This window comes from Manihot esculenta, chromosome 13, assembly GCF_001659605.2.
Source record: "Manihot esculenta cultivar AM560-2 chromosome 13, M.esculenta_v8, whole genome shotgun sequence".
NCBI lineage: Eukaryota > Viridiplantae > Streptophyta > Magnoliopsida > Malpighiales > Euphorbiaceae > Manihot > Manihot esculenta.
This window is the reverse complement of record NC_035173.2, coordinates 10,015,070-10,087,158: the sequence shown is the minus strand read 5'-3', so window position 1 is coordinate 10,087,158 and position 72,089 is coordinate 10,015,070. Positions and strand designations below refer to the sequence as shown.

Below are 72,089 nucleotides of genomic sequence, written 5' to 3'. Positions count from 1 at the left end.
CCTCCTGTCCGCATTTGAAACATGCTGTTGTCCCAAACCGACAGACTCCTTTGTGCGGTTTACCGCACCTCAAACATTCTGAGCCATTCGAACCAGAGCTCAAACCACCACCTAAACCCAGACCAAACTTTAACCTGTTCCAGAACTTATTCTTCTTGGGCTTGGCTTTACCCCACATTTTGCCTCCTGAGGCTGCCGTACTCAAAGATGAGAGATCAAACTTTCCTCTGCTTGAGGTCTTGGAACCCGAGGGCTGTGCCACCTGCTGCTTAACTGACCCCTCAATGATGGCACTAGCCTCCATCTTCCGTGTTGCATCCACAATAGTGTGGAAGCTCTCCCTCTCTGCTGCTAGGATCAGGGAGGAATACCTAGGGTGGAGTCTCATGGTATACCTCCTGGCCTTCTTCTGATCTGTGTCGTATGCCTGGCCCACATATTACAGCAACTCCAGAAACTTATCGGTGTACTCATCGACACTCATGTCCTTTGTCTGTCTCAGCTGCTCAAGCTCAACAACCTTCAGCTCCCTGGAACTGTCTGGAAAAGCCCATTGTAACGACCCGAAAATCGGACCGCTACCGGCGCTAGGATCCGGGTCAGCTTAAGGCCGCCAAGACCCGTAGCAAGCCTGACTTGCAACCTGAAAACCTGTTTAATCCCATACATGATCAACAACATACATAAAAATTTAAAACTTTTCTTTCATATATCCAACTCAACCTGAACATGCACTGCCATAATCATAATCATGACCCCTCTTTGGGATCTCATCAATGCCCCAATGGGCGATACATCATAAGATGAGTTGGCTTTCATGAACATTATAAAACATTTTTGATCATGTAATAAAAGGGATACCTCATACACAATGTCAAGCACAATATCTAATCCTCAATATCATTACATGACTGAAACTGTACTTTTACATAACATTAATACATTTATCATGTCCACACTATCTATTACATACACAAGACTTCATTACTCTTGTAACCCTCCTGGTCTACCTTGTACTTGCAATCCTGGGGAAATTGGGAGAGGGGTGAGCTACTAGAGCCCAGTGAGCAGAATGATAAAACATTTGAAACATATGATAACATGGAATGCATCACATCACAGCTAATCACATCAAGGATGAATTTGTCACCAATAGCCCTCTACATGGTCCAACTGTGCCAGAACGTAGAATGGGTCCTGGTCTTTCCCTTACATAACATATCATAACATAACAGTGTCCAACTGTGCCAGAACGTAGAATGGGTCCTAGTCTTTCCCTTACATAGTGCCAGCGAACGTAGAATGGGTCCCACTGGTCTTACTTTCCGTACCGTACATATCACATCGTCATATCATAGATCGAGGGCTATGGATCATCCAACATTCATCCACATCAACATTTAACATATGCAATGCAACATATTCGTGAATTCTAATGCAAGCAACCTAGTTCATCACATGGCATTCATGATGCATGAAGCATGCTAAAAAGTACATTATTTGCTTTAAAACATAATAGGTTATTCCACTCACCTCTGGATAGCTCTGACCAGACACTGGGGCAACAGACTCACTGCTGGGGTCCTCGGTTCCTCGGGTCCGAACCTACACAGGTAGACTCAAATGAGGGACCAAACATACATGAACATAGCTCTAAACTATTCCCCAAAAACCCCCCTAAAACATCATGGAATAATCATAGAAAAACATGCAAGAAATGGCTGAACAGGGCACTTTCGGCGGCAGGTTCGGCGGCCGAAAGTCCCTCCAGAGCCGAAAGTCAGGCAGGTTCAACGGCACCTTCGGCGGCCGAAAGTCCCAGACAGAGGCGAAACTCATGCATGTTCGGCGGCACCTTCGGCGGCCGAAAGTCCCAGACAGAGACGAAAGTCTCTTTTCGGGGGCAACTTCGGCAGCCGAAAGGCTTGCCTCCCCAGCCATGTTCGGCGGCCGAAAGTTCCTTCGGCTGCCGAACCTGGTTTCTGCCAAAGGGCAGAAACTTGGCTCCCTTATGCATTTGTGCCTCCAAAACTAACCAATCATGCATAAACCTATTCTACAACATTCCCAAGCATTCACAAGCAACCATACAAGCTCCTAGGGGCATCAAACCATCAAAAACCCCAACTACAACACACAAGCAACTCACATTGCTCAAAAACACATATAAAACCCATAAACCTAACTATGAGCTAAACATGCATTCTACCCCATAGATCCACTTAAAACTTACTTTAAACATAAAATGAGCTTAAGATCGGCTCTTACCTCTTGTAGATCGAGGGAGAGACGTCCTGAACTCGGAGGTGGGAGGTTTTGAGTTCTTGAACCTCAAAGCTCCAAAACTTTGCTCAAAGCTTGAAAATCTTCAAAACCAAATAAAAAACTCATGAAAATAGAGTAAGATGGGAAGGAAAGAACTCAAGATCGATGAGGGGCGGCGGAAAGCTCACCTTGGCCGAAAATGGGGAAAAGCTCGCCCGTTTTCGGCTAAGGGACCCTTTTATAGTGGCTGGCCAGGCCACGTTCGGGGGCCGAATGTGCCTCCGCATGCATGCCATGTTCGGCGGCCGAACCTGGACTTCCCTCACTTGTGCTTTCGGGGGCCTAAAGGCGCTCCCGAAGGCATGCATGTTCGGCGGCCGAACTTGAGGTTCGGCGGCCGAACTTGAGGTTCGGCGGCCGAACCTGAGTTTTCCTCCAAGGTTGTTTTAATGCAAAAACTCATTTCCATTTTACTTAAAACCATGAAATACCTTAAAACATTTTATGTAAACATGATTCTACCCTACTAGAGGCTTCCGACATCTGAGATTCCGCCGGACGGTAGGAATTCTGATACCGGAGTCTAGCCGGGTATTACATTCTCCCCCCCTTAAGAACAGTCGTCCCCGAATGTACCTCAACTAGCACACATAGCATGGCATAAAACATAACATACATACATAGCACATAAACACATAGAGATCTAACCTTAAAAGAGATGAGGATACTGCTGGAGCATAGACTCCCGTGTCTCCCAAGTGCATTCCTCCAAATTGTGGTGGTTCCACAAGACTTTCACCATCGGGATTTCCTTGTTTCTTAACTTTCTGATCTGGGTGTCTATGATCCGTACTGGCTGTTCAACATAGGTGAGATCCTCTTGGACCTCCACATCAGGCTCACTAAGAACCTTGCTCGGATCTGACACAAACTTCCTCAACATTGAAACATGGAAAACCGGATGGATTCTTTCCATTGAAGCAGGTAAATCCACCTTATACGACACATTCCCAATCTTTTGCAAGATTTCAAAGGGTCCGTTGTATCGTGGGGCTAGTTTACCTTTCTTTCCGAAGCGAACCACTCCTTTCATAGGAGACACCTTGAGCAATACCAGATCCCCCTCCTGAAACTCTAACTGTCTTCTGCGAATGTCTGCATAACTCTTCTGTCTGCTTGCAGCAGTCTTGATTCTTTCTCTGATTATGGGTACCACCCTGCTGGTGATCTCTACTAGCTTAGGCCCTGCCAAGGCCTTCTCTCCAACTTCCTCCCAGCAAACAGGTGACCTGCACTTCCTTCCGTACAAAGCTTCATAAGGAGCCATCCCGATGCTAGCATGATGGCTGTTATTGTAGGCAAACTCCACCAAAGGTAGATGCTGCCTCTAAGAACCGCCAAAGTCCAGCACACACATTCTGAGCATATCCTCGATAGTCTGGATGGTCCTTTCTGACTGTCCATCAGTCTAGGGGTGAAAGGCAGTACTGAAATCCAACCTGGTACCCATGGCGTTCTGCAGACTCCGCCAAAACCTGGAGGTGAACTGGGGCCCTCTATCCGACACTATCGAAACAGGAACCCCATGCAGCCTGACGATCTCATCCATATATACCTGCGCCAACTTGTCCACAGAGTAGCCACTCCTAACAGGAATGAAGTGAGCAGATTTGGTGAGTCTGTCCACAATCACCCATATGGAGTCCACTCTGTTGGACGCCGCCGGTAACCCCACTACGAAGTCCATAGCTATATTTTCCCATTTCCATTCTGGAATAGGTAGCGGGTTAAGCATTCCAGCCGGCTTCTGATGTTCCAGCTTCACCCTCTGACACACTTCGCAGGCTGACACGAACTGTGCCACTTCTTTTTTCATAGCTGGCCACCAATAAACCTTCTTCAGATCTTGATACATCTTGGTGGCCCCGGGGTGAATGTTGTATCTTGCATTATGAGCCTCTCTCATAATGTCTCCTTTTAGCCCTATGTCGTCTGGTACACATAGTCTGCTCCCATAGCGGAGGATCCCCTTGCTGTCGAATCTGAACTCACTATCATTGCCTGACTGAACAGTCCTGACAATCTTCACTAACTCCGGGTCCTCATGCTGTTTCTGAGCCACCTGCTCCAGAAACACGGGTGCCACTCTCATCTGGGCCACCAAGGCACCTGTACCAGACAACTCCATCTGTAGACCTTCCTCAATAAGCTTGTAGAACTCCTTCACCACTGGCCTCCTCTCCGCTGCTATGTGGGATAAACTGCCGAGTGATTTCCGGCTTAAGGCGTCTGCCACAACGTTCGCCTTACCCGGATGGTATTGAATCTTGCAATCATAGTCACTCAGCAGCTCCACCCATCTCCTCTGTCTCAAATTCAAATCTCTTTGACTCAAGATGTACTGTAGGCTCTTATGATCCGTGAAGATCTCACATTTAACCCCATAGAGGTAGTGCCTCCACATCTTGAGTGCAAAGATTACTGCTGCCATCTCCAGGTCATGTGTTGGGTAATTCAACTCATGCTTCTTCAGCTGCCTAGAAGCATAAGCAATCACCCTCTCATTCTGCATTAGTACACAACCCAGTCCCACACGGGACGCATCACAAAAGACTGTAAAGTCCTCATCACTAGATGGCAGAGCTAAAACTGGTGCTGAAGTCAACCTCTTCTTAAGCTCTTCAAAACTCTCCTCGCACTGGTCGGTCCACAGAAACTTCTGATTCTTCCTGGTTAGTCTGGTCAGAGGAGCTGCTATCTTTGAGAAGTCCTGAACGAACCTCCTGTAGTAACCTGCCAAACTCAAGAAACTTCTAATCTCTGTCACTGAAGTGGGTCTAGGCCAGTTAGCCACAGTTTCTATCTTCTTGGGGTCTACCTCTATACCATTCTCTGACACAACATGCCCCAAGAACGAAATGCTCCTCAGCCAGAACTCACACTTAGAGAACTTGGCATACAAGCCATGTTCCCTCAAAGTCTGCAAGACCAACCGCAGATGATGGGCATGCTCCTCTGCATTCCTGGAATACACTTAGATATCATCTATGAAGACAATAACAAAGTGATCCAGGTATTGGCTAAATACTCTGTTCATGAGATCCATGAATGCTGCAGGGGCGTTGGTTAACCCGAACGGCATCACAAGGAACTCAAAATGCCCATATCTGGTCCTGAAAGCTGTCTTCGGCACATCTTCATCCCTTATCCTTAGTTGATGGTACCCCAATCTTAGATCTATTTTGGAGAAACAACCCGCTCCTGCTAGCTGGTCGAATAGATCATCGATCCTTGGCAGAGGGTACCTATTTTTGGTAGTGACTTTGTTCAACTGCCTGTAGTCGATACAAAGTCTGAGGGATCCATCCTTCTTCCTCACAAACAAGACCGGAGCACCCCAAGGTGAGGTACTCTGTCGGATGAAACCCTTTTCTACCAGCTCTTGCAACTGTTCTTTCAACTCCTTCAACTCGGCTGGGGCCATCCTGTAGGGAGGGATAGAGATCGGTCTAGTTCCAGGCACCAACTCTATCTCGAACTCTATCTCCCTAGCAGGTGGTAAACCTGGAAGCTCATCAGGAAAGACATCCTGAAACTCTCTGACAACTGGCACTGAGGCTGGCTCCCTGACCTGACTGTCTAGCTCTCTCACATGAGCTAAGTACCCCTGACATCCCTTCCTAAGCAACCTACGAGCCTGAAGAGCTGATATCAGACCTCTAGGTGTGCCCCTTTTATCTCCTCTGAAGACGACCTCTGACCCGTCCTGATCTCTGAACCTGACTACCTTGTCTCTGCAGTCCAAGGTAGCTCCATGGGTAGATAGCCAATCCATCCCTAGAATGACGTCAAAGTCTGTCAAATCTAGAATCACAAGGTCGGCGGAGAGGCATCTTCCCTCAACAAAAACTGGACTGTACTGGCAGACGGACACTGCCACTGACGGGTCACACTTGGGTCCACTGACCCATAGGGGACACTCTAACCCAAAGACTATCAGACCCAACCTCTCAACGGCTCTCGGAGCAATAAATGAATGAGATGCACCCGGGTCCATTAATGCATACACATCAGAACACCCAATGATGAGATTACCTGACACCACGGTGTTGGATGTGTTAGCCTCCTGCTGAGTCATGGTGAAGATCCTGGCTGGAGCTGATGGACCTTCACCTCGGGAACCAGAAGAAGAGGCTGCCCCTCTCCCTCTACCTCTGCCACTGCCCTGAGTTGTGGCTGGAGCTGCTGGCTGTGCCACACTACCGGAGGCTGTCTGCTAGGGCTGGCCCATAAAAGGTGCTCTAGGACACTCCCGAGCTATGTGTCCCTCCTGTCCACATCTGAAACATGTATTAGTCCCAGCTCGACACACTCCCTGTGCGGCCTTCCACATCTCTGGCATTCTGTACCATCTGAGCCTGAGCTCGAGCCACCACCAAATCCCAGACCTGATTTCAACTTGTTCCAAAACTTATTCTTCTTCGGCTTCTTGGTGGTGTTATCCCACCTCTTCTTACTTGAGCTCTGAGAAGAGAAACCTGGTCCTCCTCTGCCTGGGGTCTTAACCCCTGAAGACTGGGTCACTGACTGCTTCACTGACCCCTCAACTATAGCACTCGCCTCCATCCTTCGAGCCATATCCACCACAGTGTGGAAACTTTCTCTCTCAGCTGACTGAATCAACGAGGAGTACCTAGAATGCATCTTCATAACATATCTCTTGGCTTTCTTCGTATCTGTATCTAGAGCTTGCCCTGAAAAAGGCAATAGCTCCAAGAATCTATCCGTGAACTCCTCTACACCCATGTTCTCTGACTGCCTCAGTTGCTCAAACTCAATCATCTTCAGTTCTCTGGAACTGTCTGGAAAAGCCCATCCCGCGAACTCATTCGCGAATTCCTCCCATGTCATACCGTCTAGTCTCGGGTCCACATAACACTTGAACCATTCCCGTGCCTTCTTGCACTTTAAAGTGAACCCTGCCATCTGAATGGCCCTGCTGTCACTTGCCCCTAGCTCATCAGTTATTGTCTTCACCACTCTCAGGTACTCAAAGGGGTCATCCCCTGACTTGTATTTGGGAACATCCAGCTTGAGGTAATCTGTCATCTTTACCTTGCTCCCATTGACTGAGCTAGGTCTAGGAGGTTGAGTAACTGGGGCTGCTGGTTCTGTAGGTGGTGGAGGTGGGGGTGCAGCATTCCCCGAGGTGGGGTTTGTCGGGTTTGGATAGAAGGGTGAGGGTGGATAAGCTGGGTACTGTGTATAAGGTGGATAGAAAGGTGGATAAGGCATGTAGGTAGGGTAGGGGTTAAAGCTGGAATAATCCGATGTACCTCCCATTGGATACCCAGAACCCTGTGGAAAGGGTGGATAATGGGGTGGAAAACCATACCCCGAGGCCTGAACGCCTCCCTGAGACTCCCCTGTCCCTTCTTCCTCCATGCTCACATCCAGGTTCCCATCCCTCCTCTGATCCTCTTCTGCAACCTCCCTCACATCTGAAGAACTTCCCCCTCTATCTGTCCCCCTTCTGCTAGCATCAAAAGACCTTCTAGGGTCCCTTGACACTCTTTCTCTGTTTGCTCTACAAGACATTGCCCTAGGCAATGTAGGAGGACGGGCGCTCGTGCCCTCATCCTTAGGTGGTACTCCGGTCAATCTTGCCGATCGACGGGTTCCTCTCATCCTGTTTTCTGAAAAACAGTACACATCACACAAACATCAGCATCATATGGTTCATGTGGGCACACATGAACCCTCATCACATATACATCATTCATATCATAGCATTAATGCACATGTATATAATCATGGCATTTCACATCATCATACAAGACAGGACTCCACATCCTATCCTAGTGGACATGATCTTTCCTATTGTGCTTGACCTTCTATAACATCTATGAGCCCGACACTCTAGGTCCGATCCTATGAACCTAGGGCTCTGATACCATTCTGTAACGACCCGAAAATCGGACCGCTACCGGCGCTAGGATCCGGGTCGGCTTAAGGCCGCCAAGACCCGTAGCAAGCCTGACTTGCAACCTGAAAACCTGTTTAATCCCATACATGATCAACAACATACATAAAAATTTAAAACTTTTCTTTCATACATCCAACTCAACCTGAACATGCACTGCCATAATCATAATCATGACCCCTCTTTGGGATCTCATCAATGCCCCAATGGGCGATACATCATAAGATGAGTTGGCTTTCATGAACATTATAAAACATTTTTTATCATGTAATAAAAGGGATACCTCATACACAATGTCAAGCACAATATCTAATCCTCAATATCATTACATGACTAAAACTGTACTTTTACATAACATTAATACATTTATCATGTCCACACTATCTATTACATACACAAGACTTCATTACTCTTGTAACCCTCCTGGTCTACCCTGTACCTGCAATCCTGGGGAAATTGGGAGAGGGGTGAGCTACTAGAGCCCAGTGAGCAGAATGATAAAACATTTAAAACATATGATAACATGGAATGCATCACATCACAGCTAATCACATCAAGGATGAATTTGTCACCAATAGCCCTCTACATGGTCCAACTGTGCCAGAACGTAGAATGGGTCCTGGTCTTTCCCTTACATAACATATCATAACATAACAGTGTCCAACTGTGCCAGAACGTAGAATGGGTCCTGGTCTTTCCCTTACATAGTGCCAGCGAACGTAGAATGGGTCCCACTGGTCTTACTTTCCGTACCGTACATATCACATCGTCATATCATAGATCGAGGGCTATGGATCATCCAACATTCATCCACATCAACATTTAACATATGCAATGCAACATATTCGTGAATTCTAATGCAAGCAACCTAGTTCATCACATGGCATTCATGATGCATGAAGCATGCTAAAAAGTACATTATTTGCTTTAAAACATAATAGGTTATTCCACTCACCTCTGGATAGCTCTGACCAGACACTGGGGCAACAGACTCACTGCTGGGGTCCTCGGTTCCTCGGATCCGAACCTACACAGGTGGACTCAAATGAGGGACCAAACATACATGAACGTAGCTCTAAACTATTCCCCAAAAACCCCCCTAAAACATCATGGAATAATCATAGAAAAACATGCAAGAAATGGCTGAACAGGGCACTTTCGGCGGCAGGTTCGGCGGCCGAAAGTCCCTCCATAGCCGAAAGTCAGGCAGGTTCGGCGGCACCTTCGGCGGCCGAAACTCCCAGACAGAGGCGAAACTCATGCATGTTCGGCGGCACCTTCGGCGGCCGAAAGTCCCAGATAGAGACGAAAGTCTCTTTTCGGGGGCAACTTCGGCAGCCGAAAGGCCTGCCTCCCCAGCCATGTTCGGCGGCCGAAAGTTCCTTCGGCTGCCGAACCTGGTTTCTGCCAAAGGGCAGAAACTTGGCTCCCTTATGCATTTGTGCCTCCAAAACTAACCAATCATGCATAAACCTATTCTACAACATTCCCAAGCATTCACAAGCAACCATACAAGCTCCTAGGGGCATCAAATCATCAAAAACCCCAACTACAATACATAAGCAACTCACATTGCTCAAAAACACATATAAAACCCATAAACCTAACTATGAGCTAAACATGCATTCTACCCCATAGATCCACTTAAAACTTACTTTAAACATAAAATGAGCTTAAGATCGGCTCTTACCTCTTGTAGATCGAGGGAGAGACGTCCTAAACTCGGAGGTGGGAGGTTTTGAGTTCTTGAACCTCAAAGCTCCAAAACTTTGCTCAAAGCTTGAAAATCTTCAAAACCAAATAAAAAACTCATGAAAATCGAGTAAGATGGGAAGGAAAGAACTCAAGATCGGTGAGGGGCGGCGGAAAGCTCACCTTGGCCGAAAATGGGGAAAAGCTCGCCCGTTTTCGGCTAAGGGACCCTTTTATAGTGGCTGGCCAGGCCACGTTCGGGGGCCGAATGTGCCTCCGCATGCATGCCATGTTCGGCAGCCGAACTTGAGGTTCGGCGGCCGAACCTGGACTTCCTTCACTTGTGCTTTCGGGGGCCTAAAGGCGCTCCCGAAGGCATGCATGTTCGGCGGCCGAACCTGAGTTTTCCTCCAAGGTTGTTTTAATGCAAAAACTCATTTCCATTTTACTTAAAACCATGAAATACCTTAAAACATTTTATGAAAACATGATTCTACCCTACTAGAGGCTTCCGACATCTGAGATTCCGCCGGACGGTAGGAATTCCGATACCGGAGTCTAGCCGGGTATTACACCCATCCTGCAAACTCATTTGCAAACTCCTCCCAGGTTAGGCTGTCCAACCTTGGGTCCATATAATTTTTAAACCATTCTCGTGTTTTCTTGCATTTCAATGTGAACCTCGCCATCTGAATGGCTCTACTATCATTTGCCTCCAACTCATCTGTTATCATCTTTACTTTGCTCCCCACAGATGAGCTGGGTTTAGGTCTTTGGATATTAGGGACCATAGGTTTTGCTGGTGGTAGAGGAGGTGCAGCATTCCCTGGGTTAGGGTTTGCTGGATTTGGATAGAAGAGTGAGGGTGGAAACATGGGGTACTGGGGATATGGTGGGTAAAAAGGAGGATAAGGCATGTAGGAGGGATATGGGTTAAAGCTGGAGTAATCTGATGTACCCCCATCGGATACCCTGGGCCCTGAGGAAAGGGTGGATACTGGGGTGGATAACCAAACCCTGAGGCCTGAGCGCCTCCTTGGGGCTCTCCCATACCCTCTCCTGACATACTCATGCTCAGACTACTATCTCTTCTCTGTGCATCCTCCTCTGATTCCCTCACATCAGCTGACATTCCACCCTGAACCGATCTCCTCCGGTTTACATCAAAAGACCTTTTAGGGTCCCTTGATGTTCCTTCTCTACTTGTTCTACAAGACCTTGCCCTTAGCAGAGCAGGGGGATGGGCATCCATGCCCTCATTCTTAGGTGAAACTCCAGTCAATCATGCAGATCGACGAGTGCCTCGCATTATGTTTTCTGAGAAATAACATACATCATATAGTATTAATTCACATGCATATAATCATGGCATTTCACATCATCATCAAGACAGGACTCTACATCCTATCCTAGTGGACATGATTTTTCCTATTGTACTTGCCCTTCTATAACCTCTATGAGCCCGACACTCTAGGTCCGACCATATGAACCTAGGGCTCTGATATCACTCTGTAACGACCTGGAACCCAAACCGCTACCGGCGCTAGGATCCAGATCGACTTAAGGTCGCCGAGACCCGTAGCAAGCCTACTATACATCCTGTGTACCTGATAAAATCTCATACATGATCATATATTTTCATAAAAACTTTAAACTTTTACATATACCAAGCTTGACCTGTGCATGCATCATACTGTATACATAAAACCCCTTACTGGAGCCCTCATCAAATGCTCCAGTTGGGTTAACATCTCATATGTCAAGCCTGGTTCAACATATTTCATCATTAAAACATTTATAAAAAGATCATGTACAACAGGGATTTACAATAAACATTAGGGCCAAGCACAATGCTAATCCTCATTACATTACTTTACATTACATCATTTTACATTTCATGTCCACTACTAGACTATTACATAACATAGCCATAGCCATTACCCTTGCAGACTCCCTGAGCTATCTCTGATCCTGCAAACCTGGGGGTTAGGGGAAAGGGGTGAGCTACAAAGCCCAGTGAGCAGAACAGTAAAACAGTTTATAAACATATGCCATCATGAAATGCATCACAACACAAACAATTCACATCAAGGATGGACTTGTCACCAATGGCCCTCTATATAATCCAATGTGCCCGGCCCACAATGGGAGCTCCTCGGGACTTTCGCTTAACATATCATAACATAACATATCCATCTGTGCCAGGGGCGTAGAATGGGCCTCGACCTGGACTTACATACCATATCATATCATATCATATCATATCAAGGGCCAATGGGTCATCCAACATCCATCCACATCAACATCATATTATGCAATGTGTCATATTCGTGAATTCTAATGCAATACAACCTATTATTGTAACAGCCCGTAAATCAGACCGCTATCGGCGCTAGGATCCAGATCAGCTTAAGGCCGCCGGGACCCATAGCAAGCCTAACATACATCCTGTGAACCTGTTTAATCCCATACATGATCAACAACATACATAAACATTAAAACTTTTCTTTTCATTCATGAACCAAACTCAACCTGTGCATGCATTAACATAGACATTAACATTAACCCCACCATGGAGTCCTCAACAATGCTCCAATGGGGTGCCATAATCATGCATTAAGTTTGGTAAAACATAAACATCAATAAAAGATCATGCATCCATAAAGGGATTACACAGTTAGGGTCAAGCACACTTCTAAACCTCAATATCGTCATTACATTACATAACTCAACATTACATTACAACATCCATCATGTCCACTACTAGCTATTACATAACCAAAACTTTACTCTATCCGACCTCTTGCTCTATCTTGTACCTGCAAACCTGGGGGTTAAGGGAACAGGGTGAGCTAAAAAGCCCAGTGAGCAGAACCATAAAACATTTTAATTATTCATGCTTTCATGGAATGCATCATAGCACATACATTTCACATCAAGGACGGACTTGTCACCAATAACTCTCATTTCCATAAACAATCAGGCATTTGCCCGGACGCGTGGCATGGGCAGCCCGGGACTTCATAACATGGTGCCAGGACGCGTGGCATGGGCAGTCCTGGACTTCATAGGTTACATACTGAGAGCTAGTGGGTCATCCAACATCCATCCACATCAACAGTAAAAATGCAATGCATCATATTCGTGATTACTAATATAATACAACCTACATAAACATGGCATTTATGATGCATGGATCATGCTAAACATTTTATTAAATTTAAAACATAGTTCTGTTCCACTCACCTCTGGCTGATGCTCTAAGGATTCTGAAGCAGCTAGCACTGCTGACCTCCTCGGTTCCTCGGGTCCGAACCTACACAGGTGGACTCAGATGAGGGACCAAACATACATAAACATAACCCTAAAACATCCCCCAAAAACCCCCTAAAACACCTCAAAACAATCATAGAAAACATGCAAGAAATGGCTGGACAGGGCACTTTCTGCGGCAGGTTCGGCGGCCGAAAGTCCCTCCAGAGCCGAAAGTCAGGCAGGTTCGGCGGCACCTTCGGCGGCCGAAACTCCCAGACAGAGACGAAACTCATGCATGTTCGGCGGTAGTTTCGGCGGCCGAAACTGCCCTCTAGAGACGAAAGTCCTCTTTCGGGGGCAGGCTTCGACAACCGAAGGCTGCCTCCACAAGCGGGTTCGGCGGCCGAAAGTCCATTCGGCGGCCGAACCTGAGTTTTTCCAAAGTGGCAGAAACTCAACTCCAACATGCACAAACGCCTCCCAAACTTTTCAAACATGCATAAACCTGATCTACAACATGCATACTCAAGCAAACAAGCTCCTAGGGGCTTCAAACTATCTTAAACCCCAACTACAACACATCAAGCAACCACAAATATCATACATTGCTCAAAAAAAACTTAACATAACCCATAAAACCAACCAAAACCTAAACATGCATTTCTACCCCATAGATCAACTTAAAACTTGTTTAAAACATACAGTGAGCTCAAGATCGGCTCTTACCTCTTGGAGATCGAGAGGAAAACGACCTAAACTTGAAAACCAAAGGAAAAGAGCTCCTGTGCCTTTCAAGCTTCAAAACTTGCTCAAATGCTCAAAATCTTCAAAACAAAGTGAAAACTTGTGAAAATCGTGAAAGATTTGAAGGAAGAAACTCAAGATGGATGAGGGACGGCGGAGAGCTCACCTTGGCCGAAAATGGGGAGAAAAGCTCGCCCATTTCGGCTAAGGGACCCCTTTATAGGTGGCTGGCCAGGCCACATTCGGGAGCTGAACGTGCCCCCGCATGCATGCCATGTTCGGCGGCCGAACATAAGGTTCAGCGGCCGAACCTGGACTTCCCTCACTCATGGTTTCGGGGGCCTAAGGCACACCCGAAGCGCATGCACGTTCGGCGGCCGAACCTAGGTCTTCCTCCAAGATTATTTTCAAGCAAAAACTCATTTCTTACTTGAATAAAACCATAAAATACATTAAAACATTTTATGAAAACATGACTTTACCCTTCTAGAGGTTTCCGACATCCGAGATCCCACCGGACGGTAGGGATTCCGATACCGAAGTCTAGCCGGGTATTACAATTATATACATGGCATTCATGATGCATGAACATGCTTAAAAGTTTAATTGCTTTGAAATAAAAAGAGTTGTGTTCTACTCACCTCTGGCTGACTCTAAAACAGCTAACACTGCTGGCCTCCTCGGTTCCTCGGGTCCGATCCTATACAGGTGGACTCAAATGAGGGACCAAACATACTTTATAAGGACTCTAAACATCTCCCCAAAAATCCCCTAAAACACCATAAAACATGCATGAAAAACAGGCAAGGGAAGGCTGGGCAGGGGACTTTCGGCAGCAGGTTCGGCGGCCGAAGGTCCCTACAGATCTGAAAGTCGGGCACTTTCGGGGGCAGGGTTCGGCGGCCGAAGGTCCTTCCAGAGCCAAAAGTCACAACCTTCGGGGGCAGGTTCGGCGGCCAAAACTCCCCTCCAGAGTCGAAAGTCCAAACCTTCGGGGGCGAGCTTAGGCGGCCAAAACTGCCTCCACAGGCAGGTTCGGCGGCCGAACCTAGGCTCTCCCAAAGGGTAGAACCCGATTCTGCCTCTCACATCCAGCCACCAAAAACCTCACAACATGCATTCTGTAACGACCCCAAAATGGACCGTCACCGGCGCTAGGATTCAGGTCGGCTTAAGGCCGCCAGAACCCGTAGCAAGCCTGCTATACTCTCTGTGTACCTGTAAATCTCATACATGATCATACATTTTCTGTGAAAATGAAAACTCTTTTCTGGCCCAAGGCTTAACCTGTGCATGCACTATCTCTGTACTCTGTACTCTGTACTCTGTACTCTGTACCCCTGACTAGAGCTTGCTCTAGATGGGTTCATTCATACTTGTTAAGCCTGGTAGTCCACATACAGTAAAACATATACATATACCGATCATGTACAACACAATAGATTTACAACTACTAAGTCAAGCACATATATAACTATTACAACTCTTTAACAGTACATGTCCACTCTAGACTATTACATTTCTCTTTATTCTTTCTCTGAACCCTGCTGGACTGTCCCTGTACACGGTATACTGAACCTGCAAAACTGGGGTTAAGGGAGTGGAATGAGCTCTATAGCCCAGTGAGTAGAACAGTAAAACAATTCATTAATAGATGCTCTCATGGAATGCGTCATAACACAAACATTTCACATCAAGAGTAAACCTGTCACCACATAGTCCCAGTAACTCTGTGCCAGGGCGTAGTCAAAGGCTCCTGGACTTCCTGTCATATATGTATATGTGTATATAACACCATTGTACTTACCATTGCCAGGGCGTAGTCAAAGGCTCCTGGACTTTACTATATACCTGCCAGGGCGTAGTCAAAGGCTCCTGGTCTTTGCTATACTTGCCAGGGCGTAGTCAAAGGCTCCTGGTCTTCCTGTCTGTGACTATGGGATCATTCAGCATTTACCCACATCAACAAATAACAATGCAATGCAACATATTCGTGGATACTAATGCAATCAACTTATGGCATAATCATGATGCATGAGATATGCTAAAACATGTCTTTGATCAATTCAAAAAGCATTAAGTTTAGTTCCACTCACCTCTGGCTATCTGGACTGACTGACTCTGCAGGCTCTGAAAACTCTGGAGCAGTACTCACTGCTGCTCTCTCTGGTTCCTCTGCTCTGTGCCTACACAGATAGACTCAAATGAGGGACCAAACATACTCGGACATACCGCTAAACATCTCCCCTTAAAACCCCTTAAAACACCTTAGACCAAACATAGAAAACATGCAAAGGAAGGCTGGACAGGGCACTTTCGGGGGCACCTTCGGCGGCCGAATGTCCCTTCCAGAGACGAAAGTCAGGCATGTTCGGCGGCCTAACTTGGACTTTCGGGGGCCGAACCTGAGTTCATCCAGAACTCAGTTTCGTGCACAAGGACGCCTGCCAATCCCTCCATCACCTGCTCAGACCTCAACACATGCATTTAACCCTTCTAAAACATGCATAAACACTTCAATAAGCATAAAGGAGCTTCAAATAAATTAAACTCCAACAAACAACACACAACAACCATACACAAAGCATAGGATCCATACACCCTAATATGGACAACTTATGCATACTCAAGCACAACTCCCCTTTCCCATTATCAAACTCATTTAAAACATGATAAAAGCAAAGGATTCACTCTTACCCTTTGAAGAACAAAGGCTAGCGTGACCCCAAACTTGAAGAAATGAAGATTCAAGCTTCACAAGTTCTCAAACTCCACAACTTCTCAAAACTAGTTAAAACTCACCATAAACTTATTTTTCTTTGAAAGATTTGATTAGAAACTCAAGAAAATCACCAAGGGGAAACATGTGCTTGTTCCTGACCCAAAGGAGAGCTTAAGCACCTCCATAGTCGGCCATATCCACTTAAAAAAGGTGAACCACCGCTTCACGTTCGGTGGCCAAAGCTACATGTAACACCTCATCACGTTCGGGGGCCGAACATTGAGTTTAGGGGGCCGAACATGAGCTACTTTAGGCGGCCGAACTTACACTTTAGGGGGCCGAAAGTGGCAAAACTTTCCTTAGCCTTGTTTCTTCAAAACTTATTCCTTTGCTAAAACAAAAGCTTAAAACATCTAAAAACATTTTAGAAAACCTCCACTCTCCCTTCAGGGATGCTCTGACATCCTCGATTCCACCGAACGATAGGAATTCTGATGTCTGAACATGCCGGGTATTACATTCTTCCCCCCTTAAGAACATTCGTCCTCGGATGTTCCTAAAACAAATTGGAAACATACAAAAAGGAGGAAACGAACCTCAAAACAGATATGGATATTGCTGGAGCATAGACTCCCGCGTCTCCCACGTGCACTCTTCTACATTATGGTGGTTCCATAGGACTTTCACCATCGGAATCTCCTTGTTCCTTAGCTGTCTGAGCTGTGTGTCCACAATCCGCACTGGCTGCTCTACATAGGTGAGATCTGTGTGAATCTCCACCTCAGGTTCACTCAGAATCTGAGTCGGATCTGACACAAACTGCCGTAGCATAGAAACATGAAAGACCGGGTGAATCCTCTCCATCGAAGCAGGTAAATCTAGCTTATATGATACATTTCCGATCCGCTGCACAACCTCAAAAGGTCCAATGTACCGTGGAGCTAATTTACCCTTCTTCCCAAAACGAACCACACCTTTCATCGGAGACACTTTCAGCAATACCCAATTACCCTCCTGAAATTCTAACTGTTTTCTGCGAACGTCGGCATAACTTTTCTGTCTACTCTGAGCTGTTCTGATTCTATCTCTGATCATGGGCACCACTCTACTAGTAATCTCGACTAACTCTGGCCCTGCCAGAGCCTTCTCTCCTATCTCTTCCCAACAAACAGGGGATCTGCATTTCCTCCCATACAACGCTTCATACGGAGCCATCCCTATGCTAGCATGATGGCTGTTATTGTAGGCAAACTCCACCAAAGGTAGATACTGCCTCCAAGAACCGCCAAAGTCTAACACACACAATCGAAGCATATCCTCTATGGTCTGGATGGTCCTCTCTGACTGTCCATCAGTTTGTGGGTGGAAAGCAGTGCTAAACTCTAATCTTGTGCCCATCGCACTCTGCAGACTTCGCCAAAATCTAGAGGTAAACTGAGGTCCTCTATCTGAGACTATTGATACTGGAACACCATGTAATCTCACTATCTCATCTAGATAGACCTGAGCCAACTTATCCACAGAATAGGTACTCCGAACTGGAAGAAAATGAGCAGATTTCGTGAGTCTGTCCACAATCACCCATATCGAGTCTATTCTGTTGGACGCTGCTGGTAAACCCACTACAAAATCCATAGCTATGTTTTCCCATTTCCATTCGGGAATCGGTAATGGGTTAAGCATTCCTGCTGGTTTCTGATGCTCTAGTTTCACCCTCTGACAAACCTCACAGGTTGTCACAAACTGCGCTACTTCTTTCTTCATAGCTGGCCACCAATAGACCTTTTTTAGATCCTGGTACATCTTGGTGGCTCCTGGGTGAACACTATATCTCGCATTATGAGCTTCCCTCATAATGTCTTCCTTCACACTGCCACGATCGGGTACACAAAGTCGACTCCCATAACGAAGGATCCCTTTACTATCAAATCTGAACTCTGCACTGTTGCCTGACTGAACAGTCCTGGCAATTTTCATTAATTCAGGGTCCTCGTGCTGTCTCTGAGCTATCTGCTCCAGAAACACAGGTGTCACTCTCATCTGTGCTATCAATGCACCTGTACCAGACAACTCGAGCTGTAGTCCCTCTTCTAAGAGTTTGTAAAGCTCCATCACAACTGGTCTTCGCTCTGCTGATATATGGGATAAACTGCCTAGTGATTTCCGGCTGAGGGCGTCTGCCACCACATTCGCCTTACCCGGATGATACTGGATCTTACAATCATAATCACTGAGCAATTCGACCCATCGTCTTTGCCTCAAATTCAGCTCTCTCTGACTCAAGATGTACTGTAAACTCTTGTGATCAGTAAAGATCTCGCATTTAACCCCGTAGAGGTAATGCCGCCACATCTTAAGTGCAAAGATAACTGCTGCCATCTCTAGGTCATGGGTGGGGTAATTCAACTCATGTTTCTTCAACTGTCTAGAAGCATAAGCTATTACCCGATCACTCTGCATCAATACACAGCCCAATCCCACTCGGGATGCATCACAGAACACTGTGAAATCCTCATGACTTACAGGCAGAGCTAAAACTGGTGCTGTAGTCAATCTCTTCTTGAGCTCCTCAAAGCTCTCTTCACACTGGGCTGACCAGACAAACTTCTGGTTCTTTTGAGTCAATTTGGTCATAGGAGCCGCTATCTTTGAAAAGTCCTGAACGAACCTCCTGTAGTAACCTGCCAGTCCCAGAAAGCTTTTAATCTCAGTCACTGTCGTGGGTCTGGGCCAGTTAGCTACAGCTTCTATCTTCTTGGGATCTACCTCAATACCCTCTGCTGATACCACATGTCCCAAGAAGGAAATGCTCCTTAACCAAAACTCACACTTCGAGAACTTGGCATACAAACCATGCTCTCTCAGTGTCTGTAGAACTATCCTCAGATGCTGGGCATGCTCCTCTGCATCTCTGGAATACACTAATATATCATCGATGAAAACAATGACAAAGTGATCCAGAAACTCACTGAAAACTCTGTTCATGAGATCCATGAATGCTGCAGGGGCGTTAGTCAACCCGAACGGCATCACTAAGAACTCATAATGCCCATATCTAGTTCTGAAAGCTGTCTTAGGCACATCTGCCTCTCGGACTCGCAACTGATGATACCCGGATCTCAGATCTATTTTCGAGAAACAACCTGCTCCAGCTAGCTGGTCAAACAGATCATCAATCCTAGGTAGAGGATACCTATTCTTGGTAGTGACCTTGTTCAACTGTCTGTAGTCGATACAAAGTCTGAGGGATCCATCCTTCTTTCTGACGAAGAGCACTGGAGCACCCCAAGGTGAGGTACTAGGGCGGATGAACCCTTTATCTACCAAGTCCTGCAACTGTTCTTTCAACTCTTTTAACTCTGCTGGCGCCATCCTGTAGGGAGGAATAGAGATAGGGTTGGTACCTGGCAGCAATTCAATTTCAAACCCTATCTCCCTATCAGGTGGTAGTCCTGGTAAATCGTCTGGAAACACATCAAGAAACTCTCGGACTACTGGTACTGCGGCTGGTTCCCTCACCTGACTGTCTAGCTCTCTCACATGAGCTAGAAACCCCTGACAACCCCTCCTAAGCAAACGACGAGCCTGAAGGGCTGAAATCATACCTCTGGGTGTACCTCTCCTGTCTCCTCTGAAGACACACTCTGACCCATCCTGGTCTCTGAGACTCACTATCTTCTCTCTACAGTCCAAAGTCGCACTATATGTAGATAACCAATCCATCCCTAGAATGACATCAAAATCCGTCAAATCTAGAACCACAAGGTCAGCTGGAAGGTATCTACCCTCTATGAACACTGGACTGAAACGACAGACTGACACTGCCACTGATGGGTCACATTTAGGTCCACTGACCCAGAGAGGATACTCTAACTCAGAACTGATCAAACCCAATCTCTCTATGGCTCTCGAAGCAATAAAGGAATGAGAAGCACCGGGGTCCATCAAAGCATACACATCTGAACACCCAATGATGAGATTACCTGACACCACTGTGTTCGACGTGTTAGCCTCCTCCTGTGTCACAGTGAAAATCCGTGCTGGGGCTACCGGATTTCCACCTCGGGAACCTGCTGCTGAAGTAGAGGCTGCCCCTCTCCCTCTACCTCTACCGCTACTCTGAGGCATGACTGAAGCTACTGGCCGAACACCTGGCTGTACCACACTGCCTGAACTCATCTGCTGGGATGGTACAAAAGTCATCTGAGGACAATCCCGAGCAATATGCCCTTCCTGTCCACATTTAAAACAAGCTGTAGATCCCAACCGACAAACTCCGCCATGTGGTTTTCCGCATCTTCTGCAGACTGTAGCTGTGCCAGAGCTTGAGCCACTACCTATTCCCAGACCTGACTTCACTTTACTCCAGAACTTACTCTTTGTTCCTTTTGCTCGATCCCATCTCTTGCCACCTGCGGCTGCTGCACTAGGGGCCTTAGAACTCGAAGCCTGTGCCTTTGACTGTTTCTGAATATTGGCACTAGCCTCCATTTTCCTGGCTGCATCTACTATCGTATGAAAACTCTCCTTTTCTGCTGGAAGAATCAAGGAAGAATACCTGGGATGCAATCTCATAGTATATCTCCTTGCCTTCTTCTGGTCAGTATCATAGGCTTGACCCACATACTGAAGCAAATCCAGGAACTTATCTGTAAATTCATCAACACTCATCTCATCTGTCTGTCGCAACTGTTCAAACTCTATGACTTTCATCTCCCTGGAGCTATCAGGAAAAGCCCACCCTGCAAATTCATTGGCGAACTCTCCCCAAGACATATTGTCCATCCTGGGTTCCACATAATTCTTGAACCATTCTCTGGCCTTCTTGCATTTTAACGTGAAACCTGCCATCTCAATGGCTCGACTATCATCAGCTCCCAACTCACTGGTTATCATCCTAACTGACCTGAGGTATTTAAATGGATCATCTCCCGTGTTATACTTAGGAGCATCCAATTTCAAGTACTCCGTCATTTGTACCTTACCTCCAGATGAGCTAGGTTGATGTCTGTCAACAACAGGGGCTACTGGTTCTGGTGGTAATACTGGCTCATTTGGTTCTGGGTGTGCTGCACTTGGATGAGTAGGGGAAGATGGATACATAGGATATGGTGGGTAATAAGAAGGATAAGGCATATATGGCATGTAAGGAGGATAGGGGACAAAACTCGAGTACTCCGACATACCTCCCATCTGATACTCTGGGTAGCCGAAGCCTGACGTCTGAGCGCCTCCCTGCGACTCTCCCATACCTTCCTCAAATCTGCCTATACCCATACTGTCATCCCTCGACTGCTCAATCTCCTCCTCTGATCTTCCTCCTCTTGCTGTACCTCTTCTGCTCTCGTCCACAGACCTTCTAGGGTCTATTGACGTACCTTCCCTGCTAGATCGCTGAGACCTTGCCCTCGGCAATGCAGGAGAACGAGCAGCTGATCTCTCACTATCTGGTGGGACTCCAGTCAATCGAGCTGATCGACGAGTTCCTCGCATCTTTATTCTATCTGGAAAACAATACATAACATAACACTTAGCACATAAACATCACATATCAATACAGCACATGCATAACTTATGGCATGAAACAGATAGGACGCAACACCCTATCCTAGTGGACATGATTTCCTATTGTGCTTGACCACCCTCTATGAGCCCGACACTAGCGCTATAGGTCCGATCATGTGAACCTAGGGCTCTGATACCAATCTGTAACGACCCCAAAATGGACCGTCACCGGCGCTAGGATTCAGGTCGGCTTAAGGCCGCCAGAACCCGTAGCAAGCCTGCTATACTCTCTGTGTACCTGTAAATCTCATACATGATCATACATTTTCTGTGAAAATGAAAACTCTTTTCTGGCCCAAGGCTTAACCTGTGCATGCACTATCTCTGTACTCTGTACTCTGTACTCTGTACTCTGTACCCCTGACTAGAGCTTGCTCTAGATGGGTTCATTCATACTTGTTAAGCCTGGTAGTCCACATACAGTAAAACATATACATATACCGATCATGTACAACACAATAGATTTACAACTACTAAGTCAAGCACATATATAACTATTACAACTCTTTAACAGTACATGTCCACTCTAGACTATTACATTTCTCTTTATTCTTTCTCTGAACCCTGCTGGACTGTCCCTGTACACGGTATACTGAACCTGCAAAACTGGGGTTAAGGGAGTGGAATGAGCTCTATAGCCCAGTGAGTAGAACAGTAAAACAATTCATTAATAGATGCTCTCATGGAATGCGTCATAACACAAACATTTCACATCAAGAGTAAACCTGTCACCACATAGTCCCAGTAACTCTGTGCCAGGGCGTAGTCAAAGGCTCCTGGACTTCCTGTCATATATGTATATGTGTATATAACACCATTGTACTTACCATTGCCAGGGCGTAGTCAAAGGCTCCTGGACTTTACTATATACCTGCCAGGGCGTAGTCAAAGGCTCCTGGTCTTTGCTATACTTGCCAGGGCGTAGTCAAAGGCTCCTGGTCTTCCTGTCTGTGACTATGGGATCATTCAGCATTTACCCACATCAACAAATAACAATGCAATGCAACATATTCGTGGATACTAATGCAATCAACTTATGGCATAATCATGATGCATGAGATATGCTAAAACATGTCTTTGATCAATTCAAAAAGCATTAAGTTTAGTTCCACTCACCTCTGGCTATCTGGACTGACTGACTCTGCAGGCTCTGAAAACTCTGGAGCAGTACTCACTGCTGCTCTCTCTGGTTCCTCTGCTCTGTGCCTACACAGATAGACTCAAATGAGGGACCAAACATACTCGGACATACCGCTAAACATCTCCCCTTAAAACCCCTTAAAACACCTTAGACCAAACATAGAAAACATGCAAAGGAAGGCTGGACAGGGCACTTTCGGGGGCACCTTCGGCGGCCGAATGTCCCTTCCAGAGACGAAAGTCAGGCATGTTCGGCGGCCTAACTTGGACTTTCGGGGGCCGAACCTGAGTTCATCCAGAACTCAGTTTCGTGCACAAGGACGCCTGCCAATCCCTCCATCACCTGCTCAGACCTCAACACATGCATTTAACCCTTCTAAAACATGCATAAACACTTCAATAAGCATAAAGGAGCTTCAAATAAATTAAACTCCAACAAACAACACACAACAACCATACACAAAGCATAGGATCCATACACCCTAATATGGACAACTTATGCATACTCAAGCACAACTCCCCTTTCCCATTATCAAACTCATTTAAAACATGATAAAAGCAAAGGATTCACTCTTACCCTTTGAAGAACAAAGGCTGGCGTGACCCCAAACTTGAAGAAATGAAGATTCAAGCTTCACAAGTTCTCAAACTCCACAACTTCTCAAAACTAGTTAAAACTCACCATAAACTTATTTTTCTTTGAAAGATTTGATTAGAAACTCAAGAAAATCACCAAGGGGAAACATGTGCTTGTTCCTGACCCAAAGGAGAGCTTAAGCACCTCCATAGTCGGCCATATCCACTTAAAAAAGGTGAACCACCGCTTCACGTTCGGTGGCCAAAGCTACATGTAACACCTCATCACGTTCGGGGGCCGAACATTGAGTTTAGGGGGCCGAACATGAGCTACTTTAGGCGGCCGAACTTACACTTTAGGGGGCCGAAAGTGGCAAAACTTTCCTTAGCCTTGTTTCTTCAAAACTTATTCCTTTGCTAAAACAAAAGCTTAAAACATCTAAAAACATTTTAGAAAACCTCCACTCTCCCTTCAGGGATGCTCTGACATCCTCGATTCCACCGAACGATAGGAATTCTGATGTCTGAACATGCCGGGTATTACACATTCAACTATTCTAAAATATGCATAATCACATTTCCAAGCATATAGGGGCATAAAACTAGCCTAAACCCCAACAAACATCAACATAGCATCACTTTAAGCATAAAGGGTACATAAACCCTAACATTTTACATCTACTTTAAACATGCATCTAACACCCTTAAAACCCTTCAAAACTTACTTAAAACGTAAAAGAAGGTGAGGATCTACGCTTACCTCTTGAAGATCGAGAGGAGAGGTGATCCAAACTTGGAGATTGGGAGAAATCGAGCTCCGGGGGTCTCCAAGCTTCAAAACTTCGATTTTGAGCTTAAAACTTCAAAACAAGATAAAAGCTTGTCAAAAACTTGTAAGATTTGAAGGAAAACATAAAACCAACCATGGAAGGGCGAAATCTCACCTATGCCCGAAAATAGAGAGAGAAAACTCGCCCATTTTCGGACATAGGACCTTTTATAGGTGGCTGGCCAGACCACCTTTGGGGGCCAAAGGTGCCTCCGCAAGAGCCCAATGTTCAGCGGCCGAACATGAGGTTCGGCGACCGAATCTGGCTTTTCCCTCCTTGGTCTTTTCTTTCAAAACTCAATTTCTTTCTTCATTAAAACCATAAAAACATACAAAAATATTTTAGAAAACCTTTATTCTACCCTTCTAGAAGGCTCCGACATCCGAGAATTCCGGATTCCAACGGATATTCTGCCGGAAGGTAGAAATTCTGATGCCGGGGTCTAGCCAGGTATTACAATAACATCTTTATTATTATTAGTTATACTAATGGGCTTTTAGTCCATTAATATAGCAAATCAACAACGTTCTTTTGTATGTGACCCAATAGGCTCACATTAATTGGCAATAGGTCCAGTCCCACAAGACCCATAAATCATAAGCGGCCTCTAGCAAGACATTATGACTACCTAACTAATATGAGGATCGATAGTCCGATAAAGCCTAATAAATAGAACATGTATTAATCCCTTTGTCACACAATATCTAGTTTGAACATAAGTCATGGTTAATGTCAAACTTATAATGTTCAAACTTATGATTTCTCGATCTCTAAGTAGACTGATAAAATCAAATGATATTGATCACACTATCAATTTATTTGAGCACGGCCATGCATTTCTCAGTCTCACTTATCGAGGGGGTCCAGAAGATATCTCTCTCAAAGAGAGGGATAAATTCTATCTTGATTGTTCAATATCCTCTACATAATTTCTATTATGCTCAATCACAGCCTTTATGATTGTCCGATTAAAGACAATGTTTGGTTATGTCAAAACATAACAGTTCTTATGTTGAAAACTACGACAATCTCAAGTCAAAGGATTAAGACATAACTATTTTGAGATTCACTTATAATAATAACCCATGTAGTGATCTCAATGCGGGTTCATCCAATACTTTGTTCTCTAACAAGTATCTATGATTATTGAATTATATCAATATATACATAATCATCTCATGATTATCAATCAATAATCATACTAGTTATATTTTATTATTATCAACATAATAATAAGAAACCAGGGATGTTAATCATTATTATGTAACATGCAAACAGATAATAATGATAATAAAACCTCTTTTATTAATAACTAAAATGACATACAAAAAAGTTCAAGATAATGGCCTAGGGCAGATATATTAACAAATTCAGCCCACTTGCAGTCTGACTCTTCTGCTATGCGTGCCTCTAGGTCTGCCCCCATTTTCGAGCCTCCTGCTGCCATCCCCACTCTTACTGAGCCCGTGGGGGTTGACTCTTCATGGCCTCCTAGCATCCAGTGCCTGGCATTGGCTCTAACCCGGATGCCTTCTCTCCTTGACTAGGGACCGTCGTTGCCTAAATGAGCTCGAGACAGACGAGCTTTTTGAAAATATCATGTATTCTGCCCTAGAGAGTGCCTTTTGTGTCTATATGGCCAAGGAGCGTAATAAAGTTCTGAGACGAGAGTTTGATGCTCATGAAACAAACAGGAGGCTCTTGGCAGAGGAATGCTCGAGGTTGAAGGCTTGAATTGACGAGGTGGAAGGCACTATAAAGGAGACTCTGGAGTCCATGGACAAGCTCAAGACTAAGCTAAGTGAGGCCAATGCTTTCAAGCTAGTCTTTGAGAATAGGGCAAAGATTGTCGAGAATCAAGTTGCTATGTTTCATCACCAAGTCTTGGAACTGTAGGCTCAAGCTGAGGAGACTCGGGCCGCCTCTACCAACATTATTGATATGGAGGCAGAACTTTAAGAGATGGTGGTTCAGGGTGGGGAGATGTCCGTACAAGGCCAAGGCTCCGTCAAGAAGGAGCTTCTCAGGCGTTTTCCTGCAGAGGACTTCTCCTAAATCGATGACATCTTTCCTAAGGAGGAGAATGGGGATGAGGATGGGCAGGACAGAAGGGCTAATTCAAGACAACCCTCCCAATCCGGCTTCTAATGCCATAGCCAATGATGAACCTGTAACAGAAGTTCGAGAGGAGATGACTGATGATGTCCCTCCTGCCCTGTAATAAGTCATTTTCCCTTATATATGGGGTCGAGGCAATCATCTCATGAAAATCCAAGTAAGCAGCTTTAGGACACAATACCCTGAGATTTTAGAAAATTCAGAGGAGATGCAGTTCAATTTGGACCAAGCTGAGTTCTTATGAGAAAAGGCATCAGAATGGCGATTTACAGAAATGAAATGTCCAGAATGTTCAATAATAAAGTCAGGCCACGAGCTTTTAATGTGGGGGATCTAGTCCTCAAAAGAACATATGTAACAAGTGGCATTGTTGGGCTTGGTAAGTTAGGCAAAAACCGAAAAGGACCATTTAGGGTCTCGAAGGTTATTAGTCCAGAGTCATATAAGCTGACCAAGCTAAATGGTCAAGTCATTCCTCATGTCTGGAATATCTATAATTTGAGAAAGTTTTATCAATAATAAGTTAACAAAGTATTTCTTTCACATGTTGTTCTTCAATGATAAGGAACGATGGGATTTCCTTCTTTAGAAGATTTAAAAAGACAAGAAGAGGCCATAAGATGGGTTCCGCCAAGGCAGGTTTCGCCAGACCATTTGGGTATTGGTTCCACTAAATAAGGCCACAAGGCAGTTTTCTCCAGGTCAGGTCGCAAGGCAGTTACCGCTAGACCACAAAGTAATCTCCGCCAAGTCAAGTCGCAAGGCATTTCCCGTCAGACCATTCGGGCGTTGGTCCCACTAAACAAGGCCATAAGGTAATCTCCGCCAAGTCAGGTCGCAAGACAGTTCTCGCTAGACCATTCGGGCGTTGGTTCCACTAAACAAGGCCACAAGGCAATTTCTGCCAGGCTAAGTCACAAGGCAATTCTCGCCAGACTATTGGGGCGTTGGTCCCACTAAACAAGGTTACAAGACAGTCTCGCATGCCAGGTCACAAGGCAATTCTCGCCAAACTATTTGGGTGTTGGTCCCACTAAAATGAGGCCACGAGGCGGGTTTCACTAGGCCACAAGCTAGGCATTAATCCCTATAAACAGGTTATCTGCACTAGACAACCACGAAGAGATTGTACTAATCCCCAAAAGATAAAGGTATCAATTAAAGGTATATTGATGAGGCGAGTCATATGACTAAGAATCAAGATGAATAACTAGGTGAAAGCCCCTTATTACAAAAACGCCCAAGGCATTTTATGGTGCAAAGGTAGGAGTCCACCAGGCCATGAGCCCAGGTATTAATCCCATTTTGCAAAAATTCTATAAAGTATAATTGATTAAAACCATACATTAAAACCCACAAAATGAATATGTTTCTGCCTCCAAATAGATATGCAAAATATGCATTTTCATTACAAAATATTACAAGGGGATAAAAGGAACTTGGGTAAGTCTCTATTATATCGAATCTTTTAAAAATCTATTAGTAGAGACCCAATTGGCAAGGTTCTCCTCAGCCTCTTGCTCGATCTTATTCTCTAAAAAGATGTCGTTCGAAAGGCCGTATGAAGGATTGTCTCTCCAACTACCTTCCTGGCTGACCCTCAGAATCAATCTTACATAATCCAACCCCTCTCCTTTGGGTCGTAGTGCCGAAAAGGCATTATAGTTGAGCTGGTTGCAATCCTCAGAACTAAGCAGTATGCTTAAACCTTCATGAAGACCCACCTTCAGCTATTCTTCATAAACCATGATGATATCCTCCGCATAGATCTAATTATTCTCAAGAAAAGGAAAGAAAGCACCCCCATGCATGTCTCCCACATATGATAGGTGCAAACACAAAAGAGAAAAGAGGGTTCTTATACAATAGCATAGTCGGCAAAGTTTTTAATATGGCTCAAAAAATTGAGGCACCACCATGACCAAGGAAAGACAAAATGACGCAAATGGTAAAAGCCATTCAAATCGTGCTACGTAACCAAAAAGGCAAACTGTCACCTTCAAATCTAAAGAATCAAAGACCAGAGGAGGGACCTCTGATGCTACATAATAACTGCCCAAAGTAAGTCGTCAGCTGTCATAACAAGATAGGTCCACGTGGGAAGAATCTGATAAGTAGAAAATGTGATCCATCCTAAGGAAGGAAGATTTAGATGCCATAACACCCGGTGCATTATCAAGACTCGCCTTTCCCTCAATTGGGCGAGTCTCGGCACCAGGTTACTGTTAAGAAACACAGTTCAGCGTATTCCCATTACACCTGTAATCGTGGGATTGCCAACTTATTAGCCAGCAATATCCCTTATCAAGCAGCCGGCCACATCGCCGCCGAATAGTTGAGAAATGCTATATTTATCCTCACCTTCTCACAGTTTAAAAGAGGAAGAATTATAAAGACAAATGTATGTTATTCTCTCATACAAAAGCTCTAAGCAATTCATTAGATTTACTCTCTTTTCTAGTATTCTGACTTGAACGTTGGAGTGGCTGCCGTGTGCATCTACCACCACCTCACATTCTCTTTCTTGCAGGTTCCAACCAATCACAGCATAGCTCTGTTCCAGCCACGTCATCAATCTAATCTCTACAACATTAATTACAAAAAAAATATTTTAAAAATTTCTCACCAAAGAAAAAATTTTAGAAATGTGGCTTGTGCTCCCATACGGCTTTAGTACATGTGGGAGATGATTTATATTCAAACATATATAACATTTATGTAAGGGCCAAATGATATATCTTTATTTAAAAAAAAATTCGATTGAAAGGACATAATTTTTAGATTTAAAAAGGCACAATTTTTTTATTTGAGAAGACATATCTTTTTAATTGAAAGTATACATCTTTTAATTAAAATGACACATCTTTTTATATGAAAGAACACATATTTTCAGTGAAATGACATGATGTTTAAATTTGTTCTTATGTTCGGGCATATGAGAGAATTCTGGTAAGAAATTTTATAATATGAACTTTTCTTCAGGATAGAATTTTAAATTTTTTTAAAAATTTAGAGTTATATTTTTATAATTTTCTGATTAAATTTAGCATATATTATTTTAGCAGAAAACTTGATATCTACTTGCTAATAGTATAAACCATACAGGGAAATATTAATGTCTAAAATAATGTATTTATCAAATTCAAGAGTTTTACTGAAAAGCACTCCAAGGCTTAGCCTGGTGGAAAGTGCATCCTGTAGCCTTGAAAGGCCTAAGGTTCGACTCTCCCAACCCCCTATTTCAAAAAATACTGAAAATAATTCTGAAGATAATTTAATTCAACATAAATATTTTAACATATTAAACAAATATGTTGACCAAAAAATAAACATTAGGACTGATACAAATGAAGAAAAATATATCATATTCAACACCCAGATTTTTATACATGGATTTCAATCCATATCTATGTATAGCACCTTAGGACAATCATTTGTGTTATCAGTTTTTAATATAATTACATGTATTTAATATTATTTCAAGAGATTTTCACGGTCTAAATGTATACTATATTTATAAAACCAAAATACTCCACTCAATAAGAATTTTTAAAGACCAAATACTAAGCTTTTTTAAGGATATGCTTTTTAATGGGATTGGATTGATCCACGTGTGTGATTTAATTTTTAACATTGTGTGTCTCTATTAAATAAAATAAAATTGACTCCTAAAACTATTTATTGGCTTGTCGAAGAGAGATCAGACATTTCAATTTGGCTAATTTCACTATCCTTGTGTTTGGAATAAAAAAATTTATAAGAACTCAATTCTATTTGAGATGAAAGAATTTATTTCTTTTTTAACTTATAAAATTTTTATTTTTAAAAAAATAAAGCCATGTGTGATTTTTGTAAGAATTTCATCCCTTTCTTATAAAATGAATTATATATGCCAAATTGAAGGTGTATGGAGTGAATTCAATTCAAAATGATTTCGAATTTAAATAGTTATATTTTAAATGGTTTTAATTTAAATTTAATTATGGGTCGAAATAGTTTTAGTTTTATCATTCGATTCGATTCAATTATAATTTAATTCTAATCTGAATGTTTTAAAAAAGTACAATGAATTTAACATTTCATATATTATTAATATATAAATTGATAAGATATCTTTTATTTAGTTTATAATTAAAAAATTAAGGTAATTAATGTAAATTTTTAGTATAGTTTTGATTTGAGAACATTGGTTTAAATTAGCAATTAAATCGGTAATTTTGAGTCCATTCTAATCAAGTTCAAAAAGTAGAAAATTAAAATTAAAGTTGCACCTCTTTTATCTCGATTGCATAATTATTCCAAAATAGGAATAATAAATGTAAAATTTACCACTGAAAATATGTAATACGGTTAAAAATATTAAATTTCTTTTTTTAATTTTACTCTCAAATGAAGGTTAAATAATATTATTACTTATTAAAATTTTAGAGTATAAGTAACATTTTACCTAGTTTATTTCACTTTTTATTCAGATTTATTTAGTTTTTTAATATTAGTTCCTGAATAAATTTAAATTAAAAAATAAAATTTAATATTTTTAACTTTATTGTATAATTTATGATTAAATTTAGTTTTTTTATCAAATAAGAATTATGGGCTAATTTGAATCTAAATTTAATCAAGTGTATATGAATTTAATTCACATTTTAAATTAATCTGTCTGTGTCCAAATGTCACTATTTATTTATTTATTTACTTTTAATGGACGTCACTATTTATTTTTTTTAAAAAAAACAGGTGTCACTATTTGATTATAAAATATTTCTTTTTATTTAAAAAAAGTTAATTGATGAATAAGATAGTTGGTATATAATTTAGTAAATAAAATATATTTTATTTAAATATAATATCTGATGTTGTTGAAACACAGCTGATTATAGGGCTGAAATAGAATTGTGTCATTTTTTATTAATTTATTAGGACTGAGCATTCAGTCGGTTTGGTTTAAAATTAAATCAAATTGAATAAATTAAGAATCGAAATTTTAGTATTTATAAAAATTGAATCGAATTGATTTTGATCAAAAATCAAATCAAATCGAACCGGTCTGATTCGGTTCGATTCGATTCGATTTGATTTGATATGTTTGTTTTTTAATAATTTTTTTATTTTTTACACTTTATTTTTAATTTTTTAAAATTTAATTAAAATAGTTTAATTTTAATATAATTTAATTTCTCTATATTATTAAAAATAACATATTATTATCACTAATCAGTTCGATTTGATTTTTTTAATTTTTTCTGATCAAAATCAAACCGAACCAAATCAAATTGAATAAAAAATCGAATTAAATTTTAAAATTAATTCGATTCGATCGGTTTTTTTGGTTTAAACCGAATAGTGCTTACCCTATAATTTATAAGAAAGAAAATATAAGGTGGTTGGCGCCAATGGCTACTATGACGTTTAAGTCAATAAACTGGAAAATAAGGCGAGTATAAAAAATTATTCAGAATTGAAGAATAGTTATATAAAAATTATATATTTTTATCTCTGTAATCACTAATTTTTATAATATAAAAATAGCGAGTTAATTATAATATTTTTTAATAATTCGATAATGACGTAACCAGCTAATTAATAAGGAATCACGTTCACTAATTAATTAAAATCTTGTGATTATAGGTGTAATAAAAGTCTGCTGAATTGTATCTATTAATAATAATTTTATATGAAAATTCGACATTTAAAAAAAACAATTTATGAATGACCAAATATTACAGTGTCTAAATCTTTTCTCTTAACAATTGATCAGACTTTTATTACATAATTTTAACAGTTTATAACTTACTAAACTATTATTTTGTAATATTAATATCTACGAAATTTTTTAATTAAGATAGTATAGTTTTAATCTCTAAGAAGTTAATATTATAATATTTGAATAGATGATATAGACACTACACGAAATATTAATTTAAAATAAATATTTTTTCCCTTTTGTTTTTAAATATTATCTTATTGTAATTTGGATCAACTTAATGAATTTATTTATAAGGATATATAATTATATACATTTAAATCGTTAAAAAATTCAAATTAATACCAAAAAAGCTTTTATCGAAGTTGAACAAAAGTTGAGGTTGGTTTGGACTTTTAGCCATTTGAATTCTATTGGTAGATTGAATCACTTTAAGTACATAGATGTTGACATACATAGCTTTACCAAAGTTTTTTGGAGAAATGGAAAGGACAAATAACACCCCATAAAGTAAAATCCTCACATCTTAGTCACGTGATCATAATACACTTGCAACTCTCAAAAGGCCTAATATTGAATATTTTGCTTGTTTATGTAAAATTAAATATTTATTACTTTTTATCAAGAAGTAGTATTTTATTTTCTTATATACTTTTATAAAATGAGAAAATTAAAATTTATTAAATAAGAAAATAATTATTTTTAATAAGAAATAATTTTGAGGTAATAAAGAGTGGCAATGAATGAAAATATATAAAAGCAGGAGGGTATATATGTAATATCGGAATCTGAGCGCCGACAGCAACCCAGTTGTGTATCAACGTGGAAAGCATGCTGATGGAACCTTTGCTTTGTCCTGAGGACCTGAAATGCTCATATGCTTCTGCATCCAAAGGAAAAGAAAGCAAGAAAACAACACTTATTTAATATTATTTTATATATAATATTAAAATAAAACATTATATTAAATAGCATATTTAAATATTAAGATAACATATATATGTATTGACATAAAAATATTTTTAAAAATTTTATATTACAAAGAAAGCACGTATCACCAAATGCATATTGATAATTTTTATTAAAATGACAAAATCCAGTTGCCCTAACGATTAGTAATTAATGGCAAACGATAAGTAGAAAAATTATAAATAAAATCGTTGTATTATAGGCAAATAATAAGTAGAAAAATTATAAAATAAAACCATTATATTATACGCAAACGATAAATAAAAAAATTATAAAATAAAACCGTTGTATCCTATAAAATATTTATATAATATAATAAATTAATAGAATAGAGATATTTATGTAAAATTAATTTTTTTCTTAAAATCATTGAAGAGATTATTCTTTTTATTTTAGATATAATGAAAGTTAAGAGTGCTAAATAGTTTGATATTTAATTTTTTACAGATCAATCTTTTTTTAATTCAATCATATCAATTAAAAATATTAGTTCTGTCTTTTTTAAATCATACGTCTATCACGATCTCAATAATCATATCAATAGGTTTTTGACAAATAACAAAAATTAGAAAGCAAAAATCCAAGAATAAAGTCAATTTAATTTGTAGTTTAGAGGGACTAAGATATTTCTTTTACTTTTCCTAGTTAAGGGAGATTGCCAACGTGACTACACATTTGGCTAGCCCTACAATCTACATTACTCAACATCAACAGGACTGCTTGATAGATGAGTCTCAAGAAGTAGCAGTAGCGAAATTTATTTTTTTTAATGTTTTTGTCTACATTACAGGCATATGCTCCTCACTTTTAATGGGTGGACTCCACAAAATTTAAATTTTCTTAATTAAAAGAAAATCTTTTTTTTTTTTGGAATGAATGCGTATATTTACATATTACACCAGGCATATAGTATAATTTATTATTTCTTTCATACATATATATATTATATCTTTCAAAACTTTATAAATATTTTAATGTATTTTTAAAATTAAGATATTAATTAATAAAATTTTTTATATTATAAAAATCAAATAGTAATTTTTTTTAATATATTCCGTTACGTGATAATAACAATAAAAATGACATGTATAATTTAGCTAAAGTATAAATAGGTAGGAGAACGTGATATGGAATAAATTAACAATGCTTTGGCATAGGAGTTGATAAATCTTATGGAGTGTATTCTCTTCCAAAAGCAATTTGAAATAAAGCTTTATAAAAGAGCCGCTTGCATTTGGAGGAATCCATTCCTTGCCAGTACCAAGTGGTGCAGCAACTTCAAAAAATAATAATAATAATAATAATAATCTTAAGCATGTGACTGAAAAAGAAAAAGCATAGAAGAGAACATACAAAGGGAAGTCATGGTTCATAGATGCTTCCATGTGCTCCCGCAGGACGGTTCATAGTAGCTTACGGTTAGCAATAAATTACTGCTCCATTTAATATTGAAAATTTCACGAAAATTTAATTTCATTTACGAAAATTTAATGTAATTTCACGAAAATATTACGTTACAGAGTTCTCTATAATTGCTGGATACAATGAGTATACACACAAGAACAGGAATCTATTCAACGCCAAATCCTTCAGTTTACATCATTAGCAGTAGCAGATCCTTTGATTTCTTTGGAGGAGTCTTATGATCTTCCCAAGCTCATCTGGGAAGTAGGATTCTCACACGGAGTGAACATCTTCTTGATGGCTTCTTCTTTCTCATCAATGAAGTCAAAAAAGTGAAAAATGACTTGAGAGCAGTGAGTGGCTGATGAAATTACTGATGGTGAAGCCACTTGCATTTGCCTGCGTTTATAGCGCACAAATTGGCGAACAACTCTTAGTAGAAATAGTAGAAGGGCTAAACTAGTGATGACACCACATAGAAGATATAGACCCCAGAAACTGATCAAATGTAGCTGGTTAGGCTCAGAATTTCTTCTTTTGTCTCCAGCACAGCCCTTCTTACAGAACCACCTCTTGTGGATCCTCTGAAGCTCACCAGTCTCAGAAAGTTTTAGAATTGCAGTAGACATGTCAACAGCAAGTGGAGATTCTCTTCGAAAAGCCTGATTTATTACAATGAATAACATTTAGAACAAATTCTGGTGTAAGCTAAACAAGCAAGTGGAGATTCTCATGCCTCGCCCATCAAGATGACTCTTTGACTAAGTCCCATTGCATAGCAGTGACTCGGTCCTCGTCCTCAGTCATCGCCTTTGACTAGGTCAACAGGTGAGGACTGAATGACCACCATGTCATGGGTGACGAACCTATGGGACTTAATCCAAGAGTATTATCTTGATGGACGAGGCACGAGCCATATCAGGTATATCAGAAAAGACAATATAAAATTCATTACTTTAACTATATGATTAACATTTTCTTAATTCATTTCAAAATATCTCTAGTTCTATCCTTGGGAGTAAAATAAAGAGTTCAATGCATGCTAGAACAAAAGCATGCCTTTCTTTTTTCTTTCTTTTGGGAGCTTGGTTTATATCCAGACATGCAATTTCAGTTACCAGTTTATCAAGCAGCCCACTAGACACCATCTTGTGTGTCACGTAAGAAGATTCAATTGCTTGTAGAGGAAGGTACTTACAAATCCCCATCCAGCCTTGGTAAAAGGTTGTCCAATGATCCCAAAATCACTTTGGTTTGTGAGGAAAACCTCTACATATGGAAGCTCATCTACTATTGCCGCCACCCCTCCATTATTCGGGCCTAGCCTCAACGCTTTTTCATACTCCTCTGGGGTCCGAAGAGGAACAAGTCTAGAAGGAGGTATATAAAGACTTTCAGTTAGGTAGTCATAGGAAAATGTCCCGCTTTGGTATCCAATAGGCCAATTACTTGCAATCAAGCTGTCAATACCAGTAATGGGTGATGAAAGCTGCTGAACAGTAAGAATAGAAGTCAAACTTGCTGTATAGCTTGCAGATATCACCATCAATATAAAAAGCCATACTACCATCACCATGCGTCCAAGTGGACTTACTGTAGTTTCCTCTGCAATGAGGCAACCAAAAAACAACAATTGCTTTAGTAGGAATGCGCATTACACACCATTTTCAGAATGCAAAAACAGAATTCTGAACTAAAGAAAACACTGATAATCTGATTCAGAATAGATTCAAACTATAATTTTCTGAACCATGCTTCATGATATAGTCCCAATTACATTTTGGCATAGCAGTTATCAAATTGTCCTTTAAATGATTTTCTGTAACAGAAACATTTAGAAGGGTACTTATATAACATTAACAAAGCAGAGCAGATTTAATGCCACATAAGACTACATTTGATGTTAAGGGGAAAAGGTTAAGACATAGATTTCATTTTCATATGAACATTACAGTTTCCTTTCAAGGGCAACTGCAAGAGTTAGTACAATTACTCCTGCTTTGTATTTTCAAACCTGCAAGAGTGATTTCTGAAATTTAGAGTGAAGTGTGAGATACAGCCATAGGCTTTCGGAAGAAACATGATTTGAAGTTAGGAGCCAAAAGATAGATTCATATCTTAAATACAAAGGAAATAAATTAAGAAAGCCAAAGGATTCCTTACGATTTGTCTTGAATAGTGTTGAGAAGCTGAACCTGCAAAAATTACAGTTGAATAATGTTAAGAGAAGTTAATTATCCTGGAGACACATTAGGTTTATCTATTTAAACAGTGAACTGGGAGGTAAAGTGGCAGGGAATTTCTGAAATGATTTGTTTAAATATTGACATACATGAACATTGTTACAATCTGCCTTCTAGGAGGACCCCTAAATTCATCATTGACTCGATGTTCAAGAATCCAAATAACCACTGCAATCATCACAAAAGATGCTGCTGTGACACACCACATTTCCACTGTGAATGGTTTAAGAAATACCCAAGCACTTGATTTTGAATTCCTGACTGGAGCCACAATGACAAGACCAGTAGCAGCATAAGGCTGAGAAAAATCCACTATTTTTGTCCGATTTGTTACAATCGCAATGTCTCCAACAGCTGCATCAAACACCTGAGGACAAAACATTAAAGAATAAAAAATCTTTGCCTAAGTTCTATCTTTGGTATATACAAGTAGATAAATGCATCACTCAGAGTAGATCCATCATGGGATGGATCTCGCTGACCAAGATCTACATGATATATTGTCCACAAACCCCCACTATTTTATTCCTCATAATGGTGAAGCTAAAACTTAATCATACAAATAGACAAGGCATAATCAAGTTATAAGGCATTTCCATGAATCCAAGGAGATACTTTTGGTATTAATGATTTTTTAGGCAAGCCTGAGAGCAGCAACTCCATATTTTTGCATATTTTCCATGTATGCCAGATAATGCTTGCCTCCAAAGACCTTGCCAAAATGTTCTATTTGCTTTCATTCTCACCAATTATGGAAGGCAACAATATTTACTTACATCTTCTGCCACCATCTGTGTGAGCTCATTATAATTGGGATTGAATCGACCATCCCCAAAAGGCTCAAACCTGTAAGGTACATCATAGGGGACTAGTTTTCTTGCTTCAAGGAACACGTCTATACAATATCCTTCAATTTTGTGGCTCTTGTTTACTTCGGTAACAAAATCAACAAAACTAGCTCTATATGGCACTCCGATTACCAATGGTCTTTCATTGTCAGCAATTACCCAACCACGTGGCCTTTCAGTCTTTCCACCAGGCCAAGTAATCTTTTGAAGCTTCTGATCCACACGAGAATAGTTAGTTTGTTTCCCTTGGCGAGTATCGGGGGGTAAAATTGAGAAACCTGAGATGTTAGACCAATAACCAACAATGTTGATGGACATATGCGCAATATTAATGACATCATAACCACCACTTTCAATGTTCCGGTCTTCATTAAATTGAATATGACCACTTAAACCAGTGAAGTTCATCTGCAATATTTTGTTAAGTAGACTACTTCCATTACTAAAAATTTTGAGTTTGCCGAGCTGTAAGTCAGATGTTTTCATGTCATTTAGCTTGTCATTGGAAGAAAAGGTAATATTCTTGAATTCATCAATGAACCTATCAATTGCATAAGCAACTGTCCAAACTGTATCATAGGCCTGAAGTCCATAGCTATTCATCTCAGAACTTGCTGAACCTTTCTCCTGCGTTACTCTCCATCGAGACAGGAAAGCTTTCTTCTTGCTGGACTCTGGAATATGTTGACGAAGCCCAACTACTCCTTGAAGAGCACTGAGTGAAGTTTGATTTATCTGAGAGAATGAATCTATTGTAGTTGAGAGCCAATCTGTAGCCAGCCAAACATAATTGTCATTCATCATTTGAAGTTTTTGGGCAACACTAAAGAATCTCAATCTGGGGTCTGGATTAAGATGAACAACATAAACACGAGGACCAAGCAGTTTGGATTGCTTAAGCAAATCCATTATCTCAGTATCATCGAAATTTATAGACAACCTCAATTTATATATTTTTGCCATTTGCTTTTCAAGTTGATCATCCAAAGCAGCTACCCCGTTCCTCCCAGAATCATCATCCACATATATCGCAATGATCTCTTTCCAACCATAAAAACCAATCAAATCAGCCATGGCAGTCATCTGATATGAGTCACTTTGTGTAGTTCGCACAAAAAAGGGGAATTGAAGGGCAGATAGAGTCGGATCAGTAGCAGCATATGAAACCTGGGGCACTTGTAGACCGTTTGCAATTTCGGCAATCATATGAGCTATTCCAGAAGACTGTGGACCAATTATTGCCACCACCTGTTCCTCAAGTACCTGAAAAGCTGGCAGAAAAGCGGCAGGTGCAATCAAGATAATGTAAATGTGCAAAGACTTCAATTCTTTGTTCATAAAGGACTGCAAGCGGTAAGAACTAGTCATGAGTTGCAAAAGCCGTAGAAAGAAGATTATGGATGCCGAAATTGGATAACTTAGCTAAAAAGATAAGTTTCAGTCATTGAAAATCGAAAGCTCCGGATCTTAGTACTCAACTAGACAAAAATAACCATCAAAGCCAACATAATAAAGAAAAGGCACTTAGCAGAGTTCAACATATAACGATAAAATTACATGTTGATAGAATCACACACAGATAAATTTAACCCTAAAAACTCCAATCTTATCTACTAATCTAAATTTTCTTAGTTGCAACAACTGACCAAAATCAAGAAAGGGAATTTGAAGGTTACCTCCAACAGAACCCACGAAGACATTACACTGTGCATCTTTCATGAACAGCCTCACCTCTGTCCCATTGAGAATTCTTGTATCCCTATTAATATCATACACTGCAGCTTCTATTGCTGGCTTTGCAGCTCTACCAATAACCGAATCATAAGTAAAAACTGCACCTATATTGACAAATTTAGGCCTTTGGCAGCAAACAAAAGCAATAAGAAGTACCCATATGAAAATAAACAAAAATAAAGCCTTAGCCATTGTCCCTAAAGCTTTGGTTTTGCAAAAGTGGGACTATAAATCCATAACTAAGCAATACCCAACAGAAAATATAAAAACAATTGGAAACTCAAAGGAGAAAATTCAAGAATATTAAGATGAGGTGTTCAAGAATCCATAAACAATCATTATGAAAAGAGGGTCTGTTACTCTGTTTGGTGACCCATGAAGTGCCCTTACCCACTCTGGTGGCCAAGTTTTCCAAAGAAACTGAGAAATATGGGCAAGGTCAGAAACAAGTACAGGGGAAAACATGAAAAAGATCCAAAAGGGTTAGGTAATTGGGCCCTAAATTCCATAAGAAAGAGAGAAATAAACTCGTAAGGCTGAATTCAACCTTGTGGGGATCATGAAAAAAGGCGAGAAAAATATTAAAAGAATTTAAAATGGTAATCACGTTTTGATATGGAAAAGATTGGAATTGGCAAAGAAATAGCTTTGGTGTCCAAGGGAAAAGGAGGGAGAAACAGTAGAAGAGGCAACTTGGCTTTCATAATTGCATGGATCAACTTGCCATTGTTTAGTTTAAATCAGTGGCGACACGGTTACTACCAAACAAAATTGCACTAAAATTGCACTATAAGTTTTAATTGGACTATTTAATTCAACTTTTAAAATTACAGGGACTATTTGGTAAATATTTAAAAATAAAAAATAACTAATTAATTTCATCACTAACACATTAACTAAATATTAATTTGCTTAATAAGAAACGCTAACTGTTGTAACTTTTTTTTTTCCAAATTATAATTATACTTGAAAGTGAGTAAAGCTAAGGATATGTTGGATAACATTGTAAGATTTCTATTTTATTTTTTTTTAAGAATTAAAAATAATTTTTTAATTTTTATTATTTACAAATTTTTATATAAAATAAATAATAAATTATATTTTTTTAAAATATGATATTTAAAAATAAAATAAGAATACAACTTATTTTATAAATATTTATACATAAAAATATAATAAATTATTTTTACAAAGTAGGTAAATTACTAATAGGTCTTTGTATTATAAGAAAATTTATTAATATATTTTTTAATTTTAAAAAATATATTAAATATATTAGAAATCTTAAAAAATCTACTAATTAGTTATTTTATTAATTTTAATTATTAAATATTATAAAATAAAAATTTACTATTTAATTCCTGCAATATAAAAAAATTTAATTTTTAGTCAATTAATTTTCAAAAAATATATTAAAATATTTTTAAAATTTAAAATAACATGATAATTTTAATTATTAAATATTATAAAAAATTAAAATATTTTCGATGCAAAGAGATTAATTAATAAATATTTTATAAAATTGAGGGACTAACTATTAAATTTTCTCCTATTACATAAATTAAATAGTAAAATACTTAATAATTAGTTAATAGAAGGACTAATTAGTATATTTTGTAATACTTCTAAGGATATTTTATTTTTTTATAAAAAAATTTAAAATAATTTCAGTACAGAAAGAATAATTAATAATTTTTTTATAAAATTAAGAAATCAATGAGTTTTTATATTAAAAACTAAATAATAAATATTTAATAACTAAAATTAATAAAAGGATGGATTAGTAATTTTTTTAAATTTGAAAGATATTTTAACATATTTTTTAAAATTAAAAATTTAATTAATAAATTTTTATATTATAGAGATTAAATGTTAAAATTTTTTATAATATTAAAATAAAATTATATTTTATAAATTAACCGATTGAATATGTATTTAAAAATAAATAAATTTGATCAACTAAAATAATTTTTTAAAATTATTAATGATAATTTGATAAAATTTACAAACAAAAATAATAATTTGATAAAATTTATAATGAAAAATGAATATTTATAATTTTCAGTTTTTAGTTTTATTATTTAAAAAAAATTAATAAATAATAAAAATCGAGCGTTTGCTTAAATCCGATAGATTATGAACAAAAAAAAAAAAAAAATTCAAGATGGACAATTCCAACTTCTATGTAAATATAGAAAAAAATTTTAATAAGAGCTATTCTACGTGTCATAAGTTTTTCTCGGTTTTGGAGTAATAAAATTAATAATATTATTGTCTATTTCTATTGTATTCATGTAGAGAGTAAAAAGAAACATCATTGGATTGGTTGGTCCAAGTTTTATGAATCTAAAAAGTTGGAAAACGTGATTTCTAATGGTAATCACGTTTTGATATGGAAAACTTGGTTGGTCCAAGTTTTAAACTATTCCTATTAATCTTTTTATATTATCCTACAACTGTTGAAGTTTAGCTCTATTCTCGTTTACGCCTTCGCACCCTCCATGCTTGGGGTTCTTATGGAAAATTTATCTAAAACTTGCCAATCATTTTTGTTCAATGAGTCTAGAAAAGAAGCTAATCCAAGCTGTAGTGTTAATCCTTTGGCAACTTTGAAAAAACAAAAATGATATATGTTTTCTCCATAAGACCAATTCATTTGCCCTTATTTTGAAATTGACTTGTACCTTTTGTGAAGAAATCAACTAGAATAATTCTTTCCTTGAAGATTGTAGCCTATGGACTCCGCCAAGCAATCCTTTTATCATGGTTAACTTTGATGCAGTTGTTACCTCTACTCAGAATCAAGGTGCCTCTAGTGTTAGAGGCTGGAAATGCAAAATTCATAGTTTTATTATGAACCCTTTTATATTGGAAGCTCTCGCCTGCTGTGATGTTGCCACTCTAACTTGAATCATGTTATTATAGAAAGAGATTCTAAAATTGTTATCCAAGTTTTGAATGGGTTTCCTACTATCAACATTAATGGATTAGTGAAAGACATTGCTCACTGTTCCTTTTCTTTTGTTAAGGGGGTGGGAACTCTATATTACTCATGCTTTAGCAACAAATTCCCTCAAAATCTCTCTTTCATTGTACATCATAGAGCATTCCCTGCTCCTCTCCACCCCTATTCCAAGTTAGTTTTTCAATTAAAAAAAAAAAAAAAAAAAAAAAAAAAAGCTAAACACATTATAATATCTCCAAGAACAATTAATAATTGAGTTGCTTTATTCAAATTAATCTAGAAATTAGTCTACAGTATTAGCATTTGCCAACTGTTAAGTGATGTATTTTTCTTTTCTGTAATCAAGGTTTTATCTTACTGGATTTTCCTTGTTAAAAATTTTAACGAGACAACTTGCAATATGTATTATAAATAGTATGTGTTCTTACCTTCACTAGATTTTTCATTTCACAATATTTTTCTTAATAAAATCTTAACGAGCCACATTATCATAAATAATGTAATAAACCAAATATTTGTAACGGCCAAAGATTAATAATTATTTTAAAGGAAAAGATAAAAAAATATATATTTAATAATTTTATTTATTTTCACTTTAAAATATATAATTTTTTTTAAAATAAAAAATTTATGATTAATTTATTGTGGTGCCGTTAATTAATAGTAGTAATTTTTAAAAGTCATTAAAAATATTTTTAAAAGTCATTAAGAATTTTATAAAAATTGGGATAAAAATCTCTCAATTTCTCCATTTCTTCTTGTTATTTTACTTTATTTTTGTTTAGTTTATAATCCGATAACTTAGTTTATAGTTCCATGGCCATACAATAAATGAAAATAAAAGAAACTAAAAGTTCTTGCATTTGAGATAAATGGATTAGTTATTCCTCAAAAGGGGGAGAATGGTGGCATAACAAAATACTTTATATCAAATTCTATGGTCATAAAACTTCCATAAATCATGGATTCGAGTTGGAATTCACTGATCATCAAAAGGCTAATCCTTATCTGTGTGTTCATCTGAAACTGTTAAAACAAAAAATATCAAGGATCCCACTCAAGGGATTTCTTCTTCCTATTATTGAAAAACTTTTATTCTCATTCTCAAATTTTACAATTGAAAATATCAAATCCCATTTCATTTCATGGAGAAATGTCACCGGCAAATCATCAATTGTTTCACTGTTTCATCAGGTTGCGGATAACATATGGAAGAATACCTCCATGGTTGAAATAAGCCAATTCCACCTGCAGTTGCAATAACAAGTCATTTCATTAACCCGCCAGAGCTGCCACACAAACTCATTATCCCTAACGAGCAGACAATATAATACATAAACGCAAAACCTTTTTCATTTATTAAGAAAAAACTCACAACTCCTAATTTTTATCCAATCTTTTCAAATATTCGAAATTATTATCCACTTTTCTTTTTTACACTATAATAACATATAATAACTATTATAATCCTATGTAATTTTATCTTATTTCCAGAAACCTTCCAAAACATCTCTTATTATTTAATAAAATTTAGTATCTTTAATATGAGTATAATTGAAAAGTCAATAAAAAAAAAATATCTTTCTTAATATATGCAGAAAAAAAAAGTGAATAAAAACTATAGGACGGAGAGAGTAATAATAATAATGTAATGGTTTTTCAACATTTGAAGCGGTAACTAAATTTGGAAAACATGCAGGCCAACAAGAAAAAAATTATGGAATGTGTTAAAGCAACTGCGTAAAACGTGTATTATCAGTGCAATGATGCATGTCTAAACGAATATTACATATCTACAGCACTTGTCCACTGAACAGAGCCAGTTAATCGAATCATATATGCAATATATTGGAAATTTAGCACCATCACACTGGTCCAAATCAATGGGATGATTGACGTAGAAACAAAAGATGGCCGTCCTAAAAAACAGAAATTATCTGGCCTGAAGGGAGCGGCACAGGTGTATATGCAAATTCAATTGGTTTCATGTTTTAATTACTCGTTCTGGTGCTGGTGAAACGTCATAGTTTACTTACAAATATAAACCCTATAATTTTCATGTAGTTGCAACACAATGTTCCAAGCAAGAGGAACATGTTAAGTGTTAACACACCAATAGCATGCATATATGCCCTCCCTTGGAGATAAATGGTTTGTTTCCATATGAATTTCCTTAAACTAAGTAGCATGTGGCAATTTGGTACCTATTACTGGATGATATCAAACCCAAATTTGAAGAAGGCTGAAGGAATAGTGGGTATTACCTCAGTGTCAAAGCGAACTGTGCAGGTGAAAGATTTTCCACTATCAGTTGTGACAGTTACATCTTGGCCGGGCTTAATGTCACTGATATTACTTGGGAGGTCAATGCTATACAGCTCATGACCAGTTAACCCTAGTGTATCTGCATCCTGACCAGGCTTGAAACAAAGTGGAATAATTCCCATACCCACCAAATTACTACGATGAATTCTCTCAAAACTTTTAGCAATCACAGCTTTAACTCCCTGTAAAATAAATAAATCAGAAAACAATACAACAGTAAGCACACCCACAAACTAAACTAAAAACTCAACAATAGTTAAAAGTTAAGCAAACAAAAATCATCAGGCTCACCAGTAACATTGGACCCTTGGCAGCCCAATCTCTCGAGCTTCCACTTCCATACTCGGCTCCAGCCAAAATAATGGTGTCTTGTCCAGAAGTCTTGTACCTCTGCAATAGTAGAGAGATCACCCAGAGTGAGCGATTAAAAGTAGCAAACCCTAGTTTATATATATTTTGAAGAGATGAAAGTGTTCAGGCATGTATAGATTCAGCAATATATCCTAGTCAACATGTCTTCCAAACAAGGATATAACTCATCCAATTTTGGAAGATGACTGCAGCAGTTCATGATGCCATACAATTAATATGGGACCAACATACCTATCAAGAAAATTATTCTAATACACACGAAGAGGACATTTTTATAAATGCACATTGTATGTCTAGACCTTGGAAATGATCTCATTTTTAAGATCCCACAACCTCAAAAGGGAAGGAGGGAAAGGGAGAGAGAAAGATAACGAAGAAGGAAAAATAAAAAATAAAACCAATATAGCCTAAAAGCTTACCGTTGCTGCATCAAACACATTGAGTTTTTCTCCTGTAGGAATGTGTACCGTCTTTGGTCCTACTTCCCCATTCAAAAGTTTGTTAACAAGGCGAATATTAGCAAAAGTTCCCCTAGCCATCACTTCGTCATTTCCACGTCGACTTCCATAGGAGTTGAATTCCTTTCGATCCACTCCTCTCTCAAGGAGGTACTTTGCAGCAGGACTATCCTTGTGGATACTTCCTGCTGGAGAAATGTGATCCGTTGTGATACTATCACCAAAGTTAAGCAAACAGTAAGCATCCTTCACTCCATGTGCTCCAGGAGGATTCAGGGTCATGTTCTTGAAGTATGGAGGCTCATGAATGTAGGTAGAGCTAGGGTCCCATGAGTACGAAGTTGTAGCTGGTACAATTAGCTGATTCCACATGGGATTGCCCTTTGTGATAGCCTCATAAGTGCTTTTGAACATATCAGGCAAAACACTAGATTGAACAACCTACATAGCATGACATTCCAGGGTCATTTTATACCAGAAGTGATACATGAGGACAGAATCTACATCTCGGAGTGCAATTCTACCTCTGCAATTTCTTCTGTAGTAGGCCATATATCCTTGAAATAGATACTCTTACCATCCTTTCCAGTTCCAATTGGCTCCTTGTCAAAGTCAATGTCAACCTGAAAAGTAATTTCATGTTAATTTATTGAAACAACAGGCCTTAGTAACAAAGAAGTTCTTTTTTCCCACTGTAAATAGCAAGTAAAATTTGAAAACCTAAGGCAATCATGATGCAGAATGCTCCTAGCCAAACTAGGTATGACTGAAATTAGGCTAGGATCTCAAATCTCATGTGACCATCCACAATGATTACAAGATCTGCAGAAAAAAATAAACAGCAAAAATACCGTGCCAGCAAGAGCATAGGCAACCACTAAAGGAGGCGATGCAAGGTAGTTGGCTCGTGTCAAAGCATGAACCCGACCTTCAAAATTCCGGTTACCAGAGAGCACAGCAGCGGCTAAAATGTCTGAGAGAGAAGGAGAAAAAATATGTATATAAAAATATAAGCCAAAGGAAAATCTGGACACCCCCAAATATGCTAATGCTTAAGTTATATGGCTATAACACTCTGTATTATTTATATATACTCTTGGTAGGAAATTTAAAATTACCATTCTCCGAAATAGCAGATGCGACTGACTCGTCCAGTTCACCAGAATTTCCAATGCATGTTGTGCAGCCATACCCAACAATATGGAAACCCTGTTGATTCAAATATTTTTGCAGTCCACTGCACCATGTAAAAAAGAAAAAAGAATTGGCGCACAAACTACAACAAAGAAACCACATTAAAGCGCAGCAGCTCCTATAAAATATTTACATAAATCATACGCAATACCTCTGGAGCAAATATTTTGTAACTACTCCAGAACCAGGGGCCAGACTGGTCTTTATCCATGGTTTGACCTAATAAATAACAATAATACACAGCCATGATCAAGTTGTTCACATAAATTACTGTTCAAATCTTACAAATGAAAAGAGAGGCAAAAAAAAAAATCTCCAAGCTGTCCTACTTTCCATTAATCTATTAAACGCCTGAACTAAAACCATAACCTATCTAACACTTACTAATAAAAATCATAATAATTAAACATAGGCTAGTCATATTATCAATGATTTATCTGAAAAAAGTTAAAATAATCATACATATTTATTAACTGTGCTCTAAATTTTGCTGACCGTGCTCTGAATTTTAATAAATTGAAAAAGTTAAAAGAGAGTAATTTTATCATTTTATGAAAATTTAGTATAATCAGTCCAGAACATGTATGCTTAATTTTTAGTTTTTTAACAAATTATCACAATATGACAAACTTGTGTTGTTAGTTATTATGATTTTATAAGTTCAAGTATTAAATCAGTTACAATTTTAGTTCAAATGTTCAATGGGTTAATCCCAACTAATATAGGGGTGTAAACATATATTTGGCCAAAGATAATGCACAACGTCACATTATCTAAAAACCATAGCATGAGCATGTCTAACCTGTAAACCAAGTTCACAAGCCTTTTTTGCAACAAGACCAGCACCAAGCATCACGCTTGGATTTGATGTATTTGTGCAACTTGTGATTGCAGCAATCACCACACTACCATGCTTCAGCTCTGCTGGTTGTCCATGGAACGAGAACTTTACCACTTTGTCTTGTGCTTCTTTTGGTATAGCAAATCCCTGCAAAATCACAACATAAGAGGAATTGTTACATTATTTAAAGAAAAGCAATAATCAGACAAGGCACATGGATGGGATTACAAATACAAATTTTATTCAAAATGGTTTATTCTATATATGCCAGACTCCTGTTAATAATTCTAAAAAACATATCCACTTGAAAGAAATGCAGCATACGGTGCCTGTGTAAAATGTGAAAAACAACTTCATAATTCACATTCATTAGTCATACAACCACTCTACACCATAAATACTATGCCCACGTGCTGGAAATTGAATTTATCAGCTAAATCAAAAAAATAAAATAACATAATTTTTTTTATTCATTTTATCCAAAATAAAAAGGGAGCAAGTAACTTGATTAGTTTGCAACAATGAAAGAAAAAATTTGATGGGCATAAGTATAAAACTAACCTTGAATCCAACTGGGTTGTCAAGACAAGAATGCCAGTCATTCTTCATTTCTCTCAAAGGAACACGATCATGAGGTCTGCAAAGAACAACAGTAAGAAATACATATCCAGGAAATCTTAGAAAAAGAACTAAGACATGATAATGAAGAAGAAAACACAGAATTAGGGTATGGGATAGCATTAATGAATGAGTATATGCAAGTACCAAGTACACACCTCTTAGGTCCAGAAATACATGGCTCAACATCAGCAAGGTTCAATTGTAGATATGATGAATACACTCTTTCTTGTTGAGGCTGAAATCAGTAGCAGGAGAAAAAGTTAAATGAAAAATGAGCAAAATATTAGATCTTGCATTGAAAACTTAAATGAGTCATACCAGGATAAAGAAGAAGAAACCATCTTACCTCACTGTAGTCTACAAACATTTTATTTGCACGAAGATATGCTTCTATCATTGACACCTGAAAAAAAAAAGCCACCTCATTTAAAATTCAGAATTGGAAGAAACACATATCAAAAATGAGAAACTCACAGTTTCATCGCTCCTTCCAGTCAATTTTAGATATTGTAAAGTAACATGATCCACAGGGAAGAATCCCATGGTTGCACCATACTCGGGAGACATATTAGCTATAGTGGCCCTGTCAGCCAATGATAGGGCACCCATACCATCCCCTGCAAGGACATACTGACATGAAAACCTAGACCAAAATGATTGATGCATAATCCAATTGACCACCATGAGAATAGGATTACCATAAAACTCAACAAATTTGCCAACAACACCATGCTTCCTCAGCATTTGAGTCACAGTCAAGACCAAGTCAGTAGCTGTGACACCATTGCGTAATTTTCCAGATAACTTAAACCCAACAACACCAGGCAACACCATGCTCATGGCCTGTTAATGTCAAAAATTAACAAAATCAGAAATTAAAACTAAAGCACAAAAATCAAAAGAATTCAGGTAGTGGAAGCAAGATGATAAAACAAGATGCAGTGAAGTTAAAAAGAATTAAGTATCTCGTACGTGCAAGTGTTTTGCACATTATTAGTTTTTTTATTTAAAAAAAAAAAAAAGCAAATTATCAGCACATAAAAGAATGAGCATAGGGGAATAAAACAAGAAAGATAGACTATTCAAATGTACAAAATTAATTAAAAAGAGTAAGTCATTAAATGCCCACGTGATTTGGAGCCATAAATATGCTGACAAAGATGCATAAGCCCCTCTATAATGGAAAATGTTTTAACTAGTAAAATAAGCCATTCTAGTAATAGGAAACTAACCCTGTTCTAAAATTAAGAGGAAATGCACATGAGAATTTACAACATGCAGATGAACATCAAAGAAGAATCATGGCAACTAGATTCTATACTAGTGAAGAAGAATGTGCACTAACAGAAAGTAAACTCTTGGCATTTGCATCCACAATCCTATCATACTATAGGAGCATGATATAAAATGAGCTCTCAGTTTTTGCCTAACCAAGTCCAATCTTGCTAATGGACGAAAGAGAATACTATTCCATTGTTCCACGGAATATTCACATCAGTCACCTGGCCAAGCATTGCAGCTTCTGCTTCAATACCTCCAACCCCCCAGCCAGCAACTCCTAATCCATCAATCATGGTTGTATGAGAATCAGTACCAACCACACTATCAGGGTAAAGAATGCCATCAGTGTTGAAAACAACCCGTCCAAGGTATTCAAGATTCACCTGAAATTTATAATGTCAAATCATGCCATGCCAAATCCATGAAAACTAAAGATTACCTATGGAAACTGAAAAGGTAAGGAGTACATTTCAACTACATATTAACTGATAGGAAGCATTTACTTTAAATGTTACAGATAACAGATAATATTGCAGCTTTCCTGCTCCTAGTCATACCTGATGCACAATACCAGAGCCTGGAGGAACCACAAGCATATTATGGAAAGCATTTGATCCCCATCTAAGAAAAGCAAACCTCTCCCTGTTCCTCTGAAATTCAAGCTCCATATTTGCCTCCACTGCATTTTCTGATCGTGCCACGTCAACTTGGACTGAATGATCAATAACCAAATCTACAGGAACCTGCAAATGACAGTCAAAAAGTCAAAGACAAATAAAAAAAGGGCCAGTTTAAAATGAAATACGTCAAATTAGTTCACATTCATAAGCAAGTGTACAAGGATAACCACTTCAACAGTATTGATAAATGCAGAAAATGATCAATCAACAGGTTGAAGATGAAATTGCAATCCCGCTGTTTTTCTAAAAAGAGTTTGTTAAATGTAAACCCATGGACAATTTCACCAAGGTCAACTAACCAGAAAATACCAAATTTTTGCCCTTTTATGCACTTCTCCACCTATAGGCAATTATTTTAATATCATCAATTAGCAGTTCAGCACCTAGAACTTCAACATGCATATCAATTTTCATAAGTAGCTTAATTAAGTGGTCAAATGACCCAAAAAAATTCCAAAAGTTTGTTCACTATCAATTTTATCTGATTCTTTTAATTTTTGGGCTTGTTGGGATCAGTAGTTTCAGTCATTTGTCAACAGTTCAGTCAATTGTCAGCAGTTAGCACCTTGTGCCCAATTAAATTGATTGCTATAACTGAAAAAATAGTACTAGTTGATACAAATAAAAGAAATGACTGAAATTGAAAATTTCATAAATTTTTGGATTTGTTTAGCCAATGGGCTTTTTAAGGTCAACATGCACTCACTCGTTATCGAGCAATGGTGATTAGCCAACTAATTGTTTATTGTAAAGCAGTTCCACTACAAGTTTCAAAAGCAAAAACTGAATGAAAAGACCTACTACTTGTGCTTTTTATTCTGACTTGCATGAATACAATACTCACCAGAGGATTGATCTTGTTGGAATCACCACCAAGGTTGCTCATGGCATCACGCATTGAAGCAAGGTCAACAACAGCTGGTACTCCAGTAAAGTCCTAGTAACAGAAGAGACAAATTGATACATGAAGACATTCTTTGCATGACCATCTCAGATAGAGATTTGAATGGAGAATCAAAATCTTCATTTTGTAAATCAACTACAAAACTTGAAGTTTCTCAAAAGTTATACATGTTCTTAAAAATAAAAAGTATGCATCACCACATATTTCAATAAATATAAAATTATCATTTAGCTAATTAGATGTATGCTTTATAAGATATTTTTAGTATAATTACGAACACTTGAATTGCAAACAATGACTATTATTATTATGCATGTGCAGAAACCCCATTTAAATTTGATCAAATAATTAAATTGATAACAAGGATACTGAGTTAAATTAAAAGGTCAGAATGTATTAGTATAAAATGTCATAATTTTTTTTCTAAAATAAAAAATGTCATAATTTGACAACTAATAATTAGATAAATTAATTAACAGAAGGCAGATAGCTAAGTACAGGTTCTATATACATATTTCATCTCCAAATGAAGTGAAAATCTTAAATTTTGAAAGTATAAAGTCCAATAACCCTATAGAAAAGGAAACAAACAAATCAGTCCATCATTCAATTCACTCTATTCACTATCAATTCTTCTGATCATGATTTGAGTGCATTTGCAAATTAAACCCATAGATTCAAATTGCTAGAATGGAGAATCAAATTGAAATATTGAATAGTTTGATTCAAATTGAGAGTCATACAGTTCTAATAATAGTGATCATGACAACAATAATTACTAAGATTATCACATACCTGCAGGAGAACACGGGCAGGCTTGAAAGGAATTTCAACTAGTTTTGGTGATGTATTTTCCCAATCAATGATCTTTTCAACATCTTCTTTTGTGACTTGGAAATTGTCACAGTTACGAATAGCAGATTCAAGAAGAATTCTGATAGAATAAGGAAGCTTATCTGATATGGACACAAGGAAGCACACATCATTGGAATCATACCCAACAAAGACAACATTTTGTTAATAATAAATAGGAACAATGTTTATATTTTATAATTCAATATGTTCAAATTAACTATTAATTAGGGAACTTCACAAGATATGCAGAACATTCCAGTATGCTCACACTATCAGCCTAGGTTAAGCATTGAAGAACATGCTAAAGTTTATATAATAGCATACCATAAGCCAGTCAACATTATGATAACTAGCCGGTTAGTATAACCATGTATCGTTTGAAAGCGAACAGGTACTAAATACATGACGCATACATGTTGACATTCAGAAAATATTTTGAAAACTTACCAATCCTTGGATCATTTAGTGCGGGAAGACTATAGAACTTCCCAAATTCACCGCCGCCTGGCTTTGGGAGAGTTGTAAATATTCCCTTGAAAGGATTCTCAGAAGCTGAAATGAATTAGATTTAAAACAAAAATAAATAAATCACTCTTAATACCAAGTTCATCAGAATTAGAACCCATAAGGGACGCTTTTACATCACAATGTTCCTTTTTTTTTATGAACTACTTAAAAGGGTGTCTTTTATTTATTTATTCTCTGAAGTATCGGCAGATATGACAGAAAATTTCTCTGCAAAACACCCAAACGAACTTCCAAATATTCGCATTAATCCAATGAAATAAAATATCACCGTTACAAAATCTTTTTTTCTCAGACCGCAGGAAACCGGCCAAAGTCAACTCTCCAAGTTAATTGAAAAGACTAAATTCATTTTACATCTCAAAAACTTCAAAAAAGAAATTTAAATAAAAAAAGCTAAAAAAGATTGGCGATCATTCGAACTAGCTAAAAACAGGCACAGAAATCAAACAGTCATTACTAAGTTCCGAAGCCAAGCATGCCAAACTCAGAAACATTAAAAAAAATCAACAAAAACAATCCCTCCAAAATTATGGGAAATCAATCACTCTACCCATAGTGGCAATCTTCCGCTGAAATCGTTCGATCACAGGAGCAACAGCTCTGATCTGGGACCGGAGACTAACCGGAGACCGCCAATCGACACCGTGGCTCCAGCGAGGAACCGAGCACCGAATGGATCGAACAGCAGCAGAAAAGCTGAGAGATCGGTGCTGAGCAGTATTAGCGAGCAACGAAGAAGAAACCTTAGGAGGCGGAGAAGCGAGAGCAGAGGCTCTAGTAATGGACGAAGAGAAGGAAGATGAAAGTCTAGCCCTAGACGCTCTGATGAGCGAAGAGGTTGAGCTTGAAGCGGTTATATACATGACGAATTCACATAAAAAAGCACAAATTTGCAGATAAGGCAGGAGGCGAGACAGACAAAGAAGAAAGATCGCAGAGATAAGGAACGGTTTCTATATAAATGATTTGATGATTTAAGAAAGAGAGGCGTGTGGACAGCAATGGAGACCTAGGGCTGCGTGCCGCTCTCTTCTTAACTGGTTCAGAGCTCGGACTGTGAAACGGGGGAGCCTTTCAAATGGACGATGGGGGAGTAATTAGATGCGGTGAGATATTTTTGTTATTTAGGGTCCAACCAATTAGTTTCCTCCAGGTTAGAACAAAAGAATCTGCTTGTTCGCCGGACATGACTTTTTCTAGGCAAAACTCTGTTCAGTTCCACAAGTGGCGTCGTATCATTCCTTTATACCTCCTTTAAATTCGGTAGCCAAAGCTGCTCCAGTGCTTCCGAGTCTAATAAGCGCTTACTGGTACTAACCAATGTTAAATTCCCACGTGGTTATGTAAATATATATATATATAATGCAATGGGTCATGGGGCACCATAGCGTTCAAAGGTGGACGACCTTTGGCAGCACTCAAAAATTCTAAACGGCAAGGGAAGTCGTCAAGACAAAATTATATTAACAATTGAATTTATTTATAAATGTAAGTTTTTATACAGATTTTCATTATTTAACATTATCGTTCACAGAATAATTATCGGTAAATTTTATTAATTGTAATTTAATATCAATGATAAATTTATTATTATTAAATTATATTTTTTTAAATATATCACTAAAAATAATTTCTTAATTTGTACATTTAAAAAAAGAAATTAAAATTTAATTTAATAAATTAAAATAAAAAATTTTAAATAATAAAATATATTGATATTGTTGAAACTAAAATTATGATACGATCCGTATCAAAGCGGTGCTCTAATTAGCTAAATTTGCAAAAAAAAAAAATGGTTAGTGTCTATTACTGTCACTCTAACATTTAAATTAATAAATTATAAAATAAATTAAAAGTAAAGAATTATTTAAAATTTAAAATATTTATATAAGAGAATAGTACACATTATATTTTGTGTTCATCTTCTTTTTATATGATAAGAAAATAAAAATAAATATAATGTGATGATAATATGGCTATGCGGATGAAAGAACTTCATTAGTCGTAAGAAATCGAATCTATTTGATATGAAGTTAATATGCTATGAGGTCGAGTTTTTTTATTTTATTTTATAGTAGTTCGAGTTTTGATTAGGAGTTGATCGTTTGAATCTTTATTTTTATGAATAGAATCGATTATCAGTTTATTAAATTATTATTTTACAATGATTTATTTAAAAAAAATATATATTGTATCATGTATTATATTATTTTTTAGCTAATTAAAGTAAAAATAATTTTATAATTATTAAATGAGTTTATAAATCATTTTTAATATTTTCATTATTCTCACATCATTTATGCTCTGTATTTATAATATAGCACAAATTATAGATTTTAAAATTTGATATTTTTTAATAATTTTATAACTAATTTATTTAATAAAATTATAAATAATTAAAAAATTAAAAATATTGAGGTAGAATAATGATTAAATTACCCGTTCATACTTTTAAAAAAAATTAGTAGTACAAAAGAAAATTTTATCTCAATAACCCTTATCAATTAATTAAATTTGAATATATCAAATTAATATAAAATTAAGAATTTATTATTTTAACATTTATTATTTTTTTAAATAATGTTTCATATTATTTAATATTTAAATGTGTCATTCTAATAATTATTATCCTAGTATTTAATATTATTGAAATTTTTATGAACAATAAAAAATAAAATTTATATTAATTCATAATTAAAATTAATTTTATTGTAATAATTTTAAATTATTATAGCAATTTTAACAATCATTTTATATATAATTTTGTTAATCTTATTTTAATCGAGAATAATTTTAATTAATTAATATCATTTATTAGATTTGATAATAAAATTATTTTAAATTTTAAGTAGAATAAAATTCTTAATATAAATTAGAATTATTATTAAAATAATACTAACTTTTTATTTGATGTTATATAATATTAAGTTTTGTAAAAAATATATATAAATAATTTAAATTAACCATTTTGACTCAAATAAAAAATAAATTTAAAAAATTTTTAAATTTTAAATTATTTAAAAATATAATTGATCGGCACTAAATATTATTAGTGATATTTAATATGCATTAGATATAAATTTATGGTCACTAACTCATTTTTTTTAGATAAATTGATATTTTCTTAACTTAAAAAAAATATTTTTAGTCAAATATTTTTCAGTAATTTTTTAAAACTATAACAAAATTAATTATGTAGTGTTTAACCAAATTTAATTAGAAAATTCATTTAATAAATTAGATTGAAGAAATTTAAATAATAATAAAGTATTAGATCATAAAAACGATCCCAAGTTTGATTGAAATAATTTATATACAATTTAGACAGTTACTATGTTTATAATGTTTCACTTGGTATGAATAATAATAATATGTATTGGTACTCGTATAGTATCCTCTACGTATATGACAGTAATATTCAAATTTAGTAATTACTTCTTTATAATAACATCTACAGACAAAACAATAATATGTTATTACTTTAATTTCCATTTTAAAAATTATTATTTCTCAATAATTGGTCTAAATAAGCTATCATACAATTAAATAAATCTAAGATTCTTTGAGTTTCCCTACAATCACAGAGAATATTATGATTTGTCATGTGCCATTCGAATATATGTGTTCCTTGTCTTACCAAACAATGTCTAAAAAGTTCTACTTCCGCTTTATTTGTCAAATCAACTAAGCTTAAATTTTCTAGTGCAGATATTATAAACCTCATTTTAATATGCTTGTATGATCAACTCAATTTCTGATGTGGAAGATCGGTATAAACCGCAACCACAGAGCATACTTAAAGCAAATGATATGCAATTTGTTTTAAGGTTTTGGGGTTCCTGCACACTTAAACTGGAATCTCCAGAATTAGCTAGAGTGATAAACGGAGAGAGAGAGAGAAAATAATTGCCGTCAATACGGACTTACAAAGTAACAGTTGGTATAATTTTATTGAATACAAAATACAAATATAAAGGACTTACTGTGTAAATACAAAATACTTATACAATAACTGCTACGTCTTGGTTGTAGTAAACCATAGACTCCTTACAACTTGTTGAAAATAAAACTAAGCTAAGCATTGAATACATAAAGAGATTTGAGAGAGAATTTCTTGGTGAAATTTCGGTGTGTTTTTTAATGGTCTGGAGCTCTCCTTTTATAGGCCGCGGACGCCAAAATTTTCTTCAATGGAATTGAGCGGTCCATTACTGTTTGGTACTGTTTGGTAACTGTTCATGTCGGCCACTTGTCTGCATGTTGCGTCATTGCTTTCGTCATTGTTTTTGTTTTTGTCTGCCATTTGTCTGTAATGCGCCATGGGTCCCACCATTTATGTTTGTCGGCCATATTGTCTGCTTTTGCTGTGTCTGTTCAGTGGGTCCTACATCTCTTGTGTAAAGAAATCATCATTATCATCTGCTAAGTCTGCTGGGGATGGTGATACAGAAGAGCTTCTGGTTTCTTGTAATTCTTCAAGTAATTTTTCATATTCTTGTTCTGAAGTGCATGCTGCCATTTGAACCATAATTTGTTTTTTACGGGCTAAAAAGGTTTCTTGTTTGGTAATTGCAGATGGGTTTGGAATTTTGCAATATTGGGGGTAGTTTGTAAAAAATTGGTCTACTGCTTTTGAGCCACAGGCTTCTTGGTCAATTTTAGCCCACCATTTGATTTTATATTTGCGGACTAACACAGGAACTTGAAAATTATCAAAGGTTTGATCCTTAATTTGGTATTCAATCATAAGGATCCATGGTATATGAAAGTAATGAGAATAGATAAGCCATTTTGGAGAACAAATGATAGTGTCTGGTAATTTATTGTTTTCAAAGAACTGAGTCTGTGCAAGCTTAATGTGATCAGGAATAATGGTTTCAATGATTCCAAATTTATTCCACCATTGGTGAAACCAATATGGTATAGGATAGGTGAAAGTGTCAGATATATAGAAAAAGAATGAAATAGATAATTGGTCATTTTGCTTGAAAAAAGTTCTTTCCCAAGCTATCTGATAATCATAGTAATTATACTTAGCATTTTGTCCATTGGTCAAAGTAAAATCTTTGGTTCGATGGGGCTCTTGTCCCCATTCGGTCAGAGTCCACACTTTTAAAAGTCTGACTTTGCAATATCTTAGTTTGGTATGATTCTTTGGGTCATAATTATTTTGAATAAGAATAGAATTGGTGTGAACTAATAGGGCCTCATAATATGGTTGAGATTTCTGAAAATTATCTGGGAGATAATAATGGGTTTTTGGGAAAATGGATTCGCAAAGTTGGTAAATATTCAAATTGGGATTTTGGGCCAAATATTCTGGTTCTATTGTAATTACAAGGTCTTCAGCATCTTTATATGTATATTGGGTTTGGTCTATTTGGCTTAAAGATGGTGAGCTTGCAGAAGCTATTGGACTTGGTGAAGCTGGTCCAGTTACTATTTGTTTGAAAGTAGATGGGGGAATTGGTTCGGCTTGTAAAGGGCTAAATTTATTTAATGAGGTAAAATATGGTCTTGGAGATCTGGGCCGAGAATAATTTGGTTGTGTGATTAAGGCACTAGAAATATGACCAATAGGTCTATTAATAATACTAGTAGTATTTGTATACAATGGTCTAGGAGCAGCAAGCTGTCCTGTGATATTTTGTCCAGATGTGAAACTTTGTATAGAGCTATGCCCTGAAGTAAATAGTTGCAATTTGGTCGAATTTGTTTTAGAAATATTGGTTTTTGATCTCAAAGAGATCTTTTCAACTTCCTTGCCTTTGTCTGTCATGGCCCTGCAAAAATTCTCTGGTTAGGAAATCAGCAATGGAATTATCAGCTCCTTTAATATGAATAATTTCAAAATCAAAAATAGATAAAAATGCTTGCCATCTAGTAAAAATATGTTTAGCTGCTAAATTTTTTACATCTTTTGTTAATACATCTTTTGCAGCTTTACAGTCAACCCGAATGGTAAATTTCTGATTTAAAAGATCACTTTGAAATTTGGTTACACATAAAACAATGGCAAAATTTTTTTTTTTAATTGTGGAATATTTCTCTTGCGTTGGATTCCAAATGCCTGAATAATATCTTATAATATAGTCTTTATTATTTATATTTTGTTTTAATATGCCTCCAAAACCTTGGTCAGAGGCATCTGTTTCTACAATTTTTGGAATAATTGGGTTACAGATATTCAAACAAGATAAAGTCTTTACATGCTTTTTTATTTCTTTTATTATTTTGGTGTGTTCTTTTGTCCATGATTTGAGGTTCTTTTTTAGTCTATTATATAAAGGTTTGCATAATATTCTTAAATTTGGTAAGAAATCCGCTATATAATTTAAAGATCCTAAAAATCTTTGTAATTAGTTTTTATCTTTAATTATGTCTGGAAATTTGTCGGCAAACTCTATACTTCTCTGTATTGGTACTATGGTATTCTGATATATTTCATGTCCTAATAATCTAATTTTTGTTTGAAATAATTTCATTTTTGGTTTTGATAAAACTAAGCCATTTCTTTTTACTGCTTTATAAAATATGTTTAAATGTCTAATATGTTGATCTATATTTTGACTAAAAATTAAGACATCATCAATATATGTAATTATAAATTCATATGGATTAAATATATCATTCATTATCTTTTGAAATTCACTTGGTGCATTCTTGAGTCCAAAAGGCATAATATTCCATTCGTATTGTCCAAATGGTACTGTAAAAGCAGTTTTGTATTTATCTTGTTCAGCTATTTGAATTTGTCAGAAACCTGACTTCATGTCAAATTTTGAAAATATTTGTGCTTTGTATAACCTATTTAATAAGTCTTGTTTATTTGGTATAGGATATCGAATCCATTGTAACACTTTATTTAAAGGTTTGTAGTTGATGACTAGTCTAGGTGCCCCTCTTTCAATTTCTGCATTTTTTATCACATAAAAGGCCGCACAAAACCATGGTGATTTACTAGGTCTAATTAGTTTTTTATCTAATAAATCTTGTATTTCTTTTTTACAAAATTCTAACATGTCTTGGTTCATCTGAATAGGTCTGGTTTTAGTAGGAATATTTTGTTCTTTAAAGTCTGGTTCGTACGGTAATGTAACTATATGTTGTTTTCTATTCCAGAAAGCATTTAGTAAATCTGAGCATAAATCCATTTCAAATTTGTCTTGAATTTCTTTTATCTGTTGTTAAATATTTGATTTTTCTAATTGTTCTTCTATTTTTACAGATTGTAAATCTTCTTTTAAAAATTTAATTTGATTTTCTAAATTATTTATTTTACTTATGTTTTTATTTTGAAATAAATTTACATCATGGTAATTAATTGGTGATATAAATTTAAATATGATATCTTGTCCTAATACATGAGTTTCTAATCCTAATTGTGCAACTTTAAATGGATATAACATTTGTAAAAATGGATTTCCTAATATAATTTGAGTATTAAGATTTTTAATTAGCATAAAACTAGTTTTAAAACAAATACCATTATTACATATATGTGCACTTGGGATTTTATAATCTATTTTTACTTTTGTAGAATTTGTTGCTGATAAGGTCTGTTTTGTTTTATGAAAATATTTACTTGGTATGATACCTTGGTCTATACAATTCATGTCTGCTCCTGAATCTAACATAGCTATGGTTTCTAATTTAAAATCTTTAATGGTTAACATAATTTTTACATACCATTTTTGGTATCTAATTCTTGTAATGTCATTAAATTTTAAATCTTTATTACTTTCATTATCTGAATCTATGTTTTCTGGATTTTGTTCTATATTTATTTTTTCTTTTTCAGAACTTTGTCCTATATCTAAATTTTGTTTTATGTTTTGATTTTGTTCTAAATAATCACATCTTAATTTTAATTGTCTCACTTCTAATTTTAATTGTTTTATTTCTGATTGTAAATCCATGGAAGAAATTGTTGTTACTGATTTTTTGTGTTTAAACATTTGTTCAATGTCTTCGAACTTAGTTGGTGGTTCAGTTTCTTGTTTTATTTCTTCATTAATTAATTTTGTTAATTTTTTGAAGAATTTTCTTTTTATGTTAGAATCTTGTACTTGTTCTATTTGTTCTAATACTTGATGATATTCTATCAGAACATTTATTTTGTTATTACAATTACAAATTTCTCCTTGACAATCATGGTTACTATCTATACTATCCATTGTTTCTGATGAATTGTCACTACTATAGTCATCTTCTGTAGTATAGAATACATATTTTAAATTTTGAAATTTCCAGATAATTTTATAATTAATTTATTTGATAAAATTATAATTTACTCTAAAATTTAAATATAATTAAAAATAATTAAAAAATTAAGAATAATAAACTTAGATAATCCTTGAATTATCAGTTAATTTTATAAGATTGTGAATATTTTATTTATTTTAAAAGAAATATCTTATTTCAATAATCTTTATAAATTAATAAAATTTAAAATTATTACTTTAATATAAAATTGAAAATTTATTATTTTAAGATTTATTTTTTTATAATGCTTTTTATATTATTTAATATTTTGAATATATTATTCTATTAGTTTATAAAACATATCTCAAAATTTGATATTTTTTAAGCTAACTATAAAATTTATTTAAATAGTAAAATATATCAATCAATTTAAGATTTAAATAAAAATTTAAATTATAAATAATTAAAAAGTATTATGATATTTTTAACAATTATATTATTCCTCTTTTTCCCTTCATTGCAAATTATATTTTTATTTTAGATTTAATAAATTAAATTTTGAATTTTAAAAATATTATGAAATTACTTATTTTAATAATAAAAGCTATATTTTTTAGCTTTTAATTGTTGTTAAAACGGAATTAGATTACAGAAATTTAATATTTTATTTTTAAAGTTAAAAAAAATAAAAGTATTAATTTTTTAAAACAATTTAAATTATAATAAAAACTTAATTAAAAAATTATAAATATGATAAGAATTTAAAATTTATTCAAAATCATTAATTAATTTAAATAAAAATTAAAATAAAAGAAATTTAAAAATAATTAGATTTACTGCTTTATTGTGATAATACATATTTTTAATATTTAAGTGAAATAATTTCGAAAACTAATTTAACAAATAAAAAAATTAAAAAAAATAGAAATATTTAAGTGAAATAATTTTTAAATTATTAATTCACAAAAAAATGATTTTATGTACTTCTTATTTTATCTTGTTATTTCATTAATATTTTTAATATTCATTAATTAAATTTAACTTTTTATTTTAATTTCTACTTTAAAAATATGAATTTATTATTTTAATAATATTTTTAATGTTTATCTAATATTTAAATATGTTATTTTAATAATTTTTATTTTAAAATTAATTTAGTGATATTTAAATTAATTTAGATCTTTATTTTAGATTTTCTTAATAAACTCTAAAATTAATTTAAATAATAAAATTATAATCTAATATATATTCTTATTTAAAAAATTTAATCTTATTATATTTTTATATATCTTTTAAGATTTCATTAATTAACTAAAATTAATTTAAAAAATATAAAAAATTTAAATTTTAAATAATAAATTATTAACTACTTAAAGGATTAAGAATGTTATGGAAAATCCCATTGTTCTCTCTTTCCACTTTTATATATAATAAATATAAATAATAAATATATTATATGTAATAAATATTATTACTAAAATATTCCTACTATAATAAAATAACATATTTAAAAATGTTTATAAATTTTGATGTTAACACTATCACGGAATATAAATATTATTTTTATACAAATTTTTTATGGATTTTAATACCAAATTGAGAGAAGGAGGATTTCAATCTAGATATCTCATATTAGTTTTATATTTTTAAATTAAATTAAAGTAATCATGTTTTAAAGTAAGATGTGAGTTGTCAATATAAAACAGGACTATGTAGCATATTTTTTATAATTATAAAATATGAACAAAGTACAAGAAAAAAAAGATTTGGATACCTTAACACCCGCGCCATCACTAGACTCGCCCTTTCTCCAATAAGGCGAGTCTCGGCATGAAATTATTGTTATTACACATGTCTCTTCCTCTAATAAGACAAGTCTTAGCATGAAGTTATTGTTAACACACATGTTATGTTTGTATTCACGGGATTTCCACCTATTAGTCGGTAATATCCCGTATTAAGTAAACTGTAACAGCCCGGAACTGGTATCCCTCTATAACGGTCCAAACTGCCACCGGCGCTAGGATCCAGATCGGCTTAAGACCGCTGGGACCCGTAGCAAACCGCTAAACTCTCTGCACATCTGGAATAATCCCATACATGATCCACATTTTCTGCTAAACCTTTAAAACTTTTCTTTAAATGCCAATCTGTAACAGACTGGACTTCTGCTCTGAAACTGCTTTAACACTTTGCTTTAAATAATAGGCTTAACTTGAGCAGGCTCTATATGTACTCTGAGAGTGATACCAAACTGAAAAAGCCTCTAGACCTACACCAGTGAATCCTGAAGCTCTTTGGGTCAAGGGATTGAAACCCTTTCTTCCCATAACACATCCATTGTGTAGCACAGTATACTACTGTGACCTAGGCTCTAGTACCATACAGCTGCTCTAAACATAAAACTGAAAACTGTAAAACTCTTTTACTTCAAACTTTTCTTTCATTTACCAAGCTTGACCTGTATGCACTATGTCTCAAAACATAGAACCACATCTAGATGGGTCAGTATAATACATCAGGCTTGGTTCAACACATTTCTCATCAAGAAACTTAAAACAGGGTCCATGTACAAAGGGATTATCCAAACTCTAGGGCCAAGCACAAACTATAACTCTGAATACAATACATGTTAAAACATGTCTATAAATAACTGTACATCAAGATACATTAAGATACATGTCCACTAAACTTCTAGTACAAACTCATACCCTTAGCCATAGTCCTGACTTTACTCTTTACTCTTGTTGACTCTGATCTTTCTCTGAGGCCCTGAAAATATGGGGGTTAAGGAATGGGGTGAGCTATAAAGCCCAGTAAGCAGAACTATAAAAAACATTAAAAACATATGCCATCATGGAATGCATCACATCACAACTACTCACATCTCGGATGGACATGACCACAAAAACTCCCTCTGTTCTGTGCCCGGCCCTCAAAGGAGCTCCTCATGACTTCTATAACATGCACTGTGCCCGGCCCTCAGAGGGCTCCTCAGGACTTCTAAAACATACACTGTCGGGCTATTGGGGTCGTCTTGGTCCATCCACATCATCAACATAATATGCAATGCATCATCTTCGTGATTGCTAATGCAATACACCCTATTCTAACATGATATTATGATGCATGGAACATGTTAAAACATTCACTTAAAAACATAGGGTCTAGTTCCACTCACCTGCCATTGCTGAGTAACTCTGGGCCAACTCTAACTCTGGGGCCTTCTCGGTTCCTCGGGTCAAATCCTACACAGGTGGACTCAAATGAGGTACCAAACCATTCTAACATAACTCTAAACATCTCCCCAAACCTCCCCTAAAATATCACAAACATGCAAAGAAAGGCTGGATAGGGCACCTTCGGCGGCCGAACTCCCTCTCCAGAGCCGAAACTCCTGCATGTTCGGCGGCACCTTCGGCTGCCAAAAGTCTCCTCCAGAGACGAAAGCCAGGCACTTTCGGCGGCACCTTCGGTGGCCGAAAGTCCTTTCCAGAGCCGAAAGTCCAAACGTTCGGGGGCAAGTTTAGGCGGCCAAAACCACCTCCACAAGGGTTCGGCGGCCGCAACTACTTTCGGGGGCTAAACCTGAGTTCATCCAAAACTCAGCCTCATGCACAACCAAGCCTTCCAAACCTTCCAAACACCCAAAACATGCATCCAACCTCTTAAAAACATGCATAAACACTTCTTCTTGCACATAGGGGCTTAGAACAAGCTCAAAACCCCAAAAACAACTCATATAGCATACAAAGGTATAAAGGGTCCATAAACCCTCACATGCACAACCATGCAAATTCCATAAGCATCAATACATTACATTTCTATACTATACTTTCACATTACATCATATTCATGTCCACATCTAGCTATTACATACAACATGACTCTACTCCTGCTGACCTCCTGGTCTACCCTGTACCTGCAAACCTGGGGGTTAAGGGAGAGGGGTGAGCTATAAAGCCCAGTGAGCAGAATAAATAAACATTCAATTTAAATTTCATGCTTTCATGAAATGCAACACATCACAAACAAATCACATCAAGGATGGATTTGTCACCAATAGTCCTCTACATAGTCCAATCGTGCCAGGGGCGTAGAATGGCCTCACTGGTCTTTCTCTTAACATAACATAGCATAGCATAACATTTCATAGTGCCAGGAGCGTAGAATGGGCCTCACTGGTCTTTCTCTTAACATGGTGCCATGAGCATAGAATGGGCCTCACTGGCCTTCCATACCGTATCATCATCATATCATATCATACGAGGACTAAAGGATCATCCAACATCCATCCACATCAACATCAAATAATGCAATGCAACATATTCGTGAATTCTAATGCAAACAACCTAGTATATCTCATGGCATACGTGATGCATGTATCATGCTCAAAATTTATTTATTTGCTTTGAAACGTGAAGAGTTATTCCACTCACCTCTGGCTGAAGCTCTAATGACTCTGAAGCAGCTATCTCACTGCTGCGGCCCTCGGTTCCTCGGGTCCGAATCTACACATGTGGACTCAAATGAGGGACCAAATATCCATGAACATGACTATAAAATACTCCCCAAAAATCCCCTAAAACACCTTAAAACAAATCATAGAAATCATGCAAAGGAGGGCTGAACAGGGCACTTTCGGCTGCAGGTTCGGCGGCCGAAAGTCATGCACCTTCGGCGGCACTTTCGGTGGCCGAAGGTTCCCTCCAGAGACGAAACTCATGCATGTTCGACGGCCGAAACTCCCTTCCAGAGCCGAAAGTCCACTTTCGGGGGCAGGGTTCGGCAGCCAAAGGTTGGCCTTCACAGGCAGGTTCGGCGGCCGAAAGTCCCTTTGGCTGCCGAACCTGAGTTCTTCCAAAGGGCAGAACTCAGCCTCTTTCATGCACAAATGCCTCCCAATCCATTCCATCATGCATTTACCTAGTCTACAACATGCAAACTCAAGCCAACAAGCACATAGGGGTCTCAAACTAACTTAAACCCCAACCAAAACACATCAAACAACCCACATTGCTCTAAAAATCAACATAAACCCATAAAACCAACAATAACCTAAACATGCATTTCTACCCCACAAAACTCATAAAACTTGTTTAAAACATACTAGAATGGTAGGATCGAAGCTTATCTCTTGAAGATCTAGAGGAGAAACGATCCTAACTTGGAGATGGGGGAGATCTCAACTCTTTGGTCTCCAAGCTCCAAAACTTGCTCTTTTGCTCAAATATCTTCAAATCAAGATAAAACTCGTTAAAACTCTAAAGATCGGAGGAAAAACATCAAAAACGAACCATGGGAGAGCAAGGACTCACCGTGGCCGAAAATGGGGAGAAAACTCGCCCGTTTCGGCCATGGAGCCCTTTTATAGGGGCTGCCAGACCACCTTTCGGCAGCCTAAAGTGCCTCCAAAACTCATGCAAGTTCGGCGGCCGAACATGAGGTTCGGCGGTCGAACCTTTGAAACTTTCGGAAGCCTAACTTGCCCCCCCCTAAACTATCCAATGTTTGGCGGCCGAACTTGAGGTTCGGCGGCCAAACCTGGAAATGCCTCCTTGGTCTTTTTCATTCAAAACTCAATTTCCTTTCTTGCTTAAAACCATAAAATACATTAAAACATTTTATGAAAACATGGTTTTACCCTTCTAGAGGTTTCCGAGATTCCACCGGACGGTAGGAATTCCGATACCAGAGTCTAGCCGGGTATTACATTCTCCCCTCCTTAAGAACATTCGTCCCCGAATGTTCACCAAACAAACATAGCATGGCATAAAACATAAACATTCACATAAAACACATAACACTTACTTTAAAAGAGATGAGGATATTGCTGGAGCATGGACTCCCGTGTCTCCCAGGTACACTCCTCAATGTTGTGGTGATTTCAAAGGACTTTCACCATCGGGATTTCCTTGTTTCTCAACTTTCTAATTTGGGTGTCTATGATCCGCACTGACTGCTCAACATAGGTGAGATCTTCTTGGATCTCCACATTAGGCTCACTAAGAACCTTGCTCGGATCTAACACGAACTTTCTTAACATAGAAACATGGAAAACCTGATGGATTATCTCCATTGAAGTAGGTAAATCCAGCTTATACGATACATTCCCGATCTCCTGCAAGATCTCAAAGGGTCCGATGTACCGTGGAGCTAGTTTACCTTTCTTCCCAAACCGAATCACCCCTTTTATTGGAGACACTTTGAGCAATACCAAATCCCCCTCCTGAAACTCTACTAGCCTTCTGCGGATATCTGCATAACTCTTTTGCCTGCTCACAGCAGTCTTGATCCTTTCTCTGATTATGGGCACCACTCTGCTGGTGATCTCTACTAGCTCAAGACCTGCCAAGGCCCTTTCTCCAACTTCTTCCCAACAGACAGGCGACCTGCACTTCCTTCCATACAAAGCTTCATATGGAGCCATCCCTATGCTAGCATGATGGCTGTTATTGTAGGCAAACTCCACCAAAGGTAGATGCTGCCTCCAAGAACCGCCAAAATCCAGCACACACATTCTGAGCATATCCTCTATTGTCTGGATGGTCCTCTCTGACTATCCGTCCGTCTGTGGATGGAAAGCAGTGCTAAAATCCAACCTGGTACCCATAGCGTTCTGCAGACTCCGCCAAAACCTGGAGGTGAACTGGGGTCCTCTATCAGACACTATTGAAACAGGAACCCCATGCAGCCTGACAATCTCATCTACATACACCTGCGCCAACTTGTCCACAGAATAGCCACTCCTGACAGGGATGAAGTGAGCAGATTTGATCAATCTGTCCACAATCACCCATATGGAGTCCAATCTGTTGGACGCTGCCGGTAGCCCCACCACGAAGTCCATAGATATATTCTCCCATTTCCACTCTGGAATAGGTAGTGGGTTAAGCATTCCAACCGGCTTCTGATATTCCAGCGTCACCCTCTGACATATCTCGCAGGCTGATACAAACTGTGCCATTTCTCTCTTCATAGCTGGCCACCAATATACTCTCTTCAGATCTTGATACATTTTGGTGGCTCCAGGGTGAACACTGTATCTGGCATTATGAGCTTCTCTCATAATGTCTCCCTTCAGTCCCACGTCATTTGGTACACACAATCTATCCCCATAGCGGAGGATCCCCTTATTGTCAAACCTGAACTCTTCATTCTTGCCTGACTGAATAGTCCTGGCAATCTTTACTAACTCTGGTTCCTCGTGCTATTTCTGAGCCACCTACTCCATAAACATGGGTGCCACTCTCATCTGGGCTATCAAAGCACCTGTACCAGACAACTCCAACTGTAGACCTTCATTGATGAGCTCGAAGAACTCCCTCACTACTGGCCTCCTCTTTGCTGAAATATGGAACAAACTGCCAAGTGATTTCCGGCTTAAGGCGTCTGCCACAACATTCACCTTACTCGGATGGTACTGGATCTTGCAATCATAGTCACTGAGCAGTTCTACCCATCTTCTCTGCCTCAAATTCAGCTCTCTCTGACTCAGGATGTACTGCAGGCTTTTATGATCTGTGAAGATCTCACATTTTACCCCATAAAGGTAATGCCTCCACATCTTGAGTGCAAAGATTATTGCTGCCATCTCTAGGTCATGTGTAGAGTAATTCAACTCATGCTTCTTCAGTTGCCTAGAAGCATAAGCAATCACCCTTTCATTCTACATTAGCACACAACCCAGTCCCACACGGGACGCATCGCAATAGACCGTGAAGTCCTCATTACTAGTTGGCAGAGCTAATACCGGTGCTGAAGTCAACCTTTTCTTTAGCTCCTCAAAGCTCTCCTCACACTGGTCGGTCCATACAAACCTCTGGTTCTTCTTAGTCAGTCTGGTCATAGGAGTTGCAATTTTTGAGAAGTCCTGTACGAACCTCCTGTAGTAACCTGCCAAACTCAAGAAGCTTTTGATCTCTGTCACTGTAGTGGGTCTAGGCCAGTTAGCTACAGCTTCCACTTTCTTGGGGTCCACCTCTATTCCATTTTCTGACACAACATGCCCCAAGAATGAAATGCTCCTCAACCAGAACTCACACTTGGAGAACTTGGCATACAAGCCATGTTCCCTCAAGGTTTGCAGAACTAACCTCAAATGATGGGCATGCTCCTCTACATTCCTGGAATACACTAAGATATCATCTATGAAGACAATAACAAAGTGATCCAGGTACTGGCTAAACACTCTGTTCATGAGATCCATGAATGCTGCAGGGGCATTGGTTAACCCGAACGGCATCACAAGGAACTCATAGTGCCCATATCTGGTCCTGAATGCTGTCTTCGGCACATCCTCTTCTCTTATCCTCAGCTGATGGTACCCAGATCTCAGATCTATTTTGGAGAAACAACCTGCTCCTGCTAGCTGGTCGAATAGATCATCGATCCTCGGCAACGGGTACTTATTCTTGGTAGTGACCTTGTTCAACTGCCTGTAGTCGATACAAAGTCTGAGGGATCCATCCTTCTTTTTTACAAACAACACTGGAGCACCCCAAGGTGAGGTACTCGGTCGGATGAAGCCTCTATCTACCAACTCTTGCAACTGCTCCTTAAGCTCCTTCAATTCTGCTGGTGCCATCCTGTAGGGAGGGATAGAGATCGGTCTGGTTCCAGGCATCAACTCAATTTCAAACTCTATCTCCCTAGCAGGTGGTAAACCTGGCAGCTCGTCTGGGAAAACGTCTAAAAACTCTCTGATCACGGGCACTGAGGCGGGCTCCCTCACATGACTATCCAACTCTCTCACATGAGCCAGAAAACCCTGACAACCCCTCCTGAGTAGCCTACGAGCCTGAAGGGCTGATATCAAACCTCTAGGTGTACTCCCCCTGTCTCCTCTGAAGACAACCTCTGATCCATCCTGATATCTGAACTTGACTACCTTGTTTCTGCAGTCCAAGGTAGCACCATGAGTAGATAGCCAATCCATCCCTAGAATGACGTCAAAATCTGTCAAATCTAGAACCACAAGGTCGGCTGAAAGGCATCTTCCCTCAACAAAAATTGGACTATACTGGCAGACTGACTCTGCCACTGATGGGTCGCACTTGGGTCCACTGAGCCATAGGGGACACTCTAACCCAGAGACCATCAAACCCAATCTCTCGATGGCCCTCGGAGCAATGAAAGAATGAGATGCACCAGGGTCCATTAAGGCATAAACATCTGAGCAACCAATGATGAGATTACCTGCCACCACGGTATTCGATGCATTTGCCTCCTGCTGTGTCATGGTGAAGATCCGTGCTGGAGCTGATGGACCTTCACCCCTGAAACCCGCTGAAGAAGAGGCTGCCCCTCTCCCTCTGCCTCTGCCACTAGCCTGAGTCGCTGCTGGAGCTGCTGGCTGAGCCACACTACCAGAAGCTGTCTGCTGAGACTGTGCCATAAAAGCTGCTCTAGGACACTCCCGAGCCATGTGTCCCTCCTGCCCACATCTGAAGCAGGCTGTCGTTCCAACCAGACATACACCCTTGTGCGGCTTCCCACACTTCCTACATACTGCATTATCTGCACCTGAGCTCGAGCCACTTCCCAATCCCATACCTGATTTGATCTTGCTCCAGAACTTGTTCTTCTTTGACTTCTTGGTGGTAATGCTCCACCTCTTACTAGCTGAACTCAGAGAAGAAGGGTCTAACTTGCCCCCACCAGGGGTCCTGGAACCAGAAGGCTGTGCCACTGACTGTTTAACTTTTCCCTCGATGATTGCACTAGCCTCCATCCTCCGAGCTATATCCACTATGGCATGGAAACTCTCCCTCTCTGCTGACTGAATCAAGGAGGAATACCTGGAATGGAGCCTCATGATATACCTCCTTGACTTCTTCTGATCTGTGTCCAGATTCTGCCCAGCAAACGGCAACAGCTCCAAGAATCTGTCCGTATACTCATCCACACTCATCTCATCTGACTGCCTCAACTGCTCAAATTCAATCATCTTCAACTCCCTTGAACTGTCAGGGAAAGCCCATCATGCAAACTCATTTGCAAACTCCTCCCATGATAGGCTGTCCAACCTCGGGTTCACATAGTTCTTAAACCACTCTCGGGCCTTCTTGCATTTTAGTGTGAACCCAGCCATCTGAATGGCTCTACTGTCATCAGCTCCTATCTCATCTGTAATCGTTCTGACCCTCTCAAGATATACAAACTGGTCATCATCGGTTTCATACTGGGGAGCACCCAGCTTCATGTAGTCGGTCAACTTGACCTTGCTCCCTCTAGATGAGCTAGGTTTAGGCATTTGAGTTTCTGGGACAGTAGGTGTTGTTGGTGGTGGAGGAGGTGCAGCATCCCCTAGGGTAAGGTTTGCTGTACCTGGGTAGAAGGACGGAGGTGGGTACATAGGGTACTGTGGGTATGGTGGGTAGAAAGGTGGGTATGGCATGTGGGAGTGGTAAGGGTTAAAGCTGGGGTAATCTGATGTACCTCCCATCGAATACCCGAGATTCTGAGAAAAGGGTGGGTACTGGGGTGACTGAACAAATTTCGAGGCCTGAGTGCCTCATTGGGACTCTCCCATACCCTCCTCCGACATACTCACTCCTAGACTGCCATCCCTCCTCTGATCCACATCCATATCATCTCCCACATCCTCTGACATTCCTCCTTGCACTGTTCCCCTTACTGATCTGCTTCTGTTCATATCCAAAGACCTTCTAGGGTCTCTCACTGCTCTTTCCCTGCTAGACCTGCTAGACATTGCCCTTGGCAATGCAGGGGGACGGGCACTCATGTCCTCATCCTCTGGTGGTACTCTAGTCAATCGTGTAGATCGATGAGTTTCTCTCATCCTGTTTACTGAAAAACAGCACACATAGCACAACATTAGCATCAAATGGTTCATGTGAAAACACATGAACCCGCATCACATACATAGCATATCATTAATGCACATGCATAATATCATGGCATTTCACATCATCAATCAAGACAGGACTCTATATCCTATCCTAGTGGACATGATCTTCCTATTGTGCTTAACCTTCTATAACCTCTATGAGCCCGACACTTTCTAGGTCCGACCATATGAACCTAGGGCTCTGATACCAATCTG

At 37.9% G+C, this 72,089-nt stretch overlaps 2 protein-coding genes across 3 annotated transcripts; both read right to left on the bottom strand.

The window, feature by feature from the left end:
- Window positions 1-35,039: 35,039 nt before the first annotated feature.
- On the bottom strand, window positions 35,040-40,506 carry LOC110629777 (glutamate receptor 3.7). 2 transcript variants are annotated; one of them, XM_021776884.2, is made up of 6 exons: window positions 39,735-40,505; window positions 37,987-39,329; window positions 37,300-37,577; window positions 37,131-37,162; window positions 36,166-36,572; window positions 35,040-35,629 (listed from the first exon to the last, which is right to left on the bottom strand). In XM_021776884.2, exons 1-6 carry the CDS (start codon window positions 39,982-39,984, stop codon window positions 35,204-35,206), a joined length of 2,736 nt encoding a protein of 911 aa, XP_021632576.1. In that variant the 5' UTR covers window positions 39,985-40,505; the 3' UTR covers window positions 35,040-35,203. The 2 variants fall into 2 exon arrangements, with proteins under 2 accessions (XP_021632576.1, XP_043805703.1); XM_043949768.1 differs by having other exon boundaries at window positions 35,502-35,629; window positions 36,086-36,572; window positions 39,735-40,506.
- Window positions 40,507-43,660: 3,154 nt separating this feature from the next.
- LOC110629776 (aconitate hydratase, cytoplasmic) lies at window positions 43,661-53,984 on the bottom strand. The gene is made up of 20 exons (XM_021776883.2): window positions 53,367-53,984; window positions 52,736-52,840; window positions 52,229-52,389; window positions 51,374-51,466; window positions 50,407-50,592; window positions 50,071-50,232; window positions 49,267-49,411; window positions 49,043-49,185; window positions 48,915-48,971; window positions 48,724-48,803; window positions 48,509-48,584; window positions 47,909-48,094; window positions 47,258-47,325; window positions 47,031-47,149; window positions 46,764-46,885; window positions 46,437-46,535; window positions 45,874-46,353; window positions 45,374-45,472; window positions 45,022-45,264; window positions 43,661-44,005 (listed from the first exon to the last, which is right to left on the bottom strand). The coding sequence occupies exons 1-20, from the start codon at window positions 53,677-53,679 to the stop codon at window positions 43,937-43,939; spliced, it is 3,006 nt and encodes a 1,001-aa protein (XP_021632575.1). The 5' UTR covers window positions 53,680-53,984; the 3' UTR covers window positions 43,661-43,936.
- Window positions 53,985-72,089: the final 18,105 nt, after the last annotated feature.

Bases quoted from the DNA above. Each gene is read 5' to 3' on its own strand.
- LOC110629777 (XM_021776884.2), bottom strand. From the start codon at position 39,984: ATGGCTAAGGCTTTATTTTTGTTTATTTTCATATGGGTACTTCTTATT. The intron at 37,578-37,986 runs GTAAGTAAATAT...TTTTGTCCTCAG, and splicing joins CACAGATGGTGGCAGAAGAT to GTGTTTGATGCAGCTGTTGG. The intron at 37,163-37,299 runs GTATGTCAATAT...TAATTTTTGCAG, and splicing joins CAGATTGTAACAATGTTCAT to GTTCAGCTTCTCAACACTAT.
- LOC110629776 (XM_021776883.2), bottom strand. From the start codon at position 53,679: ATGTATATAACCGCTTCAAGCTCAACCTCTTCGCTCATCAGAGCGTCT. The intron at 49,186-49,266 runs GTAATCCTATTC...ATGTCCTTGCAG, and splicing joins CAAATTTGTTGAGTTTTATG to GGGATGGTATGGGTGCCCTA. The intron at 46,536-46,763 runs GTATTTTTGCTG...ATTACTTTTCAG, and splicing joins CCTATGCTCTTGCTGGCACG to GTTGACATTGACTTTGACAA.